Source organism: Clupea harengus, chromosome 15 (assembly GCF_900700415.2).
Source record: "Clupea harengus chromosome 15, Ch_v2.0.2, whole genome shotgun sequence".
In the NCBI taxonomy this organism is placed as follows: domain Eukaryota; kingdom Metazoa; phylum Chordata; class Actinopteri; order Clupeiformes; family Clupeidae; genus Clupea; species Clupea harengus.
This window is the reverse complement of record NC_045166.1, coordinates 14,079,081-14,138,327: the sequence shown is the minus strand read 5'-3', so window position 1 is coordinate 14,138,327 and position 59,247 is coordinate 14,079,081. Positions and strand designations below refer to the sequence as shown.

General features: G+C 44.7%; 2 protein-coding genes across 4 annotated transcripts; both read left to right on the top strand.

Moving 5' to 3' along the window:
- Positions 1-287: 287 nt before the first annotated feature.
- apobb.1 (apolipoprotein Bb, tandem duplicate 1) lies at positions 288-16,048 on the top strand. Its single transcript, XM_042709993.1, has 27 exons — positions 288-342; positions 1,158-1,261; positions 1,413-1,558; positions 1,759-1,903; positions 2,126-2,278; positions 2,595-2,719; positions 2,815-2,900; positions 3,023-3,473; positions 3,561-3,675; positions 3,791-3,937; positions 4,030-4,241; positions 4,360-4,555; positions 4,651-4,830; positions 4,922-5,125; positions 5,261-5,428; positions 5,521-5,726; positions 5,834-6,013; positions 6,129-6,238; positions 6,402-6,612; positions 6,714-6,886; positions 6,999-7,162; positions 7,299-7,408; positions 7,664-8,037; positions 8,244-14,207; positions 14,333-14,453; positions 14,556-14,742; positions 14,862-16,048. The coding sequence occupies exons 1-27, from the start codon at positions 288-290 to the stop codon at positions 15,837-15,839; spliced, it is 11,265 nt and encodes a 3,754-aa protein (XP_042565927.1). The 3' UTR covers positions 15,840-16,048.
- A 1,368-nt stretch (positions 16,049-17,416) lies between these two features.
- bub1ba (BUB1 mitotic checkpoint serine/threonine kinase Ba) lies at positions 17,417-31,165 on the top strand. Of its 3 annotated transcripts, none has more exons than XM_031581422.2 (22): positions 17,417-17,518; positions 17,831-17,890; positions 18,007-18,066; positions 18,162-18,294; positions 18,386-18,582; positions 18,963-19,120; positions 19,228-19,382; positions 23,152-23,240; positions 23,517-23,683; positions 24,138-24,223; positions 24,417-24,481; positions 24,653-24,823; positions 25,333-25,438; positions 26,547-26,782; positions 26,917-27,086; positions 27,459-27,590; positions 28,018-28,106; positions 28,722-28,883; positions 29,075-29,211; positions 29,564-29,726; positions 29,974-30,083; positions 30,396-31,165. In XM_031581422.2, the coding sequence occupies exons 2-22, from the start codon at positions 17,841-17,843 to the stop codon at positions 30,553-30,555; spliced, it is 2,796 nt and encodes a 931-aa protein (XP_031437282.1). In that variant the 5' UTR covers positions 17,417-17,518; positions 17,831-17,840; the 3' UTR covers positions 30,556-31,165. The 3 variants fall into 3 exon arrangements, with proteins under 3 accessions (XP_031437282.1, XP_031437283.1, XP_031437284.1); XM_031581423.2 differs by having other exon boundaries at positions 17,447-17,522; XM_031581424.2 differs by lacking the exon at positions 17,417-17,518 and adding an exon at positions 17,582-17,747.
- Positions 31,166-59,247: the final 28,082 nt, after the last annotated feature.

The window sequence follows — 59,247 nt, the reverse complement described above, 5'->3', positions numbered from 1 at the left end:
GAGTGAAAACCACTAAATCCACCTAAGAGTACAGTTTCTGCTATCTGGTTATCAGTGGGAGGGAAAACTCTGAACCCTTATGAAATTTACCAAGTTGCCTTTGTCCTGCCACATGAGCAGATCATATGGACTTTGGAGCAAAAGCAGTTATTTCTGCAGTTCCAGCCCCCCCCCCCCCCCCCCACCACCGGCTGTCCTGGGGGTATAAAAGAGCAGTTCTGGAGGAGGTGAATCAGTCTCGACTGAGTACTCGCCTACCCAAAGGAAAGAGCTACCTCGAACCCATAATGGGGGACACTAAGCTCTGCCTCATGCTGATCCTCAGCGCTGTCGCGTTGGCCCGTAAGTACCTCATCTGTACACTCTAGCACCGGACTCAGGTATTCTGCCTAGGCAGGACACACTTCTGCATGTGTTCCATGGTTTTTGGTTAACGTTTGAGGCAAAATGAAAACATAATTTTTAAGTAAATTTAAAGGGGAGATTTGGGAGTCTGTTGGATTCTAGGATCCTTAAAATATTTCTTTTAAAATTATGTTTTCATATGTTTTAAAAAGCATTTTAAACTTGAGACTATTTTTTACCATGCATTTCAATATGTCATAAATTTACAACAAATTTAACAAAAAAACTTCTGTTTAGTAAATCTATGAGGGATTTTCAGAGAAATCACATATCACAAATATAGTTTTTCAAATATGGCTGCTAGAAAAGGAATGCTAGTTTTCTTCATTTATGTGCATAGAATTCAGGTTTTCCAGGACGCATGTCCCTGTCGTCTCCCTTTCTTCTTGTCAGGGGTCTACAATCTGTATTATTTAGTTTTATTATCTTATTATCTTATCTTTATTAAATGTCCATTTTGTCCAGTTTGTCATTGAACAAATAATAAAAAAAGTGTAATACATTATTTTGTTTTGTTTTCTCATCTTTAAGATGCTGACGATGCACCATGCCCGAGTAAGTTTCTTAAAGTCCTGTTCATTCTAGTGAAAATACATCTACAACTTATTACTGTTAAATTGCTATTGAGGGCTAATTAAAAAATGAATGGCAACCAAAAGAAAGTTCATATTTCTAGTGCTAGCCAACCACTTGATCGTCCGAGCACATAGGACTGCCACACACAGCATCTGAGTGCTCTCTTTTCCCCCTAGTGGCCGAGAGGTACAAGCCCTTCCACAAGTATGAATATCTGTATGAAGCCGAATCCCTCAACTTCCTCAACGGAGCTGTCAACGGCCCCAAAGGAAGCTGCAAGGTATGACTCACTATTTGTAGTTTGATATATATATATCTTGATTTGAATTTCCTTTGAAATGAACTTGCTTTGCATTACCTTGCCTATAGATACATGCCTTCACAAAAGTAAAGGGAGACAAATCAGTAGCTCTTGCCTCTATGGCTTACAGGTTGAGATTGAGGTTCCTGGCCCCTGCCACTACATCGTTCGTACCACTGAGTGCACGCTCAGTGAGGTCACTGAATTTGATGAAGCTGGCCACCCAGTCTTTGCCCCAGCAGCCACTGCTGATGCCTTCAAGGCTGCCATGGAGAAGTAAGAATTTCTCCTCAATTTTTACAAGTACATCTCTTCTGCTTCAAAAATGTGTTTACCCTTAATTTGTTAAAGAAACCATCAGTGCAAATTAAAACTCATCCTTTAGCCTGATGCAGGCTGACCAATATGAGCACATAAAGACACTGTGTGCAATAAAAAGCAAATAATTAACATGGCTGCTAACATTTTCTACCCAGGAACTCTCTCAAGGTCACTGTTGAAGGGGACAACATCAAGCTGTTCCCTGAGGACGACGAGCCTGTCAACATCCTCAACATTAAGAGGGGAATGATCTCTGGCTTTGCTGTGCCTGTTCTGGAAGAGGAGAAGAACAAGAGAATGGTATGGAGATAAAACAAGCTTACTCATAACAGTGATTAACTCTTAAAGACTTATACTGTTAATGTGATTTCTAGAAATACATAACCACAATAACAGTTGTGGTAGATTTTTAAGCTCATTTGTAACTTCAGAATTTAAAACGGACTATAATGAACTTCAAATAAAAGAACCATAAATTGACTGTACTGTAAGGGTAAAATCCTCTTATTGTTCATCCTTCAGCCCACCATCTATGGATTGTGCAAGACTGGCTACACTGTGAATGCCAGAGAGGACATTGCCACAGACGTGACCCTCACAAGAGACCTGTCCAGCTGTGACCAATTCAAGCCAGTCAGCGACCACACCAGCCCCCTGGCCCTCATCACTGGCATGGTAAGTCACTATGACAACTTTTTAGACAAACAAATAAACAAAATACATTTCCATAGGGAACAAAACACAGTGTTACTGGGTACCATGCTTACATTTGTACAACATACCACAGTCTTTACTATTAACAAAAGCATGTTATATTGAAATGTATAGAGCGCTGTCTATCTTTCCACACTGAAACTGTAAAACATCTGTGAACGAGTGTTTACATGTGTGTTAAGGTAAAATAAATAATCACATGAATATAATAAATATATAAAGTGCATGAATATAATAATACAAGGTCTTACAAGAGCCTCCTCTTTTTTCCTTATAGCACTACCCTCTTGCCCAGCTGATCAGGAGCACCCAGACCTGCAACTACCAGTTTGACAATGCAGAGCACCACCCAGTCGCTGGTGAATGCATTGAGAACCACATCCTGGTGCCTTTCTCCCACAAGTACGTCCGAGAGTCAGCTAGTGAACAGATGAGTCAATCATTTCAAGACAGCTTTCGTGTTTTAGTCTGTGATTTAACTGTTTTCATTTCCACAGGGGTAAAAATGGAGTTACCAACGTCAGCAAACAGAAGGCCACCCTTCTGGCAGTCTCTGAGTACGACGAGAGAGTCTTTGACCCCAGTAAGATTTTATTAACAAATACACCCCTTAAATCTGTCATTTTAACCTTCTTCTAGAGATTACGAATTTACAAAACACTAGACAGAATTTGTGATTTATAAATCTGTCTGTGTGATTTGTAGTTCTGGCCAATGAGCAGACCCTGCACCCACACGCCAGTGTGGACAAGAGCCCAATCCAGGACAAAGATGCTGCTCTCGCTCTCCTAACTGAACTGGCTGGCCTTTCCAAGACCGAGAATGGACACAAGAGAGCCCACCTGGCCCGCAAGATCGTGAGCATGATCCGCAAGATGTCTGCAGAGACCCTGGCTGCTGGCGTGCCCGAGGCCCTGGAAATCTCTCGCTCCCTGACCTACCAGGCTCTGTTCCAGTGCGGCACCCCCGAGTGCAGCAGCGCCATCATGCAGATCCTCAGGACCTTCGACAGCTCTTCTATGGAGATTGATGCCACCGTCTACGCCATGGGTCTGCTACCCAACCCTTCTCGCCAGCTCGTCCACGACATGCTGGAGATGGCCAAGTTCAAGCAGAGCAAGCCCATTTTCTATGGTGCCAGTAATGCCGTCAAGAGGTAAGACAATGTCCAAGGTTCCCCTAACAGGATTAATTGTGATTTAAAGATTGAGAAATGTTGAATAACCGCTCTGTCCATCCACAGACTGTACAAGGCTGAGGGTAAGGTCACTCCTGAGATTGAGGCTGTTGCCAACTTTGCCCTGGAGCAGATTGGAGACTGCACTGGTGACCAGGAGCACATTTTCATGTCCCTGAAGGTGTGTTGCAGTAATATGTAGCCAGTGTTAGGACGTTAGCATGCATCATTCTTTACTTTACATGCTGTTGATAGTTTTGGTAAGTGTTGTGATTCTTGGTCACTTTGTCTCTCAGGTTATTGGTAACATGGCTGCTGCTATGGGGGCTGCTAGCCCTGCCCTGAAATCTGCTGTGATCCAGTGTGTGAACGAGCCTGCTGCTACTCCCGAGGTTCAGCTTGCTGCCATCCAGGCCTACAGACAGACCACTCTGCCAGAGGAGGTAACCCAGAGGCTTCTTGTGTTTTACTACTCAGTGAAAATCTTGCGTTTGGAACCATGCTAACTGAGCTACATCTGATATGCGCTTTACAGGGCAGACAGGTGCTCATGCAGGTCCTTCTGGACGGTGCTGCCCCACTGCAGAAACGTGTTGCTGCCTACCTGGTGCTGATGAAGGACCCTCAGCCCTCTGAACTGTCTCAGCTAGCTGCTGCCCTGCCAATTGAGGAGAACCAACAGGCCAAGAGCTTTGTGATCTCTCATGTCACCAACATCCTGAGCTCCACTGCACCCGAGACCCAAGAGTATGTTGGACCATAACCTATTTTGTTCTGGTTAACATGAATTGTATTCACATCAGAAGCAGACATTGATGGAGGAGGCATTGATTAGAGGAGCTAACCATCTGTTTTGCTTGCACAGGCTGAGACAGAAGATCCTTGATGCCCTGCAGGGCAATGAGGTTGGAACTGTCATGGACCCAACCAAGTTCTCCCGCAACTACAAGGTCGGATCCCTGGAGGGAAACATGATCTTTGAGGGCGCTAGCTACCTGCCTAAGGAAGTCATGCTGGATATGACCCTGAATGCCTTTGGCTATGATGTGGACATGTTTGAGGTATGACTGAAAAAGTACTTTTTTAGTCTGAAACTGTGTAGTCACAGAGTATTTATTGATTGTTCGCTCCAACTAATCATGTATTGTGCTTTCAGATTGGCATGGAGGGCAAGGGACTTGAGCCAACTGTTGAGGCCCTGTTTGGTGCCAATGGGTTCTTCCCCGACACTGTGATGAAGACCATCTACTTTGCTGCTGACAGGATGCCTGGCCATTTCAGTCAGACTCTGAAGAAGATGCTTCCTTCCCTGAGGAACGACAGGAAGAAGAGACAGGTACTTAACAATTAGATCTCATTGTTTTAATCATAAATAGACTGGTCTACCTTGAAAGTGAAAATCACCTTGGTTCTCTGTCTCTCTTTAGTCTTCCCAGAACCTTCTAAGAGAGCTTGGCCGTAACGTCAACAAACTGTTCAGAGACCTGAAGGCTCAGGATGCCCCTGAGGCCATGGTCTACCTGAAAATGCTTGGAATGGAACTTGGCTACCTGAAGACCAAAGACATGGAGGAGATGGCCTACTCTGCTGCACTAATGATTGACAACCTCCTGAAAATGTTCCCTACTGATGTGAGTCCAGTGCCAAAAAAATAAAAAAAACTTTACACATCACATATCCTTTTTGTCAAATAGAAAATTGGAAAGATCAACAACGATCAACCAAGAATCTTTGGTTGCTCATTTATTTGTATGAATGCTTTATAGTTCATCAAGGGACTGCTGACCAGCGCTGACAATGAGCTGTTTGCCCACTACATCTTCATGGACAATGAGTTCTACCTGCCAACCGGCGCTGGTGTTCCTCTGAGGGTTGCCCTGTCTGGTACCTTCACCCCTGGAGTCAAGGGAGGAGTGAACATTGCTCCTGATATGGTAAGAATGATCACCCCACATTGTGACATAGTTGAGTTAAATGTTACAACAACAGACTTAAAATTCCCCATTCCTTTTCCCTTCATCCACAGAGTGAAGTGGCATTCATGCCATCTGCTGGTATCGAGTTTGTGACTGAGGTTGGAGCCCACTTCCCTGACTTTGTTCAGTCTGGTCTGGAGATGCACACCAACATTTACCACGAGAGTGGCCTGAAAGCCAAGGTGTCTGTGTCCCACAACAACATCAAGTTGACCATCCCTGCCCCTCAGAGCCCTACCAAGCTCGTCAGCTTCACGTATGTTTGAATCTTTGCATCATGCCTTTGAGGAACTGCGACAAAAATATTAAAGAAGGGAATCTATACACACAGTTAATCTTTATACGTTTCCTCCCTTACATCAGCAACTCCCTGATATCTGTGCATGGTGCTGAGACCAAGACCATCCCAGCCACAGGAGAGAGAGTTGATGTGACAGAATGCACACCTGTTTTTGCTGGCATGAAGTACTGCACAGCTCTGCAGTACTCTGATGCTATGCAGACTGATGAGTCTCCTTACTTCCCCTTCACTGGGGACAGCAAGTAAGCAAATCAAGGACAAATAGCAGTTTAAAGTAGTTAAAAGTAGTTTGTATGCCAGTTATCTCTGTCAGAGATGCTGTGGAAATACTGAACATCCATTTGCTTTTTTCTTCAGGCTTGCCATCGAGCTGCATCCTACTGGTGAGGTCTCAGAATACACTGCCAACATTGACCATTCCTATGAGGACAAGACCGACAAAGTGACTTTGACTCTGAAGGCTGAAGGTAAATACACATTCAACTGACAGATACATTGAACTAAAATATATGTGTAGTATATTACTGAACAGTTATCAAATAACAGATCAGTTACTGGTTGAATGAGAGTATTGGCATATATATGCCAATTTCCTCTGTGCCTGAACTGTTCTGTCTCCTACTACCACAGGAGAAGCAGCTTCTGAGGCCACAGCAACTGTGAAGTTCAACAGGCAGAAGTACAACGTTGAAGCTGATCTCCAGATCCCTGATTATGACTTGGAGGTTGGGCTCAGGCTCGGCTCTGTCAACCCCGACACCAAGGGCAAGGCCACACACTCTGTCCAGATTGACCTCGTCAACAAGAACATTCCTCAGGCCTCTCTGGTTGCCCTGGCCAAGTATGTAAAATGATATCTTAGCTGAAGATGTAAAATATGTGAACATTGTTTTATAAGATCATGCTATTACCGGTCATAATCATTATGTCTTTTTCTAAAAGAATTGAGGCAATGAAGGATGCCACTCTGGACCTTCAGCTCCTTGTGCCTGCACTGAAGGCTGATGCCAAAGTCTCTGCACACATTCACCGTGCTGAGGGTCTGACCCTGGAACTTGAAACTGATGTTAAGCTGCCAGAGACTTCCTCTGTCCAGAAGATCACTCTGAAATACGGTGAGTGGCTTTCATGAACATCCGGTTTCTCTCCTGCTTTTTCCAGACTATTTTTGATACATCATAACATAACATTAACATATCACGTGCTATGTTTAACCTGATGCTGCAGATGCTGAAAAACTGGAAGCTGAGATTAAGTCAGATGTGAGCTCTGAGATCCAGAACATCATCCCCAATGTTGATGCCGTCAAGGCTTCTGTCAACGGTCTTCTTGACAGCCAGATTGGTCAGACTGGCATGAACGTCCGTGATGTCCTCGCTAAATCTGTTGAGGTATGAAAAGAATCATGGCTAAATCAATGTCACAATACAATACAACACAACACAATACAAATATGAAGAAGTCAGAGACTGAGTTTGGTAACACAATAGCTAATTTGACTGAAATGACCCAATTTTCTTTGGTCAGACTACCAATGCCTACCTGGAGAAGCTGGAGGCTGAGATTCCTTATGTGCAGAACGTGAGGCTTCCTTCTCTTCCTGAGCTTTCTCTGCCCGAGAGACTGTACCTGAATGCGTAAGTAATCTCAGATGAAGTTACATCTAAGTGAATGATGAGCTACCTATCAGTTTCTCATCTTACATTCACTTTTGATCTAAATCTAAAGGTAGCTGTAAGGTATGAATATTAAGTTAATTACAAGTTTAAGATACAAGTTAAGATTCAAGATAATTAAGATACACATTTTGAATTGATGGGATATAGAACTGATAAATATGTTATGTAATATAACTAAAACATGTTTATTGATGTTTAATGTTTAATTTACAGTGAGGCTGATGCCAAATACCACTTCGGCACGCATTCCTACACCATCGCCATTCCTCTGCCTCTTGGAGGGAAATCCTCTGGAGACCTGAACTTCCCTGCTGCCCTCACCACTCCTCACCTGACAGTGCCCCAGCTGGGCCTGGAGGTAGCCTCCATTGACATTCCCCTCCCTGAGGTGTTTGTTCCAGAGCAGGTGTCTGTGTCTGTGCCTGTCTTCGGAAAGGCTGAAGTCTCCGCCAAGGTGCACAGCAACTTCTACAACCTGGAGGCTGACGTCTCTGCTGGTAGAGATCCAGTTGACCACCCCAGTTATTCTGCTAAAGTGGAGCTCACTGGTAGCTGCCCTGTAGATCTCCTCTGTTTCAAGACTGAAGGTAAATAAAGACTTTATTAATCATGAATGTATACTTTTTCAACTCTTACACGCAGCAGATTTAATACCAAGTTCAAATTTGTATATCGTCAGTATGAATCTATTTACATTTTTGTTAACACTGACATGCCATTCTGAAGTGATATTGTGAATAACATTCCTTTCTACATTTTAAATAATGTTGCTTTATACATTTATTTTAAATAGCATCTGCATTGCTTGCTGGTACACCTGGTGATTCCCTGAAGGCTGAATTGAAGACACATGTGAACCACAAGCTCATTGATGCCAGCATTAGTGTTGTGGAGGTTGCAACTATTGCTGACAACTTCAACTTGAAGTCCAACAGCAAGATTGAGGCAACTAGTCCTCTTGGTGTACTTGTGTCTCTGGAGTATGAGGGTGATGGTAATGTGAACACAGAGGGGATCTTTGGAAATGGAAAACTAGAGGCATCCCTTAAGGCTGGCCCAGTTTATGGTGCTACCACCATCTCCCAGACGGTCGAAGTTTTCCCATTCAAGCCAGAGGCCAAGATTGACTCTTCTGTTACGATTGATTCCACCCTTGTCAAAGCCCAGAACACATTTGCTGCTGCCTTTGCTAATGGTGAGCTGACTGCCACATCCAACACTGCAGCACTTGATGATACCCTGGTGCATCTTGCTGAGGTCACCTTCAAGGATTCCACACTGGCTGTGAAGTCCGATACCAAAGCAGAAGCCCTCGGCCTGAAGATTCAAAATGTGGCTGAAGCCTCTGCTGGTGCTGGAGCTGTTAACATCAAGGTGGAAACAAGTGCTGACCATGCAGAAGACCGCATCCATTCCCTTGTGTCTGCTACCCTGGATGTCAATGGACTGGCTGTGAACAGTGATGCTGATGTCAAGCTTGCAGAGAACACTGCAACTCACAAAGCATCCTTGACACTGAACAAGGATGGTCTGGCAACCAATGGAGCCACATCCCTGCAGAGCCCTCTGAAGCTGGAGAACACATTCAGCGGTTCCCTGGATGCATCTAAGGGTGCCTTCAACACTGACACCAAAGGTGAATTTGCTGACATGAAGATTGCTCATGCCATGTCTCTGACTGGAACACTCTCTTCTATTGCTTTCAACAACAATGCTGAAGCAGTTGTTAGCGAGGGAACCTCCTACACCCATTCCATTGTCCTTGATGTGCATGACTACACTGCATCTTTGAACATCAACAATGACCTGAAGGTCCTGCATGCCAACTTGGTGAATCACGCTGAGCTTAAGGTAGAGCCCTACAAGGCTGATCTGACTGGAAGCCTGAAGGCAGCCTATGGAGAAGAGGAGCTCAAGCACACTTTTGAAATCAAGTACGCTGACCTGATGGCCAATGCCAAGTGCAGCACAGCTGGTAAACTTCTGGGCTCTCACCTCAGCCAGAACACTGAGGTTGAGGTTGCTGGACTTACTGTTAGAATCAACAATGATGCCCGCTTCAACTCCCAGCTTCTCCGCTTTGACACCACCACCCGTGCAACAGCTGTTCCCTTCAGCTTCAACATTGATGCTATTGCCAATGCTGATGGTGACCTGACCCTGTATGGGAAGCACAGTGCTCAAGTCTACACCAAGTTCCTCATGAAGGCAGAGCCACTGGCATTTGCACACTCTCATGAATGCAGAGTCTCAACCTCCCAAAACCTTGACAATGGTGTTTCCATTGAGACTGGGCTTGACAACAAGATTGAAACTCTCCTGACTCCCTCTCACCAGAAGGCTCATGTGACACTGAAGTCCAAATTCAACAACCATGCCATCAACGAGGAGGTCAATGTTTACAACACACCTGAGGGGCTTGGACTGGAAGTGGCAGGAACTATCCTGACCAGTCTGCTCAACACAGCTGACAGCGAGAACCAAGAGTTTGCTGTCTCTGGGTTCCTGAAGTATGACAAGAGCACTTCCAGCCACACCATCCACCTGCCTCTCATTGAGAGTATGCCCGCTCTCCTTGAAAGTGTGAAAATCACCATTGTGAGTACTGCAGAGGCCTTGCAAGCTATTATCATCAGGGAGGACCTTGTTAACAAGTTGGAGAGTATCCCCGACTACATCAGCGACTTTGTGAAGACACTGAATATGGAAGGAAGAGCAATCACCCTCAAAGAGAACCTGCTATCCCTTACCCGAGAGTATGCCATCACTGTTGAAGACTTGGAGGCCTCCCTGATGAACCTGAAGTCTGCTCTCGAGAAGCTCCTGACTGATCTGGCTGCTGGTGTCAATGAAACCGTTAAAATGATCAAAGAGCTGATTGCAAGTGGAACTCTGTCTGAGACTGTTGTCAAGAGACTGACTGAGGAACTCAACGCACTAAATGAAGAATATGACATCAATGCTATGTTTGTTGCAGTCATTGAACTTGTTGAAGATCTGATTAAGCAGATTGATCTCATGAAACTGAAGGACAGCAGCATTGCTCTCTTGCATGACCTGGATGCCCAGTATGCCATCAAAGCCAAGCTTGAGGAAAGAGTGGGTGAACTGAAACAAATGATTTCAAGCTTCAGCTTGGCTCAGTTTGTTGAGGATCTGAAGAACTTGATTTCCTCCGTTGACATCGAAGGTCTGACCAGTCAGCTGGTAGCACACATTCCAACAGAGCAACTGAACAAGATTGTAGACACAGTCAAATCTCTGGTCACAGAATTGGACATCATTGGCAAGCTGAATGCAGTATATGGCAATGTGAGAGCTGTACTTGTTAAATACGAACTTGACAAAAGATTTGAAGCAATCCTGGAGAAGGTTGTTGAGCTCATCCAGAAATTCAAAATTGATGAGACTGTACAGGTCGTTGTTAACACTCTGAAGACCATTCACATCCCTGTCGCACTGGAAGATGCTATCAACTACCTGAAGGCCACAGAGATCAAGCAGGCTACTGAGCATTTGAACGAATATATTGATGCTTTTGTGCATAGAGTTAAAGCATTTGACTACAATGCCTTTGTAGATGATGTCAATGAGAAAATTGCTGCTTACACTGGTGAGCTGAATACACTCATTGCTTCTCTTGAGATTCCACAGAAGGTTGAGGCAACCAGAGAATTTGTCAACTATGCTCTGTCCACACTGAGTGGCCTCTTGGAAGAACTGAGGGGCATCAAGGTAGCTGATTTAATCAAAACTCTGAAAGACATCATTGACAGTGTGGCTCTGAATGACATCAGAGCACTGGTGGCCAAACTTCCAGAGGTTGACCTCAGAGGTGAAATCCAGCATTACCTGGAAGTCGTCAGCAACCTGTACACCAAGGTTATGGACATTGTCATTGAAACCTTCAGTGGAGTTATTGATGCAGTCCAGAAATTTGTTGCTGATCAAGCAATTGTTGGCCAACTTAAGCAGGTCATTGAGGGAGTTGTGACTGGACTGAAGACAGCTGAGTTTGAATTCCCATCATTCACTGTCCCACTCACCAACCTGGTTCTGCCTTCCTTCAAGATCAGCCTGGCCCACCTTCAGGACAGCCTTCCAACACAGATTGACCTGCCCGAGTTCACCATTCTGGGCTTCCATACTGTGCCAGCCATGACCATTACTTATGATGATGTCAAGCAGAAGGTTATGCAGCTCATTGACTTCATTGTCAACTTTGAAATCACCTTTGTGAATGTGGATGCCTTCTTTGGAGAGCTCACCATGAATTATCTGCCTGAGCTGTCTGCTATTTCACTGCCAGAGATTACCCTTCCAGAGATCTCTCTCCCGGCCATCCCCAAGGTCAGTACTGAGCATCTCCTTGACATCCCTCTGCAGATCCCTGAGATCAAGCTCCCTCACATTCCCACTGAGCTGATAGTGCCAGCTTTTGGAAAGCTGTATGGTGAAATCAAAGTGAACACTCCCATCTACACCCTCCGATCTGCTGCTGAACTCCAAAATGCTCCAGAGAGCGAGACGACTCCCCAGTACACAGCCTCCCTGACCGCCCAAGGATCATCTTCTGTTTTTGAAGGACTGGACTACAACCTGGACTCCAGTGCTAGTGTGAAGTTCCCTGAGATGACCAATGTCGTTGTTGCAGAAAACCTGAAGTTCACATCTTCTATTCTTGCTGTGGACCATGAGGCAACAGTGACCGTCCCATCCCAGGCCTCTGCCAAGACCACTGTGAAGGCAACCACTTCTCTCCTCACAGCTGAGCTGGTCAACAATGTACTCATTGATGGTCTGTCTGTGTCTCTTGATACCACCTACAACCAGCAGATCAACATCGCTCTGATCTCCTTCACCAGCGAAACCGCTCTGGCTCAGAAGGCAGCTGCTCATCTGGAAGGTCAGACCCTCACTCTTACCGTTGGACATGAGGGAACTGCCAAGTTTGCTCTCCCAGACTACTCTGATGAGGGAACACTCAAGAGTGACCTTCACTACACCATGGACTTCAACACTGCCAAGTTGACATACACTGGTGACATCAACAGTGCCACTCTCAAGATGAAGCAGGTGTTAAATGCTGATGCTGTTGTCCTCAGTTACCTCACCTTTGATGCCCGTGTCGAAGCGGAGTCTCCAATCATCAAGAACAGCCTGCTGACCGCCTCTGGGAAGGCTCACCTGGGTGACATGAAAGTCGAAATCAAGGCCAATCACGACACAGAGCTTGCTGGTGCTCTTAGTGGAACCCTGTCCAACTCCATCCATGCTTTGGTTAAAGCCTATGAAGTTGTGCTCGATTTCCAGAACAAGGGTAATGCCAAGGTCAGCCTGGCTGACACACTTTCAGCAAAGCTTGATCTCCAGAATGACTACTCTGTCAACCTGAATCAGGATCTGCAGCACATCAACACCATGGCCCTTGTCAAGCTGAATCAGTACAAGATCAGCTACAACTTCACAGCTGAAAACAACCAGGCCGAAACCGGCATCTATGCTGCTGTCGATAGTGAAGCAAATCTCGAATTCCTGACTGTGCCTATTAGCATTCCTGAGCTTGCTGTGCCAATCATTGATTTCAAGACCCCAGCCATCAATGACATCAATCTGTATGAGCACACTGGCCTGAAGCACCTGCTGACCTCCACTGAGCAGACAGTTGATGTGGATGCAAAGATTGTGTACAAGAAAAGCAGTTTTGCTGTTGGCAGTCTGGTCTCTGAAGCCTCTTTCAAGTCCTCCATCGTCAACCTGAATGTCAATGCTGAGGTGTCTGCTGAGGATGACTTGGTTATCCGCATTGGTGCCGTCTCTGCATCTGTCTTTGATGGTCTGAAGGCCAAGATTGATGGTACCAGCAGCCTTACCACCAAGAGAGGTGTGAAACTGGCCACAGCCCTTTCTCTGGAGAATGCCCATGTTGAGGCAACCCATGACAGCACTCTGAACCTGAACACTGAAGAGCTGGAAGCCTCTCTTTCTGCTGCAACTGTTGCAAAGGTGAACCTGGCTATCCTCACTGCTGAGGCCAACCACCAGCTGACAGCAGACACAAAGGAACATCCCAAAGCAGCCTCCACTCTCAACATCAAGTACACCTTGGACATTCCAGTCATCAAGGCTGTTGGTTCTGGAGATGCTGAGAACAGCCTGAAGCTTGAGGCTGGTCTCTACTTCATTTCCCTGGAATCCTCAACAAAGGGACACATTGATGGAACCATCCTGGACACAGGTCTTGTAAAGGGAGCCCTGGATAACACAGCTAACATCTACCTGAATGAGAATGGCCTTCGCTCAACTTTGAAGAGCAACGGCAATGCACATATCAGCCATGGAGACTTGAAGGTGGACTTTGATCTTGATGAAGACATTGCTCTTGAAGGAAGCCTGAGCCGTTTCTATTCCACAGTGAAAATCGCCTCCAACAACGAAATCAATGTAGCTGCCCTGAACACCAAGGGAAAGCACTCTGCTCAGGCTACTGTTGACCTGTCTCCACTGAGCTCTCTGACTGCTGACGTGGAAATTGACTTCGCTCAGCCAAGCAGCTTGGGTGAACTCAGCATCTTTGATAAGACTGTTATTGAGCTGACTGCCCAGAAACAGAAGGTCGCCTGCAATGCCAAGATTGTCACCCCTGTGTACACCACCACTGCTGCAGCTGAAGTGGAGGGTGAAATCCCTGATATCAAGGGAACCTTCAAGCTCTCTGCAACATCCCCTGTCGAGTTCCTGGTCTATGATCTGGATAGTGAGTATCTAAATCTTTTGTCTGTTTCCTATGGCCATGTTCCTAAAAATAATATGTAAATTATAAACAGCCATTTTGTGAGACCCATGTTTGTAATGCACCTATTTCTTTGAATTCCAATAAAGGCTCCATTGCATCTGCTGTGGAGAGCGCTGCTCTGAGCTTGACTGGCAAGGCTGTCCTTACCCATGCTGAGCTGACTGTTGATGTTCAGAATACTCTTACTGCAGCCATGTCTGATGATGGGTAAATATGAAAACAATCCAAAGCACAGAGCTGTATATGGTAAGAAGAATTTGTTCAATTTCAGCATTGAACTTAATTGTATTTGATGTACTCAATTTCCAGTGCTTTCCGCCACTCCCTGAATGTGGACATCAGCAGCCCAACCTTCACTGATGTGAACTTCCGCTATGCTGCTCGCAAGGATGGTGCCAGTGCTTCCATCTCTACTCCATCCACTGGTTTCCTCGGACTCCAGCTCCAGGGCAGGGTCCCATCCCAGTTTTATGCTAGACTGTACAGTCGCTATGCTGTGAGTATCATTTTTGATAACATTTTCCCGGTGCTCTTTATGCTATAGCTGCTGTGTGCGAAAAACATATTTTCGAACAAAATCATGCTTCTGACTGCCATTTTCTTTGTTGCCCACAGTCCTCCCCTGAGACCGATGTGGAGATTCTGACCATCAGAGCTGCTGCCAAGGATGGAGACAAGTTGCGCCTGCAGGCTTCCTACAACCTGGATGCCCCCAAGGACATCATGGTTGCTCTGGAGGAGAGAGTTCCTGCCATCACCTCCACCCTAGTTAGCTTTGCAGACAAGTACGGCATCGCCGGTGCTCTTGAGAGCTTGAAGAACACACTTGTGAACACAGTCAGTGAGGCCTACAACACTGCCAAGAGCCACGCTCCCGAGATGAGCCAGCTGTCCATCCTCTTCAGGGATGTTGTTGTTCAGTACCAGAAGACCGTTCAGGTCCTGCTTGATGCAGCCATCAAGTTCCTGAGGGAAACCCAGATTGAGCTGCCAGGGATGGAGAAGGCTACTCTGCCCGAAATCGTGCACAAGATCACAACCAATGTTGGCACAGTGTTTGAGCAGCTTCTGCAGGTGATCAGTGAAAACCTGTTTGCCTACCTCACACCAATTGTTGACACCATCAGCTCCATCCAGGTGACCATGCCCTCTGGCGAGGTTCTGACTGGGGGCCAGATTCTGGACCAGGTGAAGGCTGTCGTGAACAAGGTGGTGGAGTTGGTGAAGAATCTGGAGAGCCTTGACAAGATCCTAGAGAAGCTGGGCGAGGCCCTCCATGATGTCGTTGAGAAGGCCCAGGGCTTTGTCGACAGCTTGCACTCTGACATCCTAGACACCGTCTCCCTGTACATCAACACCCTCTACCACAACCTTCTTACTGTGGTGAAGACCATCACAGAGCATGTGGATTCCCTGCTGAATGTGCAGGAGGTTGAAAGCACAATCAAGTATGCTGTGGAGTTCGTCAGGTCTGTGGTGGATATGATCCTCACCCGTGTCTCTGCTATCCTGCCCCAGGGTGTGGATAACGCTTACCTGAAAGTAAGCGAAGGAAGGCTGGAGGTTGAGCTTCCACTTTCCCTCCACCAGTAAGATGCAACGCAAGAAAAAACAAAGCTACTATCCTTCTCCGTAGGAGAAGACTGGACACTGTAACATTCTAGAGGGATGATAAACTCCCCTGTATTTATGACAACTGAGCAACATCTTTCACATTGTTTAAAGTTACCATTATTTCCTTTTGAAACTTCATGTAATGTGGTGAATGCATCAATAAAGATCATCATTGCTAAAGCACTGCATCGGTTTTGTTTCATTGACTGCTATTTTTAAAAACAGGCACAGTGATGCCAGACTGTGAAGTAAAAGTGCACAGAGTATGAATAGAAGAATGCATATCAGATAAATAGCACCTGAAATGCATGGCTAATCAGATATTATTTTCATCCTAAAAACTCTCCAAACATTTTCCAAACACAACAAATAAATAAAAGTAAGCACATTTCAACAGCATTTCAAAAGAAAAGGCATTTGAACAAAACAATAAAATTAAAATGACAGAAAACAAAAACATTTCATGGTAACATCTGCCACCAAATATTATGAGGTGAACACTACAGTGCAGTGAAATGACCCCCATTTTTTATGTGCAAAAGCCTCTTGCTCATTTATATTTGATGGCTTCCATGATGCATCTGACTTCTTTAAATCCCACCAAAGATTTTCAATCAGATTTAAATTATTCTAGGATCTATTTCTCAACCGAACTTTGGTAGACTTGGAGGTGTGCTTGGGATCATTGTCTTGCTAGAGAGTTCAATGATCACCAAGGTTCAATTTCCCAACAGAAGGCATCACATTCCTCTTTAAAATGGTCTGGTATTTCTGGGAATCCATGATGCCAGCTAAAAATATTTTAGCTCCACTTTAGGCCATAAAAACTAGCAGATGGTTTTAAAAACAGCAATATTACATAGGGGTTGAGTAATTGTGGCACTGTTATATTAACAAAATATACTGTTACACATGAATACTACATCATACATTTTCTTTATTGATTTTATGTTTCACTCAACTGATAAAGAAGTCATCCAAAGCTACTAAATCTAGCTCTTTGAAAAAACTTTCATTGGTAAATCATTACAATCTTTTGGGGATTGAATATTTCCGATTGCAACTGTATATGTTGCCAACTGGCCAACTGACCCTGGCCAACTGACCTCAGAATGTCAAACCAACTGTCCAACATAGAGACTAATATCCCTAATGTGTCACAAGGCTTGTTTTTGAAATATAGGCTATATATATATATATTAGTTTTTTTAATTAGACCACTATCAAAAATATATTTCAAAAACAAGCTTTTTGGCAAATAAGCAATATTAGAGACTATGTTGCACATTTGTTTTGACATAATAATGATAATATGTTTGTATGTTTAACGTCAAATGAATGTTAATATTTAACTTTGCTCCGGTATATTAGTTCACCTTTTCAAAATACATGGGAAATGGTGGTAAACTATACGGCAAAGATTCCAAAAATATACATTTTACATCTTTTTGTAAAAGCAAACTAATAGGCTATTTTTATGACAGACATGGTACGGAAGTAATTACCTGCCACAAAGGTCTCTGGCCCTGCCTACTTATACACTCTGCTCCAATCGCGAATACTTTCCTTGATGACGATTTTCGTTCAAAAAGCAGAGGGATATTATTTGAATACCTAGCCAGCTAGGATAGCTGAATTCTCACTGGCAAAACGTCATCGTAAGTAGGTATAATATTATAGCTAACGTTAGATATACATACAAGGTGACCGCAATGGCAAATACATTGGGTGTAAATACTTGTCTGACGCTGACCTCGTAGGTTATTCGAGATATCCTCAACTCTTCATGGCAAAACATGAGATTAGCTAGCTAGCTGTAAAGCTAACCATCGCCTAAGAGAATAGCAACTAACTGATAACGTCAGTGTGTTTTAGCTAGCTGTGGAGGTAAGCTCCCTAGCTATACCGAAAGCAGAATTACTGAATCATATTTGAGGCAACCGATAACTTAATATTTTACTCACCTGCAGGAGCAATAACATGCCTCTGGAAAGAAACGTCTCCCTACAAGCGACAGAACAACAGAAGCAGTGAGTTCCGTAACGGTAGTCTAGCTAATGTTAGAATTCCAACTAAGTTAGAATTACTGGCTAGCAAATGTATTTAAAAAAACATTAAAAAAACTTTCTCTTTCCTTCCCCAACAGAGCTTTTGAGTTAGAACTACGCATGTACGACGGCGATGACCCTCTTGATGTTTGGGATAGGTAACATAAGAAAGCACTAACATCTCTAATCTAAAGTGTATTTCTCCCTTCCTTGACCTCAGCGTTACAGTTGACCTCTCCTTTGACTGTTGTAGGTACATAAAATGGATAGAACATTCGAACGCAAAGAGTAATCTTGGTGCAGTTCTAGAGAGGGCAGTACAGCAGTTCGTGGATGAAAAGAAGTTTTACGATGATCCACGCTATGTGGATATTTGGATCAAACTGGTAACGTCTAGTGCCATTACATTCACAATATGTATGATCCACATTAGTGTATAAAACTATAAAATAATATGTTGTGTTTGTTTGGATTAAGGCTCAGAACAGCACCCAGCCCTTGAACATGTTCAGCTACATGCAGAACCAAGGCATTGGGGTACAGCAAGCAGCCTTGTACACTGCCTGGTCAGACGCACTTGAGATGCAGGGAGACCTCCAGCAGGCAGAGATCATCTTCTTAGAGGGTCTCAAGTCTGGAGCCAGACCACTAGATGAACTACAGCGACACTACCGGTAGGTATCTCAAAACACAGGGCTCTCCAGAATGCTTACAGTGCAACGCATGTGCCGCTGCAGTCTTTTTGAAAAGTGAAGTCAGAAAGTCTAAATCATTTTTACCGGGAACCATTTGTCTGGCCCACAGTACTTGTGTTCAGTCCAATATGCATCATGCCAAAAAGTCCACCAAGCCAAATGTTATGTATTGATTAGACATGATCCATCCCTCATCACACCCTTCTCTTTGACTGGGTTGTGCATGGCCTGAACGGCAGCAGTGTCTGGGTTTGACTACCAGGGGATCGGATGTCTATATCAGATAGAATATTACAGTATTTGGCTTTGACTGACAGAGACTTTTTTGATTTTATGTGTTTTTATTTTAACCTAACCAGGACGTTCCAGAGTCGTCTGTCAGGCCTGGCGCACAGGGCAGATGTGACCCAGGAGAAAAAGGATTTGGAGCTCCAGTTGCCATCCACGGTCGGACGGAGGACTCGGCGGAATCGGAGGGTGCTTGCGTCCGTTAACACAGAGGAGGGGTCCTCGGCTGGTGGGGGTCTACCGTGCTCTTGTGTCTGGAGTCTCAACCAATTTGCAAGTTTAACTTGGCTCGTATATTGAAAGACCATTTAAAAGGTGACTGTGGATTGTTTACAGGTCACTCAAGCACAACAGACTACCAGCCGTCCACTTCAGGTCTTATCCAAAGCATGTCTGTGTCAGTCTTTGATGAGAGCCAAGCCAGATCCGTGGAGCCTGCTGTGATTGATGCCAAAGAGAACCAGTCTATGTGGCAAAAAACGGATAACATGGTTTGTAACTACCGTCACCACTACACACACTCTAGTCAAGCAATAGCTTTAGGGTTACAACTGCGTTATGGGCAGTGGCGTAGCGGGTGTTTTGGCCGCCCTGTGCGGTAGCCAAATTCGCCGCCCCCCTTCAAGGAGGATTTCCTACTGGTGTGAATTTTTGTTATTGTTGTCAATATATGACTTTGAAGCTCCGCCAGTCTTTGTCCTAGCGTCATAAAAAGAACACCCCCAGAAACCTTGAATCTTGTTCTGTGTACAGATATATACAGTTCGAAATATAATAATAATTAGCACTTTGTAAGGAGAATAGAAGTAAAATCTTGCACATTTCATTTTCTGAGTGACAAAACAGCTGCTAACGACCCACCTGTTAGCAAATGAGGGCTATTCATTTGTTAAATGCATGGTAAAGAAGGCGGTGAGGACAAACGTATCCACTTTGAGCTGGTTGCTATGGTTACCTAGTTATGCTAGCTAACTAGCTAGCTAAGGAAACTTGTAATACATTTACATTTAGTCATTTAGCAGACGCTTTTGTCCAAAGCGACGTACAAGGGAGAGAATATTCAAGCTACGAGCAATAGAACCTGGTGTAACAATAAATAAATACTACTTTACATTAGAAATATAACAAAATGAAATAAAAAGAAAGAAAGAGTGCAGAAGTGTAACTGCTGTAATTGCAAGTTACGCACTAGTCGAAGTGCCAGTTAGGACGGGAAGTGCTCTCTGAAGAGTTGGGTCTTCAAAAGCTTCTTAAAGGTAGAGAGGGACGCCCCTGCTCTGGTAGTGCTGGGCAGCTCATTCCACCAACGTGGAACTACAAATGAGAATAGTCTGGACTGCCGTGCTTGCACAGACGGCAGTGCCAAACGACGCTCACTAGAAGAGCGCAGCATCCTGGGTGTAACATTTGCCCTTACAAGAGCATTTAGGTAGGTGGGAGCAGAACCATCAAGCACTCTGTAGGCAAGCATAAGTGACTTGAACTTAATGCGAGCAGCTACAGGCAGCCAGTGGAGGTCAATGAGTAGCGGGGTGACGTGTGCCCTCTTCGGTTGGTTGAACACCAGACGCGCCGCCGCGTTCTGGATCATTTGTAGTGGTTTCACCACGCAAGCCGGCAGGCCCGTTAGGAGGGCGTTGCAGTAATCAAGGCGTGAATTCACCAAGGTTTGCACCAGCAGCTGGGTGGCATACTGGGTTAGGTACGGCCTGATTTTGCGGATGTTGAATAGCGCAAAGCGGCAGGACCTAGAGACAGAGGCAATGTGGTCCGTGAAAGTCAGTTGGTCATCAATAATGACCCCGAGGTTTCTTGCTGTTTTGGATGGAACAAGAGACAAGGAGTCAATATTGATGCTGATGTTGTGGTGGATGGCCTGTTTGGCTGGAAAGACCATCAGTTCCGTTTTGGCCAGGTTCAGCTGAAGGTGGTGGTTTTTCATCCATGTGGATATATCAGCAAGACAGTCCGAGATGCGCGCCGAGACAGTGGTGTCCTCAGGAGGGAAAGACAGAAACAGTTGAGTATCATCGGCATAGCAATGATAGGAAAAACCATGCGAGCGGATGATAGGGCCCAGCGAAGTGGTGTAAATGGCAAAGAGAAGTGGTCCCATCACCGAGCCTTGGGGCACCCCTGTGGTAAGGTGGTGAGGTACAGACAGCTGACCTTGCCATGACACATTGAACGAGCGCCCAGTGAGGTACGATTCAAACCAGGAGTGCGCCTTGCCAGAAATGCCCATACTTGACAGTATGGACAGAAGGATGCGGTGGTTGACTGTATCAAACGCAGCTGATAAATCAAGCAGGACGAGAGCTGAGGATTGAGCTGCTGCTCTAGCTGTTTTCAAGGCCTCTGTCACAGACAACAGGGCTGTTTCGGTGGAGTGACCACTTTTGAATCCAGACTGGTTTGGATCGAGGAGATTGTTCCTTGCTAGGAACTCTGTGACCTGTTTGGAAGCTGCCCTCTCAATGGTTTTTGATAGTAGCGTGAGAAGTGAGACCGGTCGATAGTTTCCCACCTGAGTGGGATCGAGAGACGGCTTCTTGAGCAGCGGTGTTACCCGAGCCACTTTAAATGAAGAGGGGAATGTTCCAGAATTAAATGAAGCATTAATCACCTGTGTTATTGCCGGTAAGACGGCAGGCGATATGGCTTGAAGGATATTGGATGGGATGGGGTCCAGCGGGCATGTAGTTGGACGGCTACCTGTTAGGATTTTGGAGACCTCACTCTCGCTGAGAGGGGTGAAAGAAGGAAATGATGAGCCATTGACGGTTGCGCCCTTAGGGGGGGGAGACAGTTGGTCGAACTGTTTCCCGATGGCTGCCACTTTCTCTGTGAAAAAGGAAGCAAAGTTATCAGCAGTGAGGTTAGTAGCTGGGGGAGGAGGAGGAGGGTAGAGCAGAGTTTTGAAGGTGGAGAATAGTTTATAATAACCTTAAACGGTTTAAATGGAAGAGTTACATTTACATAAAATGATAGCTAGTTATCTAGCTGATGTTATAGTCTCCTCGATTTAACTGATCAAATTATAATAGGAAAAGGTCGAAACCCTCAGGGTGCCTGTGCAACTTTGTATGAACGAGTTCATATTCATAAGTTCATATTGACACATATTAACACGAAGAGTTCAGCCAGCGCATGTATTACCTTACCTATTTGTGTGTAAAGAATGCTGATATGAAATATGAAAACAACCAGTAGAAACATCTGTGTATAATGTTCTTCAAAAACTTAGGATACCCTGCTTGAAAATGTTGCAGAATGCAGTCCAGAAGTACAATTTGGCACTAAACACAGAGACGTTCCACCAAGACGTTCACACGCGCAGGTCGCGGGAGATTGTTTACTAGCTGTCGAACTAATACGTTGCAAAGTGGAAGCTAGGGAGACAGCGCCACTACAAAACAGCACCATATTCTAAATTCGGCCATTAGGGAAAACAACTATTATCAAACAATTACAACAAAATCAATCACAAGAAAGTAATACAATTATAGTATTGGCCGCCCCCATTCAATTGGCCGCCCTGTGCGGTCCGCACACCCCACGCTACGCCACTGGTTATGGGCATACTTTCTTTTCAGGACAATATTATTATAGGATCAGAATAAATGTTAACCAGTCCAAAAGTAGAGTTTGGAAATGCTTTGTTCCCCTTAGAGAGAACACTTATAATTCTACAAAATTACATAATTTATTATCAGTGGTTGAGACCGCAACTTAGAAGGAAATGCTAGTCTATACAAAATTAGGTATAAAAAATGCTTCAAGGCTATATGTTGTGGTAGAAAAGTCTGGAAGTCACCTCTTAACATATTTTCTCATAATTTTTAGCATATGACCATGTGAAGGACAGATAGACATCTGTGTCTTTCCCACTAGCCATCCAGGATATGCACTATGTAGTTATGTGTTGCACTATGTAGTTATGTACTGGCTGGAACACCTTGCAAAACTGGAAGAAAAGCTTTCACAGCATGACATTGCCGGCTATACTGCCAAAAGACACCAATCAGTGTATTGGCAAGCTTCTATCAGTGTCAACTGGGCTGTTGTGGTGTTTGCAAGGTTTTTGCATGCCTTTTAGGTAGTTAGCGTGCTAGTTTTGGAACAGAACTCCTTATTGCTGCTTTAATAACACTAGCCTCCTCTAAAATGATTCGGATTATACACCCAGTGTGTATTTGTATGTTAGTTAATTTTGTGTCATTTCCATGACCACTGACCCTCATGTCCTCTGTTCTGAAGATGTGTTCCTCTGGTGATGTGACCCCTCAGAGTGGGCCAGGAGCCACGCATACCCAGAACACGGAGGAACCTCCTCACGCTTCAGATGAGTGAGTGTGAAAGCAGGGTGATGTTGGAATGCTGTAGTGTGTTTATAGTTTGTTATGGTGTAATGTGTCTGTAGATTGATATGGTGTAGTGTGTCGGTAGATTGATATGGTGTAGGGTTGTATAGTATGAAGTGGAGTGTTATATCTACCAAAATAGTGAATATTATCCTTCTAATGTAGTGTCAGTCTTCTGAGTAACTTTGAGTACTTATTGCATTTGAAGTCCTCGAGTGTAACCTCAGATTGGCCAATGCCTTCCTCTTTTGTTAATCACAGCGTCCCCTTGGCCCCAGAGCAGGGCTCGACGACCAATCAGTGCGAAGATCAGCAGAGGGTCCAGAGCATGTTCTGCAAGGAGCTGCTGTTCAGGGGGCCGATGGAGTTCTGCTTTGAGGAGCTCAGGGCTGAGCGCTACTTCGCAAGCACGCGCCAAAAGCTACGAGGTACAGCATGCAGCCCGACAACAAGACCAGGTCCTGCATACTCCAGTCAGGTCTTGCACAGCCACCCTCCAAGTCATCTATGATCCATCCACTTCCATCTCCTCCTAAGAAACACATGGCATTCACCTGAAAAATGCAGAATGTTTATATTGGGACACCTCTGTTTACTTATACGCAGTTCTGTTTATTGCTGCCTGTGATGCCTGTACACAGCTGTGTTTACATGTGCACACTGGAATTTATCGCTGCCTGTGATGCCTGTACACAGCTGTGTTTACATGTGCACACTGGTGTTTATCGCTGCCTGTGATGCCTGTACACAGCTGTGTTTACATGTGCACACTGGTGTTTATCGCTGCCTGTGATGCCTGTACACAGCTGTGTTTACATGTGCTCATTGGTGGTTACCAGTGGTTACCTATGTTTACGTGTGGTCACTTGCTCTCCTGTGCAGATAAACAGATGTACCTGGGCAAAGAGAAGGAGAGACTGAGTCAGCTGATTGAGCAAAGGCTGCAGGCGAAATCTACTCTAGGTCAGGTAAGGAGGGAAATCCACACCCCTTTAAGCACGGGAGTTAGATAAAGAGCAATACTGCGCAGACCTACATCTTTTTATACACGGTTAGGTAAGGAGGGATACCTTGAACAATCTACAACCTTTTACATGCGGTTAAATTGATTGGGGTGAAAAACACACATACAGTATTGCTCATGCTGTGTTTGCCTTGCAGGAACATAGCCAAGAGAAATTCAAACCCTTTAAGGTTGACAATGGATCTGCCAATCCCGCCACTGAGTAAGTTAATTACAAAATCTTTACTATGCCATGCACCTTTGTTCATAGATGACCTAGTGTGTTCTTAGTGCAATGTGATGGTGTGTTCTTAAAAGCGTTTCATTCAGTGCTCTTAACTGTATGCATTAGAGAGGGTCATGTCACGTCTCACCCTTTCACCCTCTGGTTCAGGAGTGGACCTCCTGGTGAAAATGCTCCTCGTAGGAATGATGAGGTTTTCCTGCTGCCAGGAGAGACTGCAGCCAGTGAGCGTCCGTCTCCACGTCCGACTGCCGCAGATGTCCAGCCCAAACCCTTCGCCGTGTTTGACGAGAACTCCCCAAGTGGGCTGCCTCTCGAGACGTACGTCTCCTTCTCACGCTTTTCTCTCGTTTATTACAGATGCTGGTCAGCCTCTTCAGCTGTCCCTGTAGCTCAGTTAACAGAGAACCTACTTGTGAATCCCAGTAGAGAGGGTGTGATTAATTCATTAATATAATGTTCTTGTCTGGGGGGGGGGGGGGGGGGGGGGGGTATACAATGCTGTGTGAGAACACAGGGGCAGTCTAACTAATGTTTGAGAACACAGGGGCAGTCTAACTAATGTTTGAGAACACAGGGGCAGTCTAACTAATGTTTGAGAACACAGGGGCAGTCTAACTAATGTATGCGAACACAGGGGCAGTCATTTGTATTAACACGTGTTTCAGATTTTCTGTCTGTGTAAGCAGAGAATGTGTTTAGTGAACTTTCATTTGCATACCTAAGGCATTAAAGTACAGTTGTAGGAATGTGGCCAGTCTCTGTGGAATGAGGGTTCAGACTTCCTGACTGATTATGATAAAAAAAAAAATTCTGGTCCTGTATTGCAGCTTTAGCGCTCCTGCGCCGGCCCCGTCCCATCACAAGTCTCTGAAGCTCCCCATGCCAACCCTGAGGACGCGAGGCTCCCCCTCCGATCCCCCCGTCGCAGAGAGGGTAAGCCATGACAGCGGACCGGTGCAGGTCGGCCCAGAGCTGCTTCAAAGCAGTCCGCTCTGACGTGGTGCGCAAAGTGTTTAAATGTCTTTAGTAGGGCTGTCAAAGTAATGCGTTAATCTATGAGATTATTGTGGCCGATATTAATGTGATACAATATTTTAACGCAGTTAATGCAACTTTTTTTACTTCTGGTGTGCGTTCACGTCTGACACGAATCTGCCGCGTGCCTGCAGTCAGTTAGATAGGAGAGACCGAGACGGTAGTGGAAGATGGAGAGAGCTAAGGTATTGTTGGGCGGAAAGTTTCTGTTTAAGAGGCAAAAAGACATGTTGTATGTAGCATTTGTCAAGCTGAATTTAGCCATCACCTTAATGCAGAGCACCTGACAGAAAGCAGTCCCAGGTTAGATGGTCGCCCACACTCCACGACTTCTCTAGGAAAATAACTAGACCAGTCCGTGAAAAGGTTACCAACGCTGTAGCAGTTTGGGTTACCGGTGACTGTTGGCCCATCAACATAGTGGGCTGACTGAGGTGTTCCGAATTGCTTCAGGGGACAATTCTTATGATTTACCGTTGAGGGGCACAATTGTGTCTCACATACATTCCTTGTATGACAGCGAGAGAGCACGAAAAAAATACCATTTAACAACAGTGTCTAAAATACACGCTGTCTGAAGTGATTACTCGTTAATTTATAAGATTTAGTCTTTAGAAGAAAAACACTTTTAATCGCTTTTAATATCAAAATGTGATATTAATTAGTATTAATTAGCCTTAGTCTTTAGCATAGAACTTAAGAGAGTACAGTGGTCACTCCTGTTCTCAGCATCACTATGTTTGTCATGGCAGATATGGAATAGGAGGTTAATTACCCGTTTGGGCCATCAATGAATCCTTTAAAAAAAAATGTAATGCCGTTTCTTAACCATTAAATAAACTACAAGTATGCGATTATTATGGATAGTAGTTGGGGCACAAACCCAATAAGTGTCATTGGACTCCCTAGCAGTTCTCTAAACTGAAGTACGTGGCTTTGTACCATTCTTCTCTGTCTGTGGCTGATGCTGTGGCTTTCACTGACCTCAGTCATCTGTTCTGCGCAGGACTCTAAAGACAGGACCCTGTCGGAGGAGGCCATTATCAACAGCCACCGCAACAAGACACTGAGTCGCAGCCCCGACGACACATACGACTTCGCCCACGCCGCCGTGCTGGTCTCCACACCCTTCGGAGGGGTCAGAGGTCAGAGTGAGGGGGGTGTGACTGACAAGCCGCAGGGATCATGTCCCAACACCACGCCGCAAACGCCGACCGAGCCCACGGAGGCAAGCAAACTCAGGTGCCACTCACAAGTCTGACACTCCGTCTTTACTGAGTGTTCAAAGTATGTCTATACCAGATTTAAATGAAGTTTTCTTGTGGCTCAAAGTGTGTGTGTGTGTGTGTGTGTGTGTGTGTGTGTGACAACCGTAGCCCTATTCTGGAGGTGAGTCAGGAGTGGCGTTCGATCTCTGCTGTGCCTCGGCAACCTGATCACTCCGTAGGATCGGCCTCCAGCGCCTCCGTAGTCATGGAGCCCGTAGTCATGGAGCCCGTCCCGGACGAGGACGACATGGAGCTCCAGGAGACAGCAGCTCCCCCTGGTCAGCCTCTGAGCCGCTCCTCACTCTCCTTATATTATTATATAAATTATATTTTGATATATATATATACATTCTCAGCTTAGTTTTAACCATCTGCTGAAGTCTAATTCAGTTCTCAGGTCTGACTTGTATGCATCCACTGCTGTCTCAAAGTGGATCACAAAGTCTTTCATACACACGCTGAATCATATTGATATTTGTGGATGTAGTGTGGATATAGATTTTGTGTCATAGTGTATTTTACAACCTACTTTCCCATGTCTTCATTACAGCTGTATAGGGTGAAGGGGTCTCAGTCTTGTGACAGGAACCTTACGTTGTACCATTCACAGTCCAGCCAGACATCACTCTTTTCCCTAAATGTTCCCTCAGAAGCCCAACCCACTGATCCGTGTAGTTTGGAGGTGAGAAGGCGTCTGCTGCATGAAATAGGCCTGCGCAACCTCCCCAACCTCCACCCAGAGCCCGGTCCCCTGCCCAGCACCATCCTAGGCCTGCGTCTGGGTAAGAAACCACACCATCCTGCTGCCTGCCTGTGTTTGACTGCTCCGTGGTCTCAGCATGGCTACCTGTAACATGCACACAGTCACTGGGCCAAGTCCGGCAAGTCACTGGGCCAAGTCAGGCAAGGCACTGGGTCTCATCCGACGTTGTCCGTCATATTAGTGCCTGTTCGTGTGAATCGGCTGTGTTCAATTCAATGTCAATAATATAGCGCCAAAACAATGAAATTGTCTCAAGGCGCTTTACAGAGCCCAGGGCCTGACAGGGGCAATAAAAAAAAACTCCCCGTCATTCAGAACCGCGGCACATACGGGGGGGGGGCAAGTGGTGTCTCCTGATACGCACTAGGTTTCCGTGACTAACTCACACAGTCGTAAGTAGACCGGAGTTGAATCCCTGTGCTGCTGTTTATTCACTGTGTGTGAAGGTGACCAGCTGCTGCACTACCTGATGAAGATGTCCAACCTAGAGGACTACTACCTCCTTCCCCCGGATGAGCAATGCACTGTGCTGAAGGTAGGCCACTGCGGCAGCCAGAGCACGGATCTTCATGTTTGACCTTTGACCATTTAATATGCTGTTTTTTAAAATGCCCCGCCCCACTCTGGGTCGAAAGAATTTTCACAAGTGGTGCGAGACGTTCTCATTGAGCATGGAGACTGGGAGGAAGGGGTCTTTGTTCAAGTGAAGATGGGAGCTAGAGTTTAATGAGTGGTGCAAGCCTCACATGTACATTGTCTTCTGCAAGCAGGGTTGGAGAAAAGCATCTTTATATAGTTAGGTTAACTTAAGAACATCTGGGTGAACATGTAACTCGGGTATGGTGCTGGTGCAGCTGTAAACAAACTGCATCTCCTGGAGGTACAGCTGTAAACAAACTCTGCATCTCCTGGAGGTGCAGCTGTAAACAAACTCTGCATCTTCTGTATGTGGCGCTGTAAACAAACTCTGCATCTCCTGGAGGTACAGCTGTAAACAAACTGCATCTCCTGGAGGTACAGCTGTAAACAAACTCTGCATCTCCTGGAGGTGCAGCTGTAAACAAACTCTGCATCTTCTGTATGTGGCGCTGTAAACAAACTCTGCATCTCCTGGAGGTGGCGCTGTAAACAAACTCTGTGTCTCCTGTAGGTGGAGAGGTGCCCAGTGCCTTGGGATTTCTACATCTGCTCTCAGCTTAATGCCCGCCTCCCCGCAGACACTCAGGGCCACTTCCTGAACGAGAGCAGCTGTTTCCTGTTTGAGGATGGCTGTGTCACACTCTGGACGGTCCCGAGGGAATTCACCTTGGCTGTGAGGAGCATAGATCATCACTGCTGTTTTTTTATTGGTGTAAAATCATAAACGTGAACAAGCAATAGAGTACCACATATTTGTCGGTTGCCACATATTGTAGAAAGCCACTAAATCACATTAAATCGTTTTCAGTGGTAATGATGATGTATCTGGACAGTCAAATACTCCTGTTCTGAAACCTGTTTCAGGAGATCACTGCGGACACGGATGACAAGCCCCTGGTGGCTCACCTTGCCCTGCGGCTGGTGGAGATGGTCAGACGGATGCACACCTGTCACCTGGTGCACGGAGCACTCCGCCCACACAGTCTCATCTTCTATCCCAGGTACACACACACACACACACCATGACCATGGTTGACACAAAATGATGGTAGAATATCAGAAAAACACAAACACAGAAACGTGTACTAATGGTTTGCCTCTGTGTCACTTGATGGCTAAATTCTCTCATGTGCAAATGTCTCCTTCACTGTTCACCAGTAATTATTCTTTTTCAACATGAAAGTCCTTTCAAGGTTTTTCTAGTTTGAGAGAACATTAAAAGTTAATGCTTATGGTCAGAGAGCCAATGTCTAATTGATTAAAACGACTCCTGTCGTGACTGAAGTCAGTCCCATGTCTGAATTGTTTTTGACAGAGGGGCTTTATTAACCGTCTCTGTTCTTCATCCCTCAGCCCTACCGATTCTGATCTTGAGCATGCTGTCGTCATGGCAATAGATTTCTCCAGCTCACTGGATCTAAAGTTCCAGCCGGAAGTACAGTCAGTTGGTTTGCTTAGCAACGCAGCGGAATTCATCAGTCAGGGGCTTCTGTTGCCCACCTCCTCCCCATACCAGGTACAGCCAAACGCCAAACACACCCATCTCCAGCTCCACCCATGTTCACACCCACACACCCATCTCCACCTCCACCCATGTTTACACCCACACACCCATCTCCACCTCCACCCATGTTCACACCCACAGCCATCTCCACCTACACCCACGCTTGCCGAAACTGGAAAAAAAGGGAGTAATTGTGATCTGCTGTTCTTATCTCTCTGTTTAATCCAACCCACCCACCCATCCCTCCCGTGTGCTGTAGCTGGATCTGCTGGGTGTAGCAGAGACTGTTCACCTGATGCTGTTTAAGAGGCGTCTAGAAGTGGCGAAGACGGAGACAGGATGGAGGCTGGCTGACACTGCAGAGACCAGGTGGGTGGTGTTTACCTGTAGACCAGGTGGGTGGTGTTTACCTGTAGACCAGGTGGGTGGTGTTTACCTGTAGACCAGGTGGGTGGTGTTTACCTGTAGACCAGGCAAGTATGACAAGTGGAGTCTAAGTGGGGAGTAATGATCTACTGATAAACCTACAGCAGCAGTAATGGTAAAACCCCATTAATTACAGTTGAGCTCCACAGTTTAACATGCAGTTAACAAATGTACTTCTATCTCTGCTATGATCCATATGGATAATGCAAACACTGTGACTCACGTGTGTGTCTGTGCTTTGGTGTGTGTGCGCAGTGAAGGGTCACTACATGCTATCTGGCACAAGTTCTTCCAGAAGATTCTGAACAGTGGCGAGAAGAGTGCCACGAGTGTTCTGACTGAACTACACGAGGACTTGAGGGACTACATAGAGAATGTTGTTGGCTTTTATAAGATAACAAGTAATATAATATAAGCTTCACTTTTAACTTATATTCTGTAATTAAAATAATTGTTTAGAAATCTCTGAAAAGAATGTTTTTTCTGTCTTTAAGTAATAAATATGTTTGCAAATTAAAGGCTCCTTAATGTTTTACCTGAGGTCATGGAACTCTCCTCAATGTGAGGGCATAATGGTTGAACACCTGAATGTCTTGTCAGCAGATTATGTTGGTTTGTCATGTTACATCACGTCTAATTGAGCTTTCTATGATTAATGTAAAACTACCACAACCAGTATCAGACTATATATAATTTAGCTAAAGTGCTAGTTTAGTCATGCCTCTGATGCCTTGCATGGGAATGGCTTAGTGCAGTGTTTTCTTTCTCTTCAGGTTATGTAATCAGTTCACTAAAGAACATCAGTTGATACAAAGTCCATCTGCTTGGGGACTAAGAGTTTAAGACGGGTGTGTAAGATTGTGGACCTTTTTATCTTGGGTTTTTCTACTTATGTAAGCACTTAGGCAAACAAATGGTCTGTGTAAACACAGTCAGTCAATCTTGTAACATCTGAGATAGTCTCAGGTTCGCTCACCCTTTTATATGATCTGTCATTTGTTGAGTTGAGATGAACCTTACCATCAGTATTAGGACTGAGGTCCAGAAATGTCAGATACATTTAACATGCTTTGATTTTTTTTTTTGTCAATCAATAAACATGTATGGAAACAAAAAAAAAAATACATTTTGGATATGTTGTTATCAGAATTATTTCCATTTTCCTCTGTTTTTGGCAAACAAAAAATCCAAACTTTTTGTTTTGCATAGAATTTTAGCACAGCATGATGCAAAAGCGGCTTAATGGGTTTCTGATGAGCTTGTGGCGTGTAAAGTAGCATAAGGCCAAATCCCCACCCTCCACCATGTCCATGTTTGTGTTAGTCTGGGGTGAGGGGCCGTTTGGTGGTTTGGCACATACATTTTAAAACTACAAGGAGGCCAATGTAAAAATGAATTCCACAATAAATAACAACAGAGGAGGTAATGCAATGAATCCAAACTACCACATGAGGGCAGCATATGTACACAGTGCATTTTTTGTATTGCTTTGAAATGCAACACACCACAGAACTAGACCTGGAATATTCCTACAGTAAGAGTTTCCTGTGAATGTGCAGGGGGGTATTCGCGGTTTAGCGAGCTAATTTTCAGGCTAAAATAAAAAACGCCCCTCTTTTTGGTTCGTGGAAGCAACTTTTGATAAATCACCATAGTTACATATCGATTAGCACTAACCTGCTCCAGGGCAGGCTAACTTAAGTGTAGCTGGATAAGCTTGCCACACCCCCGGAAAAAGGAGGGATCCCATTGACCAAGAACTGATATTAGAGTTAGATTAGCGGAGGGAGAGAGTTCTTTGCGATCGCCAAGATCCATTATTCTTGTATGAGCGCTACCGATTCAGCCGACAAGGAATCATTAATTTACAAGACCTTCTCGAGTCATTTATTGCAAACACCACAGTCGAACATTGACTGTCTTGCGCTTTTTTGCGAGTGGTAGATTTTTGTAATGTCGGTGATGCGGAGAACAAAGCACTCATAATTATATGAGTGTTATTAGTACACCATAGCATATCATTATTGTAGAAAATGATTAAGGTGGACTCATGATAAGAATAGAGAGAAATACAGACAATTTATTTTCACTGCTTCAATTTATTGCATTTGTTATTAATACATTTAGTCATTTAACAGACGCTTTTATTCAAAGCGACTTCCAAGGAAATGTAAAACTACATCGAGGAAGGAGGAGAGAGGATATGAACTAGCTACCATGCAGATTCAAACCGGTAGAGGAAACCTCTGTGCCAGTGGACACTTGCCGTCAAGCATTCATACATAGATATCACACTATAAACATCCCAACACACCTTGCTCTCACAGCGGTGGTGGTGTTGAATTTTGCCATGATTATGGTCTTGTATTCTTCATAAGCGTTCATGTTCATCTACTCGCCAGCGGAGAAAAAAAGAGCCCTTTTCTTTGAGTTTAGAACCAATATACCGTTAGAAAATCATGGTTTTGGTGATCGACCTTTCCTGCCTTTTGAAGTAGGACGTGCACGCGCAAATGCCATGATAACTTTAGCCTGGTTGAAATTAACCACATGATTAGGATGCGGATCAGCCGTTAACGAACCGATATTTGCTGTTCTCAATCAGCTCGCTAATCTTAACGGGCTAAAAGGCCAATTGATTAACTTAGCTTCAATCCTACGACGAACGTACCCCTGGTCTCCAGGCTTAAGATGCAGAAAAGGCTGTTCAGCATGTCATAACAAAAGTCTGATTTACAATAAAATGCATTAAGAATATATATTTGATAGCAACAGATAAATATTTACAGTATAAAAACCCTTTAATAAGCAGAACCTGCATGAAATAGATAATTTAGGACTTTGCTTCCCAAAGCGCAATCTATTGCTATTACTAAAATCATGTGTCCACACTAAGGAAAGAATTAGACATTTCTGAATGTACTCACTAGTAAGTGACTTAATGGTGACTTCACTTTGTGATGTCTATACCCTTTGTGATGACTACTCAGTGGTGAGCATCCTCGATAAACTCAGTTAGTCTGCCCAGAGACAAACCTGACCTCCAGTAACCTTACTGTCCTCTTTAGTATCTCCTCTCACACCTCTAAGAGTGTCTCTTCATGTCTCAGTAATGCATGTGGAGCAGCGCCTGGACCGTCGAGACATTTCTGAGACGTTCGTGAGCCTCGAGATGAAACTGCTGTGAGCCTGTCTCTCTGTGTTGTGCCACGTCCGCAGAGTCAGCTGTAATCTGTGCCCGGCCTCCGTGAAATGGACTTATTAAGAGTTTAACCCAGAGATCCCCATCAGGGAGGCAAGCTGCGAGACGGAGGCTGTGAATCCTATTTCAACATCAGAATCAGAACCACTTTATGTTCTAAGTGTACTGTGTACATAGGCATTTGACCAGGTGACACGGTGCAGTGCCAAATAGTACAGATATATGCCATGGAAGTTTGCCCTGGTTGAGAGTACTGTGACTGTCCCCTGTTGAGAGTATTGTGAGCCTGTCTGTGAGTGTCCCCTGGTTGAGAGTACTGTGAGCCTGTCTGTGAGTATCCCCTGGTTGAGCTCACCATGAAGCCTAGCTCATGCGTCTGAAAGGGCTCCATCACGCTCCATCAGACTGCAGAGAGTGTGTGTCAGGATGTGCTTCTGAGTGAAAAGGTGTGTAGTTGTCCTGTGGAGCAGCGCTAAGAGCTGTGCTATTAGCTCCTTGTGCCCAGACTATGGCCCAGGTCAGGCCCAGACACGGTTCTCCCCCATAGGTGCAGCCCCTCAGACTGAGAGCAAAGCTTAGGGCTCAGTACAAAAACAATTAGTAGTAGAAATACCTCCAGTTTTACCAACGTTCAGATTGGTGCAACAGTCACACAGGGCACCGAATCCCCGTCTGAACGCTCCCCAAACTTCCATCAGTCGCTAGTGTGTGAAATGATTTAAAGCTGTGAGCTGTTACTCGAACGCGATGCGGCTGCATGCAGTGCCTGCCTGAAGAGGTCTTCTCTCTAGGCCTCACTACCTTGTCAGTCACAGAATAAGCAGAAAGGTTATAGAGCGAGCTCTTTAAAGCATCCTAACAAAAGTTTTCATTGCCAGGGCCTTGAGTTTCTAGAAGAATATACGCAACAACTTGTCTCTCACTGTTGAAATGTAGTGGGTGATTTTCAGACCTAGGAGGCTGATGAACGGAGAGATGAGAACGAGAAAGAGATAGAGAACAGGAGTGTGGTCTACACACAACCATGAAGGAAACAGGAAATAGGAAAAAGTATTACCGAAGGGAACAATTCAAATTGAAAAAAATAAACTGTTGACGACCTCACCATTCACGCTGTTCCACTAAAAAAAAGTTTTAATGAGATTTTTTTTCCCCATCTATCAAAACAAGATTGAAAATGAATCTGCAATTTCAGGGCACCATTCATTACAATGTTTCCTGTTAACACACTGCAACAGGAGTGGCCGCTTACGCTCTACAGACTGGAGTTTCTCTTTATTGATTTACTCTGCTGCTTTTGTGAGGCAGTAGAAGTAGTGTGCGTGTCAGTGTGCAAATGTATCTCTGTATGTGTACGTATGTATTGTATTGTATGTGTGTGTGTGTGTGTGTGTGTGTGAGTGAGATAGGGAGTTTGTGTGTAAAAAAAAGATGTGACTGATGACTTTTATTGTGTGTGATGGCTTGGTCCGGTGTTAAAACATGTTATTACGTGCGTCAGTGGACTCTTGGTTGGCTACTCTGTTGTTTTTAAAGGACAGCCATCTAACCTCCCACCATTTACCTGTTTATCAAAAGCCAAAGCCACTTATGCTATAGTGCAGATACACATTTTAATCAGTGTGTGTTCTCCCAGAGCCAGGGGCAGTAGTGTGCGTGTGTCTGTGTGTGCGTGCATGCATGTGTGTGTGCGTGCGTGTGTGTGTGTTTTACAGATTGCAGGAGCAGGGAAAAGAGAGGTCACACTCCCAGCGAGATTTTCCCTCAGTATCGGCTTTGATAAGCCTCCTGTCCAGAGATGTTATTCTCACCCCCAAGGGCATTCTGGGAAAACAACCTGTGCCCCACATGGCCTCTGAGATGTGAGAAGGGGCTCCAAACCCACGTTTGGATTTTGCTTTGATGATTTGATTGTACTCGATAGTCTAAAGCAAGCATCTGAAATGTATATGCATTGACTGACCCCGAGTAGAGGAGGGTAGTGAGGCTTAAAGCGGTGTGCTGTGGCTGTGTAGGAGTACTGAGGTTATCTGTGAAGACACAGCAATGTGGGGAGGAGAGGAGAGATATGAGGACATGTCCCCCAAAGAGCAAAACATGTCGCTTCCCCTTTCAGGGGAGACACGCAGGAGCAGTCTCGCCCTCCTTCATCTCTCTATCTCTGTCTATCCATCCCTCTATCTCTCTATTTCTCTAGCCGTTTCAATTTCTGTCTGTCCATTTTCTTTCTCTTTCTTTATGAACTTCTTGCTGCCACCCCCTCCATATCTTCGTGCCACTCGTTCTGTTTTTCCTCTCAGTCTTTCATTCTGTCAGTAAGTTCTTCACCACACCTCACATCATGTTTAATCATGTTTAATCCCACAGATCAAACTAAAATTACAGCTACCACCTGGAGGCAACAAGACACATTACTTTTTTTTCTATGCAGGGAAACTGTAAAACAGCTTGCTCCTCACAGCAGGATGTGCTGAAAAGAGGAGAGGAGCACAGAGAAGAGGAAAGAGTGGGAAAGAGATGACCTCTGACCCAGAACAAACACTACAGCTCACACCAGCAGAAACCAAGATACTCTCCTTTCATTCTTCTATGCTGGGAAACTAAAACAGCTGGAGGAGAGGGGAGGAGAGAACAGAAGAGAGAAGATGAGAGAGCAGAAGAGAGGAGAGATGAGATGAGAGGGGAGAGCAGGAGAGAAGAGAGTAGAGAACAGAAGAGAAAAGAAGAAAGAAGATGAGACATCAGAAGAGAGGAGAGATGAGATGAGAAGGGAGAACAGAGGAGAGGAGTGGAGTGGAGAGAGCAGAAGAGAGGAGATGAAAGGAGAGGAGGGAACAGAAGAGATGAGATGAGAGGGGAGAGCAGGGGAGAAGATAGGATAGAACAGAAGAGAACAGAAGAGAGGAGATGAGAGGAGAGAAGAGAGGAGAGGAGATGAGAGAAGAGAAGAGAGCAGAAGAGAACAGAAGAGAGGAGAGGAGAGAGTAGAAGAGAGGAGAGGAGGGAACATAAGAGAGGAGAGGAGAGGAGATGAGATAAGAGGGGAGAGCAGGAGAGGAGAGAGGAGAGGAGAGGAGAGAACAAAAGAGGAGTGGAGAGGAGGGGAAAGAGCTGGGAAGAGTCGACCTCTGCCACAGTGCTAATGCTGTATTCAGTAAGACAAGCTTCCAGCCTTCAGCACATCTTTAATTATTTCCAACTGATAGCCTAATCCATCAACTGCAGCAGACCTGGGAAGACTGAGAGAAAGAGAGAGAGAGAGAGAGAGAGAGAGAGAGAGAGAGAGAGAGGGAGGGAGAGGATGGAGGGTTTAAGTAAGAGAGACAGACAGTGAGCGGAAGACTGAAAGGGCAAGCAACAGAAAGAATGAAGTCCTACAAATTCCATTTAGTGTCTGTGTTTAACTGGCCCCTGACCCTCTGCTGAGAGAGAGAGAGAGAGCGTTCCTCGTTCCCGAATACCCTTAATGTGGTTCTGCGCCGCAGCTGTCTGACCTTCTGCAAATAGAGTGTGAAGCAGGCCAATGGTTTCTCTCTGTCCGGTCAAGTGATGGACTACAGGATGCCAAAGCATTCACACAAGACCCTTCATCAAAATATCACACGTGTCCCTGGAGCCCTGAGTCATGGTGGCATCAGCCAGGCTGAATTTACTGTAAGCCCAGGCCCACTGTGATCTTCAGACAGTAAGAGATACTGCTGTGATTTACAAAGACAGAGCCTGAGAACTCTCATGGGATACTCTCACTGTTATTTCTGATGGGTGACCTTCACTCTAAAATATGATTAGAAACAGATTCAGCAATTACACCTGATGAAGATGTGCTTTCCTCCTGCGGTGCTGAGACAGGGAGAGAGAGAGAGAGAGCATAAAGACATGAAGAGAGGGAGAATGAGAGAGAGAGAGTAAGCGAGAGAGCATAAAGACAGGAAGAGAGAGAGAGACTGACATAATGTGTGAGAGAGAGAGAAAGCGAGAGAGCATAAAGCCATGAAGATAGAGACTGAGAGAATGTGTGAGAGAGCATAAAGAGTGGGAGAAAGCGAGAGAATAAAGACATGAAGAGAGGGAGACTGAGAGAATGTGCGAGAGAGAGAAAGAGAGAGAAAGCGAGAGAGCATAAAGAGTTAAAGAGAGAGAGAGAGAACAAAGAAAACTGAATCTTTCTTTCAGAGACGTGGAGTAAGGCAGGGCTGTAACCTTAGCCCCACATTATTCAATATATACATAAATGAAAACAAATAGAGAACTCCCCTGCACCTGAAACTACAAGACACTGAAATAAAATGTCTACTTATGCTGATGACCTGGTCCTACTGTCTCCCACAAAAGAGGGGTTACAGCAACAGCTGTCAGAATTAGACAAATACTGTCAAACCCAGGCCCTGACAGTAAATCAAACCAAAACAAATGTACTCATTTTTCAAAAAAGGTCCAGGCCACAGAGAGACAACACTATTTTCACAATTGGAAACAACCCTATTAAAGAAACAACAAATTATACATATTTAGGACGAAAAATTTCAAATACAGGTAATTTTAACTTGGCTGTGAATGAATTGAGAGACAAAGCAAAAAGGGCTTTCTATGCCATCAAAAAATCTATACAAATTGAACTACCAGTAACAACATGGCTCAAAATGTTCCAATCTATCATTGAACCAATTGCACTATATGGCAGTGAGGTGTGGGGTACACAAATTCAACATGATTGGACAAAATGGGACAAACACGCAATTGAAATACTACATACACAGTTTTGCAAGTGCAGAGAAAGGCTCCCAACTCTGCATGTAGAGCTGAATTAGGCCAATACCCTCTAATGATAAAGATCCAAAAACGAGCCCTACATTTTTTTTCTAAAAAAGTGACCCACTCTCCTTTTCCTACAAAGCCCTATGCTGCCAGGAGTTGAACCCACAAATGAGTTCCCTCTGCTTACTTGTCCTGAGGCTGGGTGAACCATCACCCACCCAGGTCATTACACAACGACGACCTCAGCCTCAAAACTCAAGATCTCAGATAATCAGACCCAACCAAATCATTATGAAAGAAAAAGAAAAATATAGAGATCACTGGGCAAAACTAACAAAATCCCAGAACAATTAGAAACATATGTATCACTAAACAGACAGTACACCGTGGCAAACTACCTGACCACAGTGTCTGATAAAAAACAGAGGAAAACTTTAACTAAATACAGACTGAGTGAGCACAACCTGGCAGTAGAAGTCGGCCGACACAGACAGACCTGGCTACCCAGAGAGGAGAGGCTGTGCTCCTTCTGTAACCAGGGAACAGTAGAGACGGAGCTACACTTCCTGATTCACTGCAACCATAATCAAAGTCTTAGAGATCATTATTTTGACAAAATAACACAAATATTCCCAGAATTCCACCATCTAAATGATCTGGACAGACTCTCAGTTCTACTGGGAGAGAGGGAGGACTGCTGTAGAATGGCAGTCATGAGCTCCACAATAATATGAACCCCCTGTCCCACATAACTAATATTTAATGTTTAATAATTAACAATTAACCTGTTATATGTTTCTATACCACATTGTTACCACCTATAACCTATTGTTTGTTTTTTATGTATTTATGTTAATTGTGCTTGTATATTTTATGTAAACATGCTTTGGCAACATTGTATTGTATGCAGTCATGCCAATAAAGCCTTTTGAATTGAAAATTGAGAGAGAGAGAGAGAGAGCATAAAGACAGGAAGAGAGGGAGACTGAGAGAATGTGCGAGAGAGAGAAAGAGAGAGAAAGCGAGAGAGCATAAAGAGTTAAAGAGAGAGAGAGAGCGAGAGAGTATAAAGACATGAAGACATGAAGAGAGGGAGACTGAGAGAATATCTTCAGTCCCAACAACTGCGTTGCGTTCCAAACAGGGTGATTAGTCTTTAGCCTTCCATAAGAAAGAAAGGAGCTCATCTGTATTCACGGCATACACACACACGCACACACGCACACACACACACACGCACACACACACACACACACGCACACACACGCACACACACACACTGCCAACGTCCTCCATCTCCCTGTCTGCCTGCCTGCGCGCCAACGCTAAGGTTAAAACAGAGATAGCACACTCCTCAAACCCACTTCCTCTAATTGACCTTATCTTTCTCATCTCTCTCTCCTCGTCTCTCTCTTTCTCTGTTTTTCTCCTCTCCTTTCTCCTTTGTCTTTCCAGATCTTTCTCTTTCTCTCTCTTTTTTTCTCTCTCACTTTTTCCTGTTTCTCTCCCTGTGCTCTTTCTGGTTCTCTCTCTGTTTTCTCTCTTTTTTTCCCTTGCTCTCTCTGTTTCTCTCTCACTCACTCTCTCTCTTTCTCTCTCTCATGTCAAGGGGCTCATTTATAATCATGGTTAAGGGCCAAATAGCAGTTTGTGTTGGGTTTTGGTGACTTGGATATCATATATATTTCTTTTTCAGTGTATATAATTTTGTTAGGGTGGATTTTCTTTGCTAATCGAATTTTGTCTTGGTGGTTTTTGGTTTCTGTCAGATAGGTGGTTGTGAGATGGCTGGTGTTTGTTTCTGTGTGTGGTGTGTGTTTCTGTGTGTGGTGTGTGTTTCTGTGTCTGGTATGTTTCTGGGTTCAGTGTGTTTCTGTGTGTGGTGTTTGTTTCTGTGTGTGGTGTGTGTTTCTGTGTGTGGTGTGTTTCTGTGTGGTGTGTGTTTCTGTGTCTGGTGTGTTTCTGCTTTTGCAGAATTCTGCAGGGTTTCAGTTGGATGCTTTTCTTAGTTTGTAAGTGGGGCCCACACCTCACTGTGTGTAGTGTGTAAGTGTGGCCCACACCTCACTGTGTGTAAGTGGGGCCCACACCTCACTGTGTGTAGTGTGTAAGTGGGGCCCACACCTCACTGCTGTGTAGTGTGTAAGTGGGGCCCACACCTCACTGTGTGTAGTGTGTAAGTGGGGCCCACACCTCACTGTGTGTAGTGTGTAAGTGGGGCCCACACCTCACTGTGTGTAGTGTGTAAGTGGGGCCCACACCTCACTGCTGTGTAGTTTGTAAGTGTGGCCCACACCTCACTGATGTAGGGTTATGTTACAGTTTTGAAATATTTTAAACAGAATTATGATTGGGGTTTGTCCTTGAATATTTTTTAATGGTATAAAATGGTCCTTCACAGACAAGTCCAAATTTCCTGTAGAACTAATGGGGATGCCTAGATGTATACTTATGTGTTTGCTCAGTTTTGTTGTCACCATTTGTAAAGTTCTGCAGTTATTTCTGGTCTTTCTCTGGAAAACCCGGAGTGCAAATATTCCTGTACAGAATTCCTATAAAATACAGACTTTGTTGAAGCTCTTTTTTAGCTGGAGACAGAACAACTGGGTCATCAGCGTCCCGAAGGCCTTTGACCTCTGACCTCGGTGTCTGATCAAGCGAAGCCAGAGGGAGAAGGGTTTGTAGTCTCAGCCAATTTTAAAAGTTTAAAACGTGTGGGATTCATTGCACAGCCTCGACAACCACTGTGAGACTGGAGAAAAAAAGTCTGTTAGCATCTTTTGCAATCTTGACTGTGCATGTACAGTTGGATTACATTGATTTAATGAGATCATACAACCCCCCACCCCACTCGCGATTCAACATTCAAGTAGTAACTCATGTGCCAACCTGAGTCAAAAGATTTTTGGAAATCCACAAAACAAACATATAGTTTTCTTCTATCTTGTTCTACATCTGTATTCATGAGTGTGGAGGGTAAAAAGTGTGATCTGGTGCCCTATGGTTTTGAGAAATTCTAAATTCTAGATTTTTTGGAAAACATTACAAAACAGAAATCCAGAGGACTGCCGCCATCCAAAGTGGACTATTTCTCTCCCTCTCTCTCTCTCCCCCTCTCTCTCCCCCTCTCTCTCTCTCTTCTCTCTCTCTCCCCCCCTCTCTCTCTCTCTCTTCCATGTCTCTCCCTCTCTCTCTCCCCCCCTCTCTCTCTCCCTCTCCCCCCCCTCTCTCTCTTCCCTCTCTCTCTCTTTCTTTCGCTCTCAGCAGGGGGGGAGTAGTACTTATAACAGATCTCCTAATCAACAATAACATTAGTCAGTGTAGGTCAGCCTCCACATACTCATACATACACTCTGTATGTGTGTGCATGTGTGTGCTTGTGTGTGTGTGTGCATGTGTGTGCGTGTGTGTGTGTGCATGTGTGTGTATGTGCATATGTGTGTGTGTGTGTGTGAGTGTGTATGTGTGTGTGTGTTTATGTGATTGTGTGTGTGTGTGTGTGTGTGTGTGTGTGTGTGTGTTGGGATGTGTGTTGGGATGTGTGTGTCACACTGCTCTAGTCAGCTGTGTAAAATAGTGGGAGATAACGGCCAGGAGATGCGCTGGGGAAGTTGCGACCTCACGTGCCGTCACGCCATGCTAGATGGGTTTGTTCGCTGCTCGTCCCTGAAGTTTGTTAGCGACGACATGAGCAGCCCCCCCCCCCTTCCCCTCCACACACACACACACACATACAAACACACACACACACACATACACAGACTCACACACACACACACACACACACACATCCTTCCATTACTGCCGGAAATTTTCAATTTGATGTTGGCTTAGTTCCTGTAGATTTAGGTTCACTGAGGCATGAGATGCCAATTATCATGGCGGGTGCTTTCACATTTTCAGTTTCATGTTACAGAGGGTAATGGTGCTGGTGTTTAGTGTGTGTGTGTGTGTGTGTGTGTGTGTGTGTGTGTGTGTGTGTGTGTGTGTGTGTGTGTGTGTGTGTGTGTGTGTGTGTGTGTGTGTGTGTGTGTGTGTGTGAGCTTGAGTAGTACCTGGGGAAATTACATTACCAACAGATTATGGCACTATTTTGGGTGTGCAGTTGGGGTGAGACAGCAAATACACAGCCTATTAACTGGTCAGAGGGGTGTGTGTGTGTGTGTGTGTGTGTGTGTGTGTGTGTGTGTGTGTGTGTGTGTGTGTAACTGTGAAAAAAACATTTGTACATACCTTGAATAAATGATGCTTTCTTATGGCTCTTGCAGTTCAGACAAATAGAAGATTAACTAAACCATGAACTTCTGTGTAAACTGGGAGTGCCTCGCAGTGGGCGGGTCTATGCCCGGACGTTGGCCATATACTGCACTATCATGATGAATTTGAAGAAGATACCAAAAAAGGAGTTGCTCATAAATAACATACCTCAAAAAGTGGGAGATTGTTGCATAGTGTTGCTTTAAAGAGAACACAACAGATACTGACACTGCCACAAAATGGCTGACTGTTCATGTTAATTGTCGCTAATATCTATCTTCTAAGACGGCTAGTGGCTAGTGAGCTCGATAAGAATAAAATAATGCTGTTTCTATCGGACCTCCACAAACACCTGCTCTTTTGAGCTGACCTGATGCAGTAAGCCTTCAGTAAAAATAGCACACTTAAGGTCCTGTTTGAAGCGCTGCCATCAAGTGCTCTTACCCAGCCTCCTGATACTTACTGGGGCTGTGCAGCCTCTCTGTAATTACAGGGTAGAGTTCTGCCCATGCTGAAAAAATTCAGCTTTCAAAAACAAGAAAAAAAAGTAATATAATGGGCGGTATATTACTTAAAATGAGCAAAATGATCTCCCAACAGAACAGGAAAATTTGACTTACCAAGATCTTTTTTAAAAGAACCCAAAAATATCTTAAGATTAGTCTGGCCAGACTAAAAACAAGTACATTTGTTTTGATTCTGACTTTGACAAAGCAGTTTTGTACTAGTTTTTAAGCATTAACTTGCTCAGAACCAGTAATCAAATCTCAGTAACAAGTTATTATACTGTACCTTATTAAGATAATTAAGGACTGAAACGCTTGAAGCAAGTGAAATGCTCTAACATAAAAATAGCTAGAAATATCGTGTCAGACAAAAAAACAAGCATTTAAGATTGATTGATTTAAGATATTTACTTACTAAGATTTCAATTTTTGCAGTGCAGCCTACCCTGGATCTGCTCTTTCTTCAGGCGCTGGTTAAGTAGACATTTTGCTGTTTTGCCTTGATCAGCCTCAACAGTGTTATTTAGTAGTTCAGTGCGCATGGACTAGCATGCCACCTAAAGTCGTACCCCTTTGTATTTCAAACTTAATACTACAAAGCAGAATATCGTACAAACTTTTTCATCGCCATCATTTGTACATTTTGAAGGATATTGTAAAACATATCCTTCAACTTAACATTTTTTTGCAGATCTAATACATGGAGCTGGCCTTTGTGGACTAACAAATCAGGCCGTAGCCACTCTGACAGGTGAGTGGCGTTAAACATCAGATAGCTGTGGCCTTGGAGTGTGGACGTGAGCAGCAGGAACACTGGCAGTAATTGCAGTGTGAGCATTGAGGAAATTGTCCATGGAATAAAATCAAGAAGGTAATGTGAAATTCTCCACTTTGGACGGACGAGTGCCGGTGATTCGGCCTCCAGGGGGGGTGCAGCGCGAAACCAGATGCTATTATGCTTAATTATGGAGCTGCTGAGAATAGACCAGGAGCCGCTCACACACACACACACACACACACACGCTCCTCCATTTAAGCAGATGAAGCAGTGCTTCATAAAACATTCACAAAAGCAAAAATAATAAAACTGCGTGTGTCTGTTACATTTGACGATTAATTACTTGCTTATGCTACTGGTCTTGCATAGACAAACTGACTAAGTAAGCTGTGCAAACAGTGCCCCCTACTGGTCAAATTCGAAATGACATGAAACGCATCAAATCAGTTCAAATGGTTGGCTAGATAGATTTCAATTGGTGTCATCTGTTTTTGGTATTGGTCAACGGCACTGAATGGCCACAGGGCTAAGGTTAAGACCATTAGTCCAGAATTTGTGCATTGCTATGCATACAGACTTCATCTGGTGCATACAGTCTTGATCTGGTGCATACAGTTTTGATCTGGTGCATACAGTCTTTATCTGGTGCATACAGTTTTGATCTGGTGCATACAGTCTTTATCTGGTGCATACAGTCTTTATCTGGTGCTAGCTCACGGTGATGCAAGATGCATTCCTGAGGCAAAGACGGTTTTTTGCTGCTCCGTCTGGATTCTTGTCAGTCTTTGTGAAATCGTCCTCATGTCCAGGGTCCAAGAGAGTCTTTGTGAAATCGTCCTCATGAGCAGGGTCCAAGACAGCAGCCCCCTGAAGGCCTCCTCCACTGTCTGAGTCAGACGGACCTTGAGGCCATCAGGCCATCAGGCATCTAGAAGTGTGTTGCACATGGAAACTATACCTACTAATCTTACTAGTGTAATTGGAAAAGGTTAGTAAATATTGAAATTGAATTTAAAGCTTGTATGGTGAGTTAGGGAGACATTTCTTCCTCTCTTGTAGGATAACATTCTTCCACTTTTGCCCTCCACTTTTGCCCTTGCTATATAACCATCGCCAGCACATTTAGCCTGATGAATTGGGTGAAAATTCCAGTATTTTCTACAGTCATTTTGACAATTATGAGTTGGATCACGATCATGTAATGCTTGAATGCAGTAAAATGTTATCCCTTGAATTTGTTGAAGGGTAGTCTCATCATTTATAAGTTTCAATTTGTTTCCCCAAAATTAACAATTTTATGCTTCATATTTCAACCACCACATACATGGAAGGTCCCACACATGAACATACACACGCACACACAAACTCATAGGCTTGCACACACACACACATACACACACAATCTCATAGGCTTGCACACACACACACACACACACAAACGTATAGGCTTGCACACACACAAACTCATAGGCTTGCAGACACACACACACACACACACAATCTCATAGGCTTGCACACACACACACACACACACACACACACAAACTCATAGGGGGGGTATTCGTCGTAGCTCGCTAAGCAGTTTAGCGAGCTAATTTTCAGGCTAAGATAAGAAACGCCCCTCTTTTTAATTCGTGGAAGCAACTTTTGATAAATCACCATAGTAACATATCTGGATAAGCTTGCCACACCCCCGGAAAAAGGAGGGATCCCATTGACCAAGGACTGATATTAAATAGTTAGATTAGCGGAGGAAGAGAGTTCTTTGCGATCGCCAAGATCCATTATTCTTGTATGAGCGCTACCGATTCAGCCGACAAGGAATCATTAATTTACAAGACCTTCTCGAGTCATTTATTGCAAACACCACAGTCCAACATTGACTGTCTTGCGCTTTTTTGCGAGTGGTACATTTTTATAGTGTCGGTGATGCGGAGAACAAAGCACTCATAATTATATGAGTGTTATTAGTACACCATAGCATATCATTATTGTAGAAAATGATTAAGGTGGACTCATGATAAGAATAGAGAGAAATACAGACAATTTATTTTGACTGCTTCAATTTTTTGCATTTGTTATTAATACATTTAGTCATTTAACAGACACTTTTATTCAAAGCGACTTACAAGGAAATGTAAAACTACATCGAGGGAGGAGGTGAGGGGATTTGAACTAGCAACCCTGCAGATTCGAACCAGTAGAGGAAACCTCTGTACCAGTTGACACTTGTTGTCAGGTATTCATACATAGATATCACCCTATAAACATCCCAACACACCTTGCTCTCACAGCGGTGGCGGTGTTGAATTTTGCCATGATTATGGTCTTGTATTCTTCATAAGCGTTCATGTTCATCTCCTGCTCGCCAGTGGAGAAAAAAAGAGCCCTTTTCTTTGAGTTTAGAACCATTATACCGTTAGAAAATCATTGTTTTGGTGATCGACCTTTCCTGCCTTTTGAAGTAGGACGTGCACGCGCAAATGCCCTGATAAGTTTAGCCTGGTTGAAATTAACCACATGATTTGGATGCGGATCAGCCGTTAACGAACCGATATTTGCTGTACTCAATCAGCTCGCTAATCTTAACGGGCTAAAAGGCCAATTGATTAACTTAGGGGTCATGCAGACGGAGCCTGAACCCGGAGAACCCCGTCTCCGGATAGCCCTATCGTGCAGACGAACGCACTGTATCCGCACACTGTATCCGCACTCCCTCGAATCGGGGGTCCAAAGTGAGTAAACTCGAAATCCGATCGCGGTTGGTGTTCGTATGCACGCTATCCGCATACCTAATCGGATTGCCCCACGTGATCGCATCATTAGACCAGCCAGAACAAGGGACACAACCGGCATTATTAAATAAATGAATGGGTTGCCATGGCGCAGTGAGTGTGGCAGCCAGTTATAACAGCTCTCCAGTTTAAAAAAGAAATTCTTCCTATTACCTTGCTGCTTTTCCACGTGAATTTCCCTAACGGGATTAATACAAATGTATCTATCTATCTGTTGTTAGGAAAGGGATGACATTAACAAGCCACACTTTAATCTACCACTGTTTAATCTATTTGCATCAGACCATTTTTCAAAAACCAGTTTTTAAAAGTGTCAGCAATAGCCTATATGAGCAAATTTGACGTGAAAAGATTTTTTATTATAGACGGAAGTTTCAAAACGGTCTGTAATAAAGATGAATGTTACGTTAGCTTTAGTCCTGTCAGACAACGATAGCGATAGCTACTAGCTAGCGTTAACGTTACTTCAGAGGTAGCCTACAGTACGTGAAGGACAAAGCCCTCAACAATAGCCTACATTTGTTGTTAGTAATAAAACCATGAAATTGGAAGCAATTGTAAACCATGAAACATCCAGGATCCACAGCACTTGCATTGTGGTCGCTCGTGCTCAAGCTCAGCATCTCCATAAAGCACAGGCATTTAAACAACTCAGACATGTCATGTTGCACATTGCTTTGTTGCACTGTTCTAAACTCTTTATTATGAATAACAAATATAATTATTTTTCGTCTAACCTACAGTCTGCTCTTACCACTGATTTTATAAACCACCATAATGTGTTACTGTGCAGATTAAATGTAGGCTATGCGGCTAAGCTAAACGTTGCTAGTTGGGGCTCAACTACTGTCATATGTTACTTTATTAGCATGCTCCTGTCTTCTTCTCCGTTTTCTTCAGTTGTCTGTAGCACCAAAGCGCCACCAACAGGCGTGGGGGATGTACTACAGCTGAGTCAATCGGATTCGCTGGGTTCATGTGCACGCGATTTAAAAAGTTGATATGTGTGAAAAATGAACCCGGGTTCAGGCAAACTAGGCTTCGTCTAAATGAGGTCTTAGCTTCAACCCTACGACGAACGAGCCCAGGTTTGCACACACACAAACACATAGTGTCAAGCCACAGCTTTATCTGAGTAAAATGTAATTTCCATTCCTTTCTATGATTTTGTTTGTGTGTACACACCGACTTGCACACAAACCACCAGGTGAGTATACATGTGAATGTGTAATGTGTGTGACTGTGTGTGCATATATGTGTGTGAGAGTGTGTGTATATACGTGTGTGTATGTCAGAATCAGAATCAGAATCAGGTTTTATTGGCCAAGTAAGTGTGTTTGTGTGAGCATACATGTGAGAGGTTGTGTGTGAGAGTGTGTGCATATATGTGTGTGTGTGGACAAGGGAGTCTAACGTTCCTCTTCTGAGCCCTTCGCAGGTGATGATTTATTCAGGTGAGCGTAGCAGCAGTCTGCCCCTGAGCCTCCAGCCCCCACCCCTCCTCCCTCGGCGTTTAGCTGCCCACTCCACCGCCCCCCTCCGCCCCAAGTCATTAATTCATGGGCGTCGCATTAAAGATTCACAGGCTGCCAATTGTCCTTCACCACCAGTTCATAATGGTGTAAAGTTAAGTAGGAGACGGGAGTGTGTACGTGTGTGTGCGTTTGTTTGTGAGTGTGTGTGTTTGTTTGTCTGTGTGTGTGTGTGTGTGTGTGTGCGTGTATGCGTGTGTGTGCGTGTGTGTGTGTATGTGCATACATGTGTGAGAAAGAGTGAGAGAGGAAAAGAGTAATAGAGAGAGTGAGTGAGAGAGTTGGATGTTGATAACGTAACATGATTTTCAGAGCATTACAACACTGAACTACATATGAGGTTTTTCAGAGCATTACAACACTGAACTATATATGAGGTTTTTCAGAGCATTACAACACTGAACTACATATGAGGTTTTTCAGAGCATTACAACACTGAACTACACATGCAAAGGCTCTGTTCTACACTCTGTGCTGTTCACACCATGTGCTCCTACAAGCTAAGGGATGGGCGAGGCAGATATCACCCGTCTGTCCACCTTGCACTGTAGCTTAATGGGTGGAAAGCCCGGAGGTTGCCTGTATGACACCTCCATTATAAAAACCTGAGGTGCTGGACACTGTAATTGGAAACCGTCCTCATCTGTGGAACAGCTTAATTGTGCTGGGTGATGCCGTAACGCCTTGTGTCAGAGTGAGAGTGCGGTGCATTGCGGTGTGGTGCGGTGCGGTGTGGTGCGATGCGGTGTGGTGCGGTTCGTACGTGTTCATGTGTCCGTGTGTGTAGGACGCCGGTGACTGTGAGAAATCACCTTAATTTTCTCTGCTGTTTCAAGGTTGCTGCACTACATTCCTCAATGCTTTCTAGAACCCTCAGACACACACACACCTCATCGACTTTTTGCCTGGATTCATATGTAGACTAAGAAGGATAAATACAAAATGATACAAAAAGGAGAAGGGCCAACAACTGTTTTAAGAAGCAAGAATAGGATTCAGAGAGACTCCTTCATTCTGAACATGATTGGTTCCTATGTCTTTATTAAATGCATTGAATATTCTTCAAGGGAGCTGAGGAACGTGTAGGTGTGTGTGTGTGTGTGTGTGTGTGTGTGTGTGTGTGTGTGTGTGTGTCACCGTGGAGACAGTACACAGCATGGAGATGAGGCGTGGGGACGCTTCAGAAGGACACACTCCTCCTCTGCTAGGAAACCCTATGCTTAAAAAGACAAACGGCTGTCACAGTGCCTCAGAGGATGAGTCGCTGATCTGCAGATACAAACAGGCTCCCCGCTGGAAACAGACAGCCTGTAGTTTAGTACACACACACACACACACACATACACACACACACACACACACACAGGGGATGAGTGTTTCAGTAAAGGAGGACATTGAAACTGAAACACACATCACTAAACATCAAGGGGAGACAGCAGAACAAAGGGTGAAAACACACACACACACACATACACACACCGACACATGAGTATATGAGTAACACACTGAGCAAACACAACAAAGAAGTAACACACACACACATACACACACACACTCCATCAGGGCTACTGTGACACAAACACAAAACAAAACAACACATTCAGAGTAAAGCTGTGACTGCTTTGTCTACCTAATTGAATTTCTCTCCGCCACCCCCCCACCCCTGACAGGCCTTGGCCAGTGCTCAGGGCCCTTACACACCTCCACCCTCACCTCCACCATGGGGAAAAGGGGGGGGGCGGTCGAACACGAGCTCCACAACGCACTGCCCCCCCCCCCCCCCAGAACACATCTCCGCACAGCAAACTAATGAGAGCTGCCATGGCACAAACAATCTGCATTCATCACGCCTTATCTACAGGGGCTGATGCAGTGATCCAGGGAGAGGGGAGGGGATGCAGGAGAGAGGGAGAAAGATATAGAGAGAGAAAGATAGGCAGAGAGGGAGAATCAGAGAAAGAGAGGGAGAGAGAGAGAGAGGGAGAAGCAGAGAAAGAGAGGGAGAGAGAGAGAGGGAGAAGCAGAGAAAGAGAGAGAGGTAGAAGGTGAATGGAAGATGAAGGAAGAGAGGCATGCTTCATGGCAGGTCAAGGAGAGTGGCGTGTGATGGAGTTTCAGCACGTCAGGGAACAGGGGTTGAGCACTGGTGCTAATGTTAGCCTGGTGCAGTCCTGAGTGCCCTCGGACACGGCCATTATCCTTCGTCGTCTGGGCCGCTTCCCTGCCACCCCGGGCAACAGCAGTTCTTTCTCCAATCTGTCACCCCTGCCCGCCTGTTGTTTGGATGCAATGGAGCTTGCCCATGCTACAGGGACTCAAATGCCTGTGTGTGTGCGTTTGTGTGTGTGTGTGTGTGTGTGTGTGTGTGTGTGTGTGTGTGTGTGTGTTTTGTGTGTGTGTTTTTGTGTGTGTGCGACCTGCGTCCAAGGGCACCACAACTTTTGTTTCATCACTCGATCGTGCATCATTGAGAGGCCCAGAGAGTTCAGAAACAGCGTCCCCTGTTTTTTTTTATTTCTGGCAGTTTGAGAGTGGCTCATCACCTGAGCTGAATGCTAAACTAGTACATACCCACATGATCTAAAGAAGAGTACATACTCACTCACATGATCTAAAGAAGAATACATACTCACTCATATGTTCTAAAGAAGAGAACATACTCACCTGATCTGAATAAGAAAACATACTCACCTGATCTAAAGAAGAGTACATACTCACTCCCATGATCTAAAGAAGAGCACATACTCACTCACCTGATCTAAAGAAGAGCACATACTCACATGTTCTAAAGAGAGAAGGCCACAGAGGCTCCTGAAGCCCTGCTGATACAGTACACTGCTAGCGAAGGAAGGGTCCTGGGTTATTTAATGCCAGGTTCACCACATATCCAGAATGGGCACATGGCATATTCTTCAGGCCGGCTAATGCGCCATAAGATTTCTCTGGTCTCCTAGGTTACACCGCGTCTACTCGAATGACAGTGGCGCCCCCTGGCTGTTTCCTCCCAGAACAAGGTAAATAACGTGAGGAATTCTCCATACAACACAATCTCTTATTCTGTTGTCGTATTTTGATCATTGTGTGAGCATGTTGTGTGATTGTACTGTAAGTGTGTATCTGTAGATGAGATGCGCTTTGCTGTGTGATTGTACTGCAAGTGGGTATCTATAGATGAGATACGCTATAATATGCATGCTGTGTGATTGTACTGCAAGTGGGTATCTATAGATGAGATGTGCTAAAATATGCATGAAGCATGAATGCATCTGTTTACTGCAGCTACTCATGCATCTGCTAATCTGTTGTTGTGATAGTCTTTGAGGACATTGAGGATGACATACCCAAGTCATAATGTCATTGTCACATTGAGGATGACATTCCCAAGTCATAATGTCATTGTCACATTGAGGATGACATTCCCAAGTCATGATGTCATTGTCATTCTCTCAGCAGTTTCTTTTATTTTGGTGAGGTCCCTTCCAGATTTGATGGCATCATATTTCTTCCTGCTTGTCTTTTATGTCCATAGTGTCATGTGTGTTATGTCCATAGTGTCGTGTGCGTGTGCGTGTGCGTGTGCGTGTGCGTGTGCGTGTGCGTGTGCGTGTGCGTGTGCGTGTGCGTGTGCGTGCGTGCATGTGTGCATGCGTGTGTGTGTGCGCGTCCGTGCATGTGTGCACGTGTGTGTGTGTGTGTGTGATGTCTCTGTGTGTGTGTGTTATGTCTGTGTGTGCGTGCGTGCGTGCGTGCATGTGTGCATGTGTGCATGCGCGTGTGTTTGCGCGTCCGTGCATGTGTGCGCGTGCGTGTGTGTGTATGTGTGTGATGTCTCTGTGTGTGTGTATTATGTCTGTGTGTGTGTGTGTGATATGTCTCTGTGTGTGGGGGGGCGGGGAGGGGGGCATTGGGATCATGTGTGAAGAACATCAGGTCATAAACATCCCATTTGTGAATCCCTGTAGATCTTTAGCACCACGTGGATCTGAAGATGAATGCTGGTGGAAGAAGAGGAGGAAAATAATCCCTCCCTCCCCTCCTCCCAAATAAATGTTTCATCTCTCTCCCTGGCTCTGGAGTAAATTATGGATTATGTCCTTGAATAGCCGAACTAATGCAAGCGTGAGTGTGCGGCGGAGTCTGTGTGATTCTGTGTGATTTGCGTCAGGTTATTTATGTGGTGGGCTCTCTATAATTCACACACAAGGCCTAAAGCTAGTCGGAGCCTCCTTCAGCTCGGTTGCGCTGTCAGTCTAGGCAGCGAACACTTGCTCAGCTCACTGTCTGAAACAAGCGTTAAGGAGTAGCGTGAACAACGGTCACCTGCACTAATAGTGTTCATTTTATTCAGCGCGTAGTGGTATTTTTACCTCACTGTTGTAACTGTCCAGAGACTCGTTAAATCTCTCAGCCGTGCTTGACTCTGTGAGTCTCTGTGAGTCTCTTCCTCTGGTCTCCTACACCCATGCAGACCACATCATGTACCTCAGTCTGACCTGCGGCAAGCGGAACCATGAAATATTCACACATTCTATTCCCATAATGCCATCTTATGGAATCACCATCCAGCGCCTGTGCTTTACAAAGGTATGACTTGGATTCATCGTGTACACTTAAGGTTAGACATTACATTTCCATTCCCTGATTTGGTATTCACAAGTGACTTATAATACAAGGTGAAATACAAGCCAACTGACGATGAAGGGGCCACCTGTAGTCTATGACAGAAAACAGACAGAAAAGCTCTGAAAGACCATGAGACCATGCTTACTGTAATACCACATAGCTGTGAAGAGACTTAAGGACGAGCATAGAAAAGAGAAGAGCTGGCCAAGGTAAAGCCAAGGCTAAAGATTTAAAAGGTTTATCATCAGAATGAAATGCTCTACACCAGAAACTGGCTTTTCTATTCTTTTCTAATATTAGCAGCACTGTGTTCTAGTACTCTGCAGTCCATGCCTCTCTTCTGTTATAACAGGTATTAAGACCGTTAAAGGATTTATTTTAAATATTTGCAGTATGTGAATGTGATGGTGGTAATACTTCTGACCAATGAAGCGATTTCCTTTTTTCCTACTTCTGTGTAAAGTGTGTCTCCTTTGCATACAGTAGCTGAAGTGATGCTTATTTGGGACTATCTCTGCAATAATATTATACATTTACTTAAGAGCCACATACTTACAGAGGTGTACGCTGTAATATAGAGCGTAAGGACAAAGTGGTACCGAGTTTATATAGGCTGACTGACTGATTGCTGAATGAATTATAGACAGATAGACTGACCGATGTTTGCATTTATCCTTCAAAATATATATATATATATTGCATCTTATATTATATATCATATATCATATACATCATGTATCATATATATTATCTAGTTTAACTTACTGAATCAGTTGTACAGGGCATTGCTACTCCGTGGAGAGAACAGTAAACACACAGTGACTTAAGCGAGAAACCTGGATCTTATTTATTCTGTGCCAGTCTGTGTCTCTGTGAGCCTAATTGACTGCTGAGACGTAATGCGCTTAAGTAATTGTGGCGGCCGACTCTCTCTGCATTTTTAATGGGATGGTGCATTAAGATTTAGCAATATTCAATTAGGCACACGTGGTGGAGCCCATCGCCAAGCACTGGTATATGATCCCGACGTATGATTTCCATACTGTGTCATTGCTGGGAAATAAATTCAATTCGTACGCTGATTCTGAAAGGGAATTAGCTTACATTTCCTTCTCTCCGGGAGGACATTTAAATACTTCTAAAGTATGCCAATGGCCCATATACTGATTATGTACCGAGAGGTTTAATGAATTTCTCATTAGAATTGTATTTACTCCACACAAGCATATTAGTGGCTGTTTTAAATACCGCTGGCCCCCCTCTGAGTGTGCTGGTACTGGAGACGAAGGCAGAAGGCAGGAAACACAAGTCCTCAGCTTCCACTGAAGCTAAAGCTGAGAAGCTAGTGGAAATGGCATGTGTGTTTCTCCTCTCCTTCATATGACCTGGATTTGCACCTGGACTCATTTCTTTAAAGCCCGATTCAACCCGATTCAAACAATCCTCTGTTTAACTTTGAATGAACCACTTGAACCCTTGAATACAGCCAAATACTAATTTATCTCCAAACTAGGAATAAGCAATGATGAAGGTGACCTACAAGCTGGGTGAAGTTAATTGAAAACGAAAGGGGTTCTGTTTCCAAAACATGGGCCTCAGAAAACATAGCTGTGTTCTAGCACTGCTTGGGACGAACTGAGATTTTCATGGGGATTTTGAAGGGCTTGGCCGCAGAGGCACTTCCTCATCCAGATAACATCGGATAATAGCTGAACACATCTGGTTTGAGCAGGTGCAGGTTTAGGTCCGTGTCCGGGCCATTCATTCTGTGTGCTAAAACTGGGCTCCTCTAAGATCCTCCCTCAGAGTTCTGACTCCGGAATGGAGTCTGAGCTGTTCCAGACACAAACAGCTGCATTTCCATGTGATGAAATAAGGAGCAGCATAGGAGGCTAAAGTGGTGAAGAATGTTGATCTTGTCTCCTCTTCTCTACTGCATGCTTGGCTTTGCAGATAGTAATTGACTTTCTCTGGTAAATGTAAATCCACCGAGGGTCTTACTCCCCATCAAATGTTAATGTAGCAGGAGCCCCATAAAAAACGCATCGCTCACCTTTAGCGAGAGCAGTTCAGGAGAGGGACATTACTCCTCCTTAGCATTCAGCCTTTGCGCCAGACACACCCTTATTGGCCTAGGATGCATCACGTCGGAAAGTTTTCTCAGGCAGGCTTCCCTAAGATGAGTTTTCACTGTGGCTGTGCCCGTTTGATTCATAATCAGAATTCAGCAAATGTTCAAAAGACATCACTCCATTTTCTTCTCATTCTCTCTTATTTAATATCTCATCTCGCCCCCACAAGATTCCAATGCACCTCCCTCATCAATGAACCAGGGCGCCCAGGCCCCCCTACACCTTCACACACCCCCCCCCCCCCTCCCATTTTAAACCGTGATGCTCACCGGGCCCCTGTAATTAGATTTGCTTGTGCGTGTTCAGTCTAATCTAGTTATACATTCTCTTTCTCCGGCCTCTTTAAGATTCTATTGGCTCGTGTTTGTGTGCAGCGTGTCAGTGAAGAAGACGGGCATTTTATTTCCCCACCACATTTTCAGGCTCATTTCCGTAGAGGAGACGAGCAATGATTGTCTATTGGTCTTATCCCACATTCAGCACTCTGGAACCTTTTCATCTGGGGGGCGATTTAAAGGAGTGTGTGTGTGTGTGTGTGTGTGTGTGTGTGTGTGTGTGTGTGTTTGTTTGTGTGTCTGTGTGTGTGTATGTGTGTGTGCGTGTGTGTGTGTGTGTGTGTGTGTGTGTGTGTGTGTGTGTGTGTGTGTGTGTGTGTGTGTGTGTGTGTGTGTGTGTGTGTGTGTGTGTGTGTGTGTGTGTGTGTGTGTGTGGCTAGCTTGGCATTGCTTTGGGCTGAAGCAGCACTGCCTGGGCACACTGAGGCTTGTGCTGTTGTAGCTGGTACAGGGAGCACACTGAGGCTTGTGCTGTTGTAGCTGGTACAGGGAGCACACTGAGGCTTGTGCTGTTGTAGCTGGTACAGGGAGCACACTGAGACCAAACTGTGGAGTGAGGGGCTGACAACACCAAGGGTGAGAGCTTGGTATCCAGGGAAGACACATACTGATGAAAATGTATATTCAGTGTGCTGCAATCATTTTGGACAAAGGGTGCCTTCACAGTCTGTTCTCACAGGACTAACATTACTGGACACGGCACACCAGTGTGCTCTGACCTCTGACCTCTGTCATGGTGAGTCTATTCAGCATGGTTTCTGCTGTACTTTGATGACTGCAGACAGAAACTGTGTGAGATGTGACAGATGACAGAGAGGCTGAGAGAGATGTGAAAGGTGACAGAGCCTGTATGAGCTGTGAAAGATGACTCAGAGAGACTATGTGAGATGTGAAGGATCACTGAGAGTCTGTGTGAGATGTTAAGGATCACTGAGAGTCTTTGTGAGATGTGAAAGATCACTGAGAGTCTGTGTGAGATGTGAAGGATCACTGAGAGTCTGTGTGAGATGTGAAAGATCACTGAGAGTCTGTGTGAGATGTGAAAGAGCACTGAGTGTCTGTGTGAGATGTGAAGGATCACTGAGAGTCTGTGTGAGATGTAAGAGATCACTGAGCGTATGTGTGAGATGTGAAAGATCACTGAGCAGCCCCTGATGTCAAAAGGCAGCGGAGGACTCCAGCATAGACACAGATCAGAGTGGCACAGAAATGGGAGTTTAAACTAAATAAATCTCAAGGCTTTGACCTGCTAATGGACCTGCTGATGCAGACAGAATATTTAATGGTGTGCTCGGTTTTAATTGTTTGTTTTGATGATTGTTTTGAAAAGTTGGCAGCCAAAGAAATGTACCTCTCCCCTCAGTACAAACAGACATTTTATTGCAAAACATTTTTTTAATATAAATAATATAGAACAATATGTAATACAATAGTGCAATAGTTTTCTGGCCTCCAAACACGTCAACAAATGCATAAAAACCAGCAAAGAATCTAGATGCACAGAATTCACAGGTGCACAGGAAGTAATTTGTTCAGTCTGAAGAAGACAAACAGAGAATGTAGTCTTTATCAACAAAAACTAAGTTGTCAATCAATCAGTTCTGTCGGCCATTCCTACATAAAGAGCGTTGCATGCTATGAATACTCTCTATGGGTGCTATGACTACTCTATGGGTGCTATGACTGCTCTCTATGGGTGCTATGACTACTCTCTATGGGTGCTATGACTTCTCTCTATGGGTGCTATGACTACTCTCTATGTCTGCTATGACTACTCTGTATGGGTGTTTTGGGTTTCCCTGTGTTTATTCAGCTCTAAACAGTAGGTGTAGAACACCTGTCGTACCTGGCCTGTAGAGATTTGGAGTCCACCATACAGCACAGTACAGTTGTGACCTGGCCTGGATTACCAGAGGGGCCTATTGGGCCCAGGGGCCCAGAGGTCACAGGGGCCTAAAAACACACACCAAGTAAGCCCCACTGCTCCAATCGAACTAAAAGAAATCATTCAGTTGTGTTATGTATTAAATTGCACAAACATGTGTGCCTTGTTTGATTTGTGAACATACCTTTACATTAGTGATTCCCATCTCACTAGGAGCCTTCACATGTGAATCTGATGGCTGTTTTTGTGTGTGTGTGTGTCACTCTGGTTAAAGTGAAACAGGTGTGTGTGTGTGTGTGTGTGACAGACACTCAGACTCTGGAGAGCACCTTGAACTCATACAGTGCCTCTTTCCAAACAAGATAAGAGCAATTTAATTATGTACAAAGCTTCAATTAAAATGAAATTAGTGATTGGGAGAGGAGTGGCAGTGGCAGGGATTTCTAACTATCCAGCCAGAGCCGTGGTTCCGTGGTTCCCTGCTTCCCTCTCAGCTCAGCCCTCGTCTTCTGTGGTTGTGATGGTGACCCAGGCGCCCTGCCCTTGTCCGCCACACTTAAATCCTCTATGGGGCACTGCTCATTAGGAGAACTGGCACACACGCACACACACACACCCAACACACACACACACACACACACACACACACACACACACACACACACACACACACACACACACAAACTCATTAGGAGAACTGGCAAAGCTCGTTAGGTACAATGTACGAGCTCTCCCTCTCTCTCTCTCCGCACAGGATGAGGGCTAAGAGGTGGGTTTGTGGGTTGGCATGGGGCTGTTTCTTAATTTACGTTCATTATCTGTGGCAAATACCCACACCATTTTGTTGCCTAACTCACAACTCACAACATGTTTGTTAAGCATCAAACTATACTTCTCATAATAGGTACTAATGATTGTTCCCAATGTCTAAACACCACACTGTTTTTTGTTGCTATTTGCAATTGAAAACATAATGGAATAGCAAAACAAACTAGAGAGACCGTTTGTAGAGGGGAAAACACTGTATGTCTGTGCAGGCAAAAGGTCTGGAGAAGGTGTTCTCGGCTGAGAATTCTTCAGCTTCTGCATGGGACACTCAGGGCGACGTCTGCGTTAAAAGCCTCAAGGACATCTACCAGGACAAATCATGTCTCCTGTTGATGGCGATAGGCAGTCAGGAGAGGTCTACATCCACTGTTGATATAGGGAGAGAGGGACAGCAGCCATCAACACATACAATTTATACTTCTCACATCCATTCTAAAGTTCTCGTCTGTGTTTCGCACTTTACACTGTTGTGTTTTCCCCTGGAGTCGCAGGTCATGCAAACATGAATGTCAATGTAAATATAATGTGAAAAGCCTGTGAGTAAACCCAGAGTGGCATCAATTAGAGGTATATGTTAGCCATGACCTTTGACACAGATGTGAGCTTGAGGGTCCATAGAGGGTGTGTATATTTAGATTTTCATGGGCTGTCAGAAGATGAAAGATTGTTTTGCCTTGAGCAGCTTCCTTAAAGTGACCGGTGACTTGTGACCTGTGACTTAATTCAGAGGTGTCCATATTCCGGCAACACGTGTAACAAACTGACAAAGAGATGCTCTCAACCTGAGGACTACTGAGGAAATCTTATGATGGAACTGCAAAATAGCAATGGAATTTGGATGTGTCTGTCACTGAGACCTGAACAAATGGCATGTGAACCCCTTCCCCCCTAGATAGCCTCCTTCCTACTATCAGCCTTTGTACCCTGTTATCACCCCCCTTCCCCCTCATAGGTGAACCCCTCACCCTACTGTCTCCCCCTTCCTCTCACTTATAGGGTGTGGTCACCCTCTCCCCTATTGTATTCTAGCTGACTGGTATAAATGCCAACATATTCTAAAATCAGGTAGGCCTTTCTGTGAGCACCAGCTGAGAGGGGGTCTCCACGCCGAAATAAACTCCAGAATCCTGACTACGTCCTCCGGTTCCTTCTTCAACTTTGGCGTGCTCATTTAGATTCTATCACTTAGCAGTCTTAGCACGAGGACTACGGGTGCTATATACTGTGTGCAACAGCCTAGCCCTGATAATTCAACAAGACAGATGTCCTGCTTTACATGAAATCTTTTTAGATACCCCAACGGAACAAGGCTGAAACAGGGTAGTAAAATACATAAGGCAATATGTCCCAGCAGTGTTTGGTGTGTTCTTGTCTGGGGGATTGTGTGTGTGTGTGTGTGTGTGTGTGTGCGTGTGCGTGCGTGCGTGCGTGCGTGCGTGCGTGCGTGTGTGCGTGCGTGTGTGTGTGTGTGAGAGAGAG

What these genes read in the sequence shown, in the direction of transcription:
- apobb.1 (XM_042709993.1), top strand. Translation starts at nt 288, where the DNA reads ATGGGGGACACTAAGCTCTGCCTCATGCTGATCCTCAGCGCTGTCGCG. An exon ending in GAGAGACTGTACCTGAATGC is followed by an intron (nt 7,409 to 7,663) that starts GTAAGTAATCTC and finishes TTTAATTTACAG; the next exon opens with TGAGGCTGATGCCAAATACC. An exon ending in CCTCTGTTTCAAGACTGAAG is followed by an intron (nt 8,038 to 8,243) that starts GTAAATAAAGAC and finishes TATTTTAAATAG; the next exon opens with CATCTGCATTGCTTGCTGGT.
- bub1ba (XM_031581422.2), top strand. Translation starts at nt 17,841, where the DNA reads ATGCCTCTGGAAAGAAACGTCTCCCTACAAGCGACAGAACAACAGAAG. An exon ending in CGAGGGAATTCACCTTGGCT is followed by an intron (nt 28,884 to 29,074) that starts GTGAGGAGCATA and finishes AACCTGTTTCAG; the next exon opens with GAGATCACTGCGGACACGGA. An exon ending in AGTCTCATCTTCTATCCCAG is followed by an intron (nt 29,212 to 29,563) that starts GTACACACACAC and finishes TTCATCCCTCAG; the next exon opens with CCCTACCGATTCTGATCTTG.